Raw genomic sequence first — 61,208 nt, 5'->3', positions numbered from 1 at the left:
TACTCCGAATTGTTAATATCGAATTTAGCGCTACTTCTCTCGTCGGGGTGGAGTACAGAAATCGATTTAAAGAGCCCTTTATATCGATATAAAGGGCGTTGTAGTGTGGACGGGTACAGCGTTAAATCGATTTAATGCTCTTTAAATCGATTTAAACGCGTAGTGTAGACTAGGCCTTGGTTTGTTTAGTCTGGAGAAGAGAAGACTGAGAGGGGACATGATAACAGTTTTCAAGTATGTAACGAGTTGTTACAAGGAGGAGGAAGAAAAATTATTCTTCTTAACTTCTGAGGATAGGACAAGAAGCAATGAGCTTAAATTGCAGCAAGGGAGGTTTAAGGTTGGACATTAGAAAAAACTTCCTGTCAGGGTGGTTAAGCACTGGAATAAATTGTCTAGGGAAGTTGTGGAATCTCCATCATTGGAGATTTTTAAGAGCATGTTAGACAAACACCTGTCAGGAATGGACTAGATAATACTTAGTCCTGCCATGAGTGCAGGGGACTGGACTAGATGACCTCTCGAGGTGCCTTCCAGTCCTATGATTCTATGACTCTACCTGCAACTCCCATTGACTTTAATGGGATTTGTGGGTATTCAGCATTTTTTAAAGTTGCACCACATTCCACTTCTATTTAGGAACCTAAATACAGATTTAGAAGCTTAAACTTTAGGCACCCAGCTTTGCAGTTTTATTTACAGATGCTATCTTATGTAATTGGAGAAGAAATCACAACAGAAACAAGCAGAGTCCTTAAAAAATACCATCCCCAGAAGCAACCTGCACTTGTGCAAAATTTTCCAATTAAAACAACCAGAATTCTAGGTTACAAAAACAAATATCAAATACCATGCCTGCTGCATTAATTATATGTCTTTTCTCTTCTCTAAGCATTTTAAACTCTACACACCACTGATCGGCTGTAATCAAGTCTACATGATAACATCTTCAAGTGACTCAAAGCTGTTCTGAGGCTCATTTATAGCCCCTCCTCAATTGTGGGTGGTACTAGAGCTGGGCCAATGATGCAGTGAGGACTCTAACAGCACTGATTAATCAGGCTTAATAAAAGGGTTACTCCTGCAACAGTTATCCCTCTGAAGAACTTTCACAACGACCTTCCACTGCTCATGCCAAAGTGCTGTAAAAGATTTTCCTCTTCCTCAGAGCAAAGGAAATTTTAAACATGACTTGTAGCATCAACTCTTTTTTCTGCTAGAGGATGGTAAGTCATAGAAGTGGTTCTACCAGTTCCCTGCCTCAGTTTACACACAATACAGCCAACTAGGCTTTATGCTTACCTGAGTTGACTAGAGATCATGTTTTCCTCGCAAGCATTTCAAAGAGTCGGGTGAGTCTACTAACTGCACTTCCTTGTTCTGCTTAGCTACCCACAAAATGAGTGTACTTAGGACAAACTGAAGGTAGGGTCAGAAGAGAGAAAGTCAAACCAAACGTTGTATTTTGACATACTCTGGTTATCAGTACAGCAACCTTTAAATTGCCCATAATAGCACTTTAGATTGCTGCTGAGACAACAGAGGTACTCATTTAATCTAAGACGGGCAGGGGGGGTAGCAGTCTGCCTTTGCGCTATCAAGCACAGGATGGTAGCCTCGGCTAGGCTATATTTACCAGTAGCCATGAGTAGCATGGAGATGATAGAAAAGTGCAAATGTATGTGGTTACTGAAAATCTAGGCATGTGTGTTTCACTCACCCTCACTGATGAATGGTTAAATCAAGTCTTAATGAATAGGTCAGAAATTTATACTTCACTATTAACTACTGTTTTATTTCAGGCTCTTTTACTTAAATGGCCATGATCCTGCCTGCTATAATTTAATTGCATTATTTACCCTTCAGAAGAAAATCATTCTAGCCAACATTCTTGTCCTGGTGCTTGGTGGTGGATTTTCCAAACAGATTTTCTTTCCCCAGAATGCCCACTGTATGCCACAGGAAAATACACAAGTCTGAGCTTTTGTTTTCAATCGGTTATACAGGTTCAGCCTACTGATTCACTCTTCCTGTCTTGGCTCCTGTCCAAAGGATCCATAGAATGCCCTGAGAGGAAGAGCAGAAATAGTCATCTGTGACAGCTGGGATACTTTCTAAGAAGGGGTAAGATGAAGGAAGAGCACTCCTAAACTGGTGGATGTGTGAGAGAGGAGGTAGTGCATTGGGAAAGAGGGTGCAGATTCTACATCCAACGCTGGGCGAAGATGCCCCGTTAGTGTCAAGATCTCAGTTAGAATTTGCGAGACAAGAGTCTCTTAGCAATGGGAAGCACAGCATAGATTTTTTTCAATTAGCCATTCTCCCCTTTCAGGAGTAAGGGCCACTACAAAGGAAGAGGAGGGGAGAGCATACAGAGTCCCTGTTGGTTCTGAAATAGCTTTTAGGAGCATCTCAATTCCTTGCTGCAATTAGTTTGGGTAAAAGTATACCCTACATTTTTGGCATTTTTCAGGAGCCATTATTGAGACTGGAATGCCAATAACTATGGTTTCAGCTACTGTATCTTTTTTTCTCTGCAGGAGACTTCCCCCCCACCCCTCAGATTTCAGGAGAGAATGATTTTACACAGTGAAGCAAGGGTGTAAGGAAACAGCATTAATTATGTGGTTATGAACATTACTGCTGAGCTTATAAAGGGGGAGAGAGTGAATGAAAACATATAAAAATCAAGAGAGAGAGATAACCACACTAGGGACAGCGTGAGGATTCAAAATGTAAAAGACTCATCTGAGATGCAGGATTCTTTTCAACAGCCTGCCTGATTCTATGTGCAGAGCAGGCAGGCAGAGAGAAAAGACAGAATGACATGCTCTCATGTGTGCACAACCACAGCTGTTGGCTCTAATATTAGTCTGTCCAGCCTAGGCAGTCTTAATTTAATATGCATCCTACAAATTATTGTATAGAATAATTTGTAGGATGCATATCAAAGATATGCTTAGCACCTTGATGCTATGCACAATAGTCACTGAGCCAAATTCCTCCCTGGTATAACTCCTTTGATCTCCTTGGAGCTACTCCAGGGATGAATTTGTTCCATTATATTTTCATAGCTTAAAGGAATCATAGACATTAGAGACAGAAAAAGTCAATTAGAATATAGGCTGCTTCTCCTAATGTCATTGTGACATGACAGCTAGGTCCACCTCAGAATCCTGACCAATATTCAGAGGCTGCTTGAAGTTTCCCTGATGATATGGGATGGCATTTCCAGGCTTTTGAAAGTTGATCTCCCTTTTAGGAAAATGAAACCAATCACACTGCTTTCAACCTTACGTAGTTAGACCCCTACCCAAAATGAGCAGTCAGAGTAGAATGCATAGATCTGCACAATATAGTTGCTCTCCTTTCTTACATACTTTGCCAGAGACATACTTTAGGTGTCAACATTAACTATCATTGTTAGCATTCAATGAAATGCATGAGAACTTCCAATCTTTGAACTATTATGTCAGGCTCTCTGCAAACTCAGACATTCATGTCTGCATAGGTTACACTTGGATCAGATTTTCTTTGTCATCATAATAACAAGAGACTTACTTTTTTCTTTGTGAAAGCTGAGACTCTGGAGAACAATTAAGAGGCCTCCCTGCATCCCTTTGGCTCTTGGGAGGGGGTATACCCTACCCTTTGGAAAACTCTGATTTAGGGCTTGCTCCTGCTCCCGTAAGTTAATGGGATTCCTGCTCTTGATTTTCACTGCTGTATGACCAGACTCTGATATTCACAATATTGCTTATGTCATCACCTCAGCTGGATCAGTTTAAGTTGTCTTGCAAATAGATATTTTCTGTGGGGCCAAAAGATATTGAGAAGTACATATCTAACCATAGGATGGCATGTTATAAAAGAAACCTAGCATGAGCTAATCTCGATAAAGCATTCATTTTAATATTAACAATATCACATGGTGTAGTGAGAACAATCATGTAAATGCCACTTTTTAAATTCACATTACACATTCATAAGAAAAGAATGTTCAATGATTCTTCTCGTCTTTAGTGAGTGGCTGAAATTTCTTTGCAATATGATTAAAAATGGAAAAGTTTACTCTAATTTAGGGATATGGGGGTGTTTGAATCCAGGTGCTTGGTTATGCACTTCTTGTTTCAATTGCCCCTTGAATTCCCATCACTGGCCACTTTTAAATCAAGATTGGGTGTTCATTTTTTAAAAGAGATGCTTTAGTTCACAAAGAACTATTTTGGGAAAGGTCTGTGGCTTGTGTCAGACAAGCGGTCAGACTAGGGCAGACCAGTGGTCCCTTCTGCCCTTGGAATCTATGAAACTATATTAGTCTTGTGCAGAATGGACTTGTGCGTTCAAATGACAAAATAAAATGTAATTCACAAAAGGTTCACTGAGCATTAGTGGTATGAATTTAAACTAACTATAGTCAAAAGGTAGAGTTCTCACAGCAATGTAGCACTAACCCACACCACCAGTGTTGTGAATAATGAGTATAGATTTAATTGCCTAATTAACAGAATTAGTAGTAACCCTCCCACTGTAGTATATTATAACTGTGAATCTGTAATAAAGCTATATTGACCTTTTATAGCTCAGCTCCTTGGCTGGTGTAAGCTGGCACACTTCAATGCAGCTATTTACAGCAGCTAAGAATTTAGCTCTACTTCTTTGCACTTTAGGGTGAAACTGTAGTTTCAATTGTCCTATATATGCTGCGAGCCCAGACAGATTAAAAGAGTGTAGTAAGGGGATTCTGTATGTACTGGGCAATTCCTCTTTCATACAAATAGTCAAGAAAATATTGATTCCAATCCACTGGACAGCATAATCGTGTGGCACTGGTTGGGTGTGTGTAGGTGACTAGTTGCTCTTTAGTGACTGTCAGACAGAGAATAAAAAGTCTACTAAGAGCAGCAACTATGGACATTTTCCTTTAGGTCAAGCGGCGGAGGCTTTTTGAGGCAGCACGACAATGGTTCAGATCTCATGTATATAGTAAACTGCTGGCAGCACATGAATTCATTATGCTAGAATTGATCATATTCACCCCCCTCCCTTTTATCATGTGAAATACAGAACAAGGTACATAATGTCCATATTTGTAGATCAAAAGTGATTTTTTTGTAGTGGGAACTGCCTGATTCATTGAGTTAGATCAAGCAAAAAATGGAAATAAGTAAGACAGTAGAAGAAAGAGACCTAGGGCTGGTAATAACTTATGATAGTAGATACACTGTATTGCTATTAGCAATGAGTCAATAGGGTGTTAAATTTCAGAAATAGGGGAATAATGTTTCAATCAAAGATGTAATGGTCCCTGTCCACAGGCCTGGGTAAGGAAACACCGATTAAAAATGGATATCCTGGTCCTGGAGAGAGTACAGAGGGTGACAGGTTTGATTCATGATCTGAAAGGTCTGCTTTATCAAGAAACAAAGCCTCCAGTGGTAAAACAACACTGCAATAAAAAACTTTCAGCACCGAGACGCAGAGCTTGGGTGGGTCATCTGACCTGGGCTCACGGGGCTTGGGTTGCAAGGCTAAAAAACTGCAGTGGAGATGTTCCGGCTCGAGCTGGAGCTGTCATAAACAGATAGCTCAGGGTTAATGTTTCTTTTACCTGTAAAGGGTTAACAAAGGGAACCAAACACCTGACCAGAGGACCAATCAGGAAACCGGATTTTTCAAAGCTCAGGGAGGGAAATTATGGGGTGTGTGTCCTTTGTCTGTGTCTCTAGTGGTCTCTCAGCTATGAGAGTGATCCTATATCTCCAGGCTCTCTCATCTTCTATTTCCAATGTAAGTACAAAGGTAAAAGACAATAGGCTTATATGTTTTTTTTTGTATTTACATGTGTGTAGTTGCTGGAATGTTTTAAATTGTATTCTTTTTGGATAAGGCTGTTTTATTCATTTTTCTTTTAAGCTATTGATCGGTATATTGTCATCTTAATAAGAGACCAGTTTTATGTCTTTTTCTTCTTTTTATATAAAAGCTTTCTTTTTAAAACTTGTTGGATTTTCTTTTCTAGTTGAGGCTCAGGGGGGATAGGAATCTCGTGCAGGGTTACGGTCTCACTCAGGAAAGACTGGGAGGGGAAAATCTCTTTGTGTCAGAGTTGCAAAGCTTACCTTTGCAGGGACTCTGACTGAGGGGAAAGAAACTGGATCTCTCTGTTTTGCATTTCAAGGAATTGAAATAGGGTGATCGTCCAGGGCCATCCAAGGAGGGAAGCTGGGAGGAAATAAGAGGAGACAAGGGGAGGGGGTTATTTCCCTTGTTTGTAGACTCAGGGCATCTGAGTCTTGGGCCCCAGGGAAGGTTTTGGGGAGACCACAGTGCGCAGACCCTGGAATCTGGCTGGTGGCAGCACTTCAGATCTAAGCTGGTAATTAAGCTTGGAGGTTCATGCAGGCACCCACTTTTTGGACGCTAAGGTTCAGAATTGGGACTATGCTTTATGACAGGAGCCTCAGCTCAGACTCTCCCACAACGCGGGATCTCAGAGCCCAAGCTGCAGCCTGACCCTGAATGTCTACACTGCAATTTTGTAGCCCCACTGTCTGATCCCCATGAGCCTGAGCCAGCTGACCTGGGCCAGCTGTAGCTGTGCCGTGGGTTTTTATCACAGTATGAACATACCCCAAGAATTAACTTGATAAACTTGGGAAACAAACTGAAGACCCCCCCATTTCTGTACCTAAAGAGGCATAAAAAGATCTGGATATGACTTCTTATAGGATGAGAAGTATAATGTGCAGCCATATTTGGGGAATGTGGAAGGAAAGGGTTAAACACGACACTAGGAAAAGTGTTCTTCTCCTGGAGTTACTGACCTATGACACAGTTTGCTGTTTTGGGGTTCCCAGGGGTTGGAGTTCCTTTTGGACTTTGAGCTTTATGAATAAGGCTGTAAAGGGAAACTGACTTCTGATTCCTCTCTTTTCTTCTTGCATCCTGCTCCCTTTGTAAAGAACTTGTTGCAGAATGATTAAGATAAATCTATTCCATCTCCTTTGCAGCCTGATGCATCAAGCTCAAAATCCAGCAAGAAACTTTAGCCTCTGGGAGTTGTGCAAATCATACACTTCCACTTGCTAGTAACTGTGGGAGAAAACACCCACATCAATGTTGGTTCCCAGTTCCCATCTACCTCTATATATAGCTATAGTGATCCATCAGGCTTTTATGACTGGTACTCTATCATAGGGTGAGTCCTAATGATCAGCTGGGCTGGAGTCTGGTTAACCACTGTTCCTCACCTCTCTCATTCAGTTGTCTGTGTTTTAACCTGCAAAAATTTTTTTGCATCCCCAAACCTCAGTCTTGGCAAAGTGCCCTTTAAGACCACATTGAAACAGTGACTCGAGGGCCAGGATTAGTTTACATCAGTAGTTCTCAACCAGGGGTCTGCGAGCAGGTTTCAGGTGGTCCGCCAAGCAAGGTGATTTATTCACCCCCCCGAGCGACATACATTATGCCAATATATGCTGGAGTGCAGACCTACTGATTTGTGTACACAAGCCCTAAAAGTCTACGCCAGGGGTTTTCAAACTTCATTGCACCGCGACTCTCTTCTGACAACAAAAATTACTTCACGACCCCAGGAAGTGGGACCAAAGCCTGAGCCCGCCCAAGCCCGGGGGAGGCGGGCAGGGTGATTCCCCCGAATTTACTGCTTGTATTGAGGAAGGCAGGGGTTGCCTCTGCCCAAGCCCCACCACCCCTGCTACCCAGGGCTAAAGCCCTTGGGCTTTGGCTTCAGCCTAGGGCAGTGGGGCTTGGGATTTAGCCCCGCGACCCAGCAAGTCTAAGCCAGCCCTGGCCACTCCATTCAAAGGGGGCTGCGACCCACTTTGGGGTCCTGACCCATACTTTGAGAACCGCTGGTCTCCTCCAAACCACTCTTGTATTAAATGGCACATTTCTCTAGGGTAACATGCCTTTAGACTTTAACAACATGTTACACGGACATAGATGGCACTAAAGTTTAGCAGAACTAGCATGCAGGTGAAAAACATAATTTATCAGTATGAGGGTTTAGCCCACATGTAAGACTAGGACTATATAAATCAGTAGGTTCCTATATTTAGAACACTCAACTCAGCTGGACTCTAGTCATAAAGCATTTATATCCACCTTACGAAGAGAAGACATTATCTTGTTTCTAAAGTTATATGTTCATATATGCAAGATGCATCTTCAGTTGTTAGGATTACTATTACAAAATGGATATCAATTCCACTAATTTTTGGATACATGCCTGTGTTGTAGGGTCCTTTATTTAAATATATTCCTGCAAAAATCTTATTCTCTTAAATCTTTTGTGGTTTCATTCTTATCAGTATCTAGAGTTATACATTTTTTGTGATGATACATTGCGGAGTCATGCATAGGCTGTAGTTATCGTGAACTTTGACTGTGTCATGAGGTATCTTGCCTAGTAATCCATCTTCCCTAGGGTGTAATCTAACATTCCAAACCTCTGAGCAGCTGTTAGATAGCTGCTATTTACAACAAACAAACAAAAAAACCCAACATTTATTGGGGAAGGGTAGGTTTTTCCCTCCATCAACTGTAGGAGTTTCCCCCTCCAAACCACACTGGTTTAAAAGTAGGATGGGAAATATTCAGTCCTGAATTGGTGATGGATTTATGGTTCCTTATCTCTCAAACCAACCCCATTAGGCATGTGGATTTTCTCATGGGAATCCCGTTTCCCTACTGCTATACAGCACTTGTTTCTAGCCCAAGCAGCTTGGGAGACCCTATCTTACAATGTCAAAATTGTGACTTTAGATGAATTTAGAGCCCTCTTCTTCTGAACCCCATGCAGTTGGACTTCTGATACTTAAGGTTCCTGCTTTAGAGGTTGAGGGATAAATATATGAACTGCCACTAAAAATGTTTAAAACTCACATTTTAGACATATAGATTTTTCCATAAAATGAACTTAGATTTGAAACTCAGTAGAACCATCTTTCTGGGTTGTGCATGTACACTGCATCCCAGAAGGGAACCCCACTCCCTGACTGGGGCCTCTGCATGCTACTGTAATACACATTAAAAAAAATGTGTGCCATATAGGGAGTGCTATGCTACAAACATTTTCCTCAGCACTCATCTGGGCACTAGCAGTTTGATCAACCTACAGTCAGGCTGACAAATCATTTCTCTCCCCCGACCCCCTTTGTGAGTGTACTATTTTCGATTTGACCTCTTCTTGTCTACTATGAAAACTTCTACCTTGTGGGGAGAAGGGGAGAGCAGCACAAGGTGTATCTGGTGTGCAACATAGGCATCTGTGGACCCTAGGGAACTATTCAAACTGGATGAGCTGAACAGCTTTTAAGTGGCTGAGGCTAGACTATGTAAACTGACTTGTTTGGGTGAAGTCACCTCAGATCCCGTCTACACTAAGGCTGTAATCAGCATAAAAGTGAGTTGTAGAACGTGCCCAGGCTCAGTGGGCCATAAGGGAACCATATGGACCAGCCTGAATCACTCCCCTCTACTGCATCTTTCAGCTCCATTTTCGCCGGCTCCAGTGCAGGCCTGTCCCTGGAGGTTGCAGGGATTAGCCTCAGCAGCTGCTAGCAGCACGGCTCAGTTTCCCCGGCGCAGTGGAGGTGTGTGGGATGGGACAGGGACAGGTCAGCAACGTCCCCACCGCGGGCAGTGACTAGCGTAGCCTGCAGCCGCCCCGGCCCGGCCCACGCTGCAGGAGTGTGTGGGGGAAGGGGAGGGAGAGCAGTGATGGGAGGGGCTGAGGAGGAGGAGCAAGGATGGGAGAGGGAGGAGCCGGGGCTTCCCAGATCCCGTGACGCGGCGGCCCCAGTCCGTTCTTGCCCTCTGATTGGCTGCCCGGCATCAGGTGACGGGCGGGGCGTTCCCCCGGGGCTCCTGGGAAGGCGGCGGCGGCGGCTCTCGCGCTCCATGAGCCGTAGCTGAGGCAGCTGCCGGGTGTGTGGCGGGATGCGGCGCTGCGTCCGCCCGTAGCCCGGCTCGGCCCCCGCCTGGGAGCCGCGTAGCGGGCCGGGGGCTCCCGGCCGGGCCCAGGGGAAACACGTCACCTCGTCTGCGGTGTCCCCGGACGCCAGCCCAAGCTCAGGCCGGGCCGCGCGGGGGGCGCGCGGGGCGCGCCGGGGACCGAGCGCCGGGCGGACGCTTACCAGGTAGCGGCGGCCGCGGCGGAGGCCGAGTCGGGAGACTCGGATCCTGGGGGCGGCCCCCACCTGCAGCACATCAGCGACCGGGAGTTCCCGGATGGTGAGCGGCGAAGCGAGCGGCCCGAGGCCGGGGGAGGGGGAGTGGATCACCGGGGGAGGGTCAGAATGGGGGGGACGGGACCGGACCGGAGTTGGGGGATGTAGCGGGGGGGGGGTCTACCCTCCGGTGGCTGCATGTGGTTGCGCCCTGCTGATGGGGGCGGCGTGTGCGTGGCGTGGCAGACCACGGGTACCGGCCTTGCCCTTGCGGTGTGATGGACCCTGCTTCACCCCACTCCCGGAGGGAGTCCCCAGCACTGCGGTGGGAGGGGGTGACGCTGCTGCCTGATGAATCTATCACTTATTGAAGGCGCCCCCTCCTTTCTTTGGCATGGGTCCCCATGGATACCCACCTCGCTACAGGGGATGCTGCCCAGCCACCTCTCTCATCCCTTGCCCCGTCGATGGGCTGGCTGCAGGGAGTGTGCTGGCGAGGCAAGATGCAGCATACAATCGTCTGCCCCTTGGGTGGATAAAGACAGAATCAGCTTCTCATTTGGGCATGTAACTGCTTTTGAGGTGCTCTGAAGGTCTGTGCTATAATTTGCATCTTAATTTTCTTAAGTGTTGCACTGCTTCCCTAGATGGTTTTCTGTAGCTCATGATGTAGGTGAAACAAAGATTCATTGGGTATTTGTAAATTTTATAATTCTTATAGATTGCTGGGTTTTCTTCATTTTCTAGAACGATTTATTTTTGGCTTGAAACTAAACAAATTTCAGGTCAAAGAACTTTCCTTAAGGAAGTTAGGGGAGGATCAGAAATAAGGCTTAGAATGGAAAACTACTGGCAAGCTTAAAGGGATGTTATTTGCTTGCAATCTGGTCAGTGTCTTTAAAAAAAGTTAAAAGTAGCTGTAGGTTCTACAGTTTAACCTGGAATTCACTGTCAAATTTTGTGGTTTCACAAGATTTTTCTCCTAGACTTTGTGTGGAAGCCCACCCAAGCAGGAGAGACCAACTCAACAGACAAAACAGTGAAATAGGCTGTAGACAAGCAATCTCTGTAGAGTTTTCCTTTAAATGGTAATATCAGTAAGTAAAACACTTCCAGGTGGAACTGTGTGTTTTACGTTGATGATAGCTGTTTAACTTTGAAGTCCTAACTGACATCATAACTTTTGTGAAGCTGACAATAGTTGCTGCATTCCCAATCTTTGTTTAGCTGAAAGGAGGAGGAGGATTGGAGAGTAAGGGGATTATAAATTATAAAGATTGTGTGCAATGTGACATCGCCCTCGGAGACAAGGACAATTTATAAACCATCCCCACAGGGAGCTAAATTACAGCAGTAGATTCATTGTGGCTCTGCACTTACTTCCCTGTTGGCTCAAGGACTCCAGATGTTTAACTGCAGTCTGAACAGCAAGCTTGGGTGTGCTTGTGAACATAATTGTTCTGTAGTGTTTCTAATCTCTCAGCTGTACCTACCACCTAAGAAGAGCTGACAGGGCCATGCTGTGGTGGGAATTGTTTAGACATCACCTGATGTCTTACTGGTGCTGCTGTGTGTGAGAACTTCTGTTTGCCCTCAATCTTTCACATTTCATGACTGTCTGCTTGACATCTTTAACTTCTGATTTGTATAAGAGAGCTTTGCCATCCCATTTCATGATAATAAGCACCGCCACTCTACAAAATACACACAGTTCAAAAGAGACAGCATGTTTGCCATCTGGTGTGTAGGATGCCTGCAATAACATTTAACATTGGTCTTCCATTCTTGTTCCTGAATTTTAGGGACACATTTTTGGCAGTCATTTAGAAACTGGCTGCAGAGGAGTGTGAGAAAACTGTTAGAAATGGAAGGTTTAAACATCTATGGTTCTGCACACAGGACCATATGGCATAGCTGTTTTTATAGAAACGAAACTAAATAGAATAGCCAACTTTCCAGATTTCCTCTGAGACAGCTGTGTAATGCAGCAATGGGAAAAGTCACATTTATAGTTTAGGAAAAGGAAAATTCTAATCTTGCAAGAAACTGTTATGGAATCTATGAACTATTTCTCTCCTAATTCTTTTTGCGTGCGAGTGGGTGGGTTAAATTCTCTAAAAGATTCTAGTAATCTGATAAAAAATGCCTAAACTAAATAAAACTGCTCAGAAATAAGGGCTGTTTTTGTCTGAATCTCTCAACTACGTAATCACTTCAGTTTTGATCCAGTGCTGAATAGCTGTGGTAAGCTTAATTGTGAGTTCATCCCCATGTCAGAACTGGCCTTGGAGGAGGGATGCATTTAATTTTCTGCATTTGCAGACTGTTATGAGAGTACTGTACAATCAAAGGATAACACAGTAGCTATTTAACACAGATTGGCTTTGGGGTTGTGGAATTTTGGTCTTGAGGTTGGACATAATTCTAGAATTTGTGATAGGCACAAATTAGACAAGTTAAAAGAGACTTTCAGAGGCATAGTTATTCATACAACATTGCTCTTAATTCATTTTTATGTTGCGTTTGGTAAATTAGGCCTCATTACAATCACTGTCTGTTTCCTATCTCTATTAATATTATTGTATGTCTTGGAGAAGCAACCAGCTTAACCAGGAAAGTTATTTATTTCCAGGTAATAACCATAGGGGAGCAAAACAAACAAAACAGTTATAAACAAATTTAAGTTACTTTTAATATTATAAAAGTCAGGTTTAGAAAACTATAACTGATCACACAAGTCCGGGTCAGAAGGCTCTATCTAGAGAGAGAGCTGAGTTCTCACCACTCCGTGAAGCTTTAATCCATCGGGGTTCCCAGATGATGGTGGTAGCTGAGGGTCCAGAGTGCTGGAGACAGGCAGAGCCCCCAGCATGATCAGTCAGGAGAAGATAAACTCCCAGTGGAACTGATGCAGATGTTGGATACAGGCATCAGAGCACTTACTTAAGCATGGGTAGGGGTTTTTGTAGGGAAAGAACAATGGTTCAAGGGAGGACACTAGATTTGTTTATTGGGTAAACTGATGGTTCAAGGGAGTATACCAAAGTTGTTCAAGCTAGACAATAGGAGCTGATCATTCCTGGCTATGGACAGTGTTCCTTCAAGGGAGCTCACAGTGCAGTTAGGCAGCATCAGTATTTTGGATACCAATAAAGGATTTATTGCTAGAATTGGTCTGATAACTACTGAGCAGGGTGTGTGTAGGTGTGGATTCATTAACATCTGGAACAGAGATCCCCTATCATGCACTGCTTCCCTGCTTTTCTGGTCCCATAGTTCAGTGCAGTTCTTGCCTTGGAATCTCTGTTCTCCATTCTGTATGCTAATAAGCATGCCTCCCTGTCCCATCTTTGATGCAAATGAAGCTAGGGGAGTTTCCTTGTCACCCTAGTCTGGAGGGGTTTAGATGAGTCTCCCACTTCCTTTTTTCATTGCTTTTTGTAAGTCTTTCTTCTGATTGGCTTTGGTTCAAGTAGAGGCTGGGGGTGGGAGGGGGTGCTTTCGTGAGTCAGACAAGTTGGATACTGCACCCTGGTTCCCCAAGAACACACAGGTAACACCAGTATCTGAAAGTGATGATAGAGACATCTTGCTCAATTTCTGGCTTGAACAGAATTCTCTCTGAAGTGCTCTTTGAGTGACAATAAAGCAGGGATTACACTTTAACTCTCTTGCCTTTGTTTTGCTGAAATTGAATGTTTCAGTGACAACAGGAACTTCTCAGTTAACAGCTGAGACTTAGCACTGTTAACCTGTTTGCAATGGAGTATGGTGCTCATGTGTACCTGTATCTTATACTGGAAATGGTCCCCAGTTTACCAGCATAGTATCTTAACAGCACATTTTAAGCTATTGTTGATTTGATGGATAAACCAAGATTTGATGCTGAGAAAGACAGTGCTCAAACTACACTGCATAAATCCAAACCATTTAGGATCTATTTTTGTTGTCGAAGAAACATCTTCACTCCAATTGTAATTTGAGTTACATATTCAGTGAATATATACAGCTGAATAAATCCCTAATATTTTTGTTACCACAAATTGGCCTATCCCATATTCAAGACTGAATTACAGTAAGTCAGTTTGTGATTAGCATCTATTAAAAACTGTACTGATGACACATGTTACAGCTCACTGGACTTCAATATGAATACTCATTAAATTTAGTCGCTTAAAAAATTCCTGTACTTATTGCAGGCTGATGGTTTACAGTCCTGATCTGAGGTCAGTTGATTCACATCCTCCTAGGGAGGACAGTATGGTGCACTGTCCCAGCAAAGTTTGTTATAGCTCTATTTGCATTACATGAATCAAATCAATGTGAGAAATCTACATGAATCAAATCTGAATTCCAAACAAGTCAGTACTTTTGAAGGATGTATGTGGGGAAGAGAGGAAGCTGATCAGAAGAGGAAGAGAAATGAGAGGTAGAGCTGACATAACCAGCGCTGGGTTGAAGTAAGAACTGGGATAACCAGGAATGCGGAAGAGAGCCAGGCATGATTAGGAGAGGCACCAGGTGGGGTGAAATAGCCACTTGCTGTTAAGATAAAGAAGATCAGGGCTAAAAAAGAATGGAAAAACATAGGCTTCACTATCTGTCTAGGTTGAGGAACCTTACTACTGGAATACAGCACAGTTCTTGGTTCTTGTTTTGACAAACCTGTCATCCTATTTTCTTGCCCTTGGACTAGTTAGGTAAATTATTCTCATACTGACAAAGTCCCATTCAAAAGATGAAGGCTCTCCAGAGGAGTGCAGAAGCAGTTGCCTAGTCTAGAGGAAGGCATAATTTGTGAAGACTTTGTTTTTACGTAATTAGCTATTCAATGATGAATATACACTGCAATAATACATTCACTGGCTATAGTCTATCCGCATATCTTCATTTCAGATATCTAAGCACTATTCCATTTTATAGAATAACATGTCAAATAGCCTAAAGTGTGTGGGTGTTTTGCTCTTTTTGATCTTGGTAAAATTGTTTGCAAGCTAAATCAAAAATATCCTTTGCAAGCAGTCAGCTTTTCCCCGTGATGGAAACTGCTTGCATCAAAGGCTTAACCAGCTTATATTGTGTCTTATTTTGTGGCTCGTTGTATTTGAAGATCAGTAGTGAAAGAAGTGATGCATTCAGTTGTCTGCTGAGGTAAAAGATGAAGTTGCTGGTGGAAGACAAGCTTTTCTCGACACAATCACAATCTGTTTTTGTTTTGTTTGTCTTGTCCCTTTTGTGCTATTCAGGCTTACTGTCGAGTTTGCATTCTGGGTTTTATCGTTATGACCTTCTTGCTCGTCTCTTTAATCTCTCCCTCTTGTGATCTTCTATTTTTCCCCGAATTACAAATAGTATAACATCTTCACGCATACCTGCAGCATGTTTGCTCAATTCTTGACTCCCTACGTTACCTAAAATGTATCTTCCTGGTAGTAGGTACAGTAGAACCTCAGAGTTACAAACGGACCAATCAACCACACATCTTATTTGGACTTGTAAGTACACGATCAAGCAGCAGCAGTATAGTACTGTCTTAAACGTAAACTACTGGGGGGGAAAAAGAGAAAGCAATATTTTTCTTCTGAACAGTAAAGTTTCAAAACTGTATTAAATCAATGTTCAGTTGTAAACTTTTGGAAAAAAAACACCATAATGTTTTGTTCAGTTACAAACATGTCAGTTACGAATAACCTCCTTTCCAAGGTGCTCCTAATGCTAAGGTTCTGTTGTAGTTGACACCTGATCAGAGGTTAACTTGACGAGTTCCCATTGGATAGGTGGAAAGGAGGGGTGGATCAAAATGTCTTCCCCATGAATGTACCGTATCCATGTGGTAGTTGACCATGAAGAAGCAAAACACCAGTGTTGTGTACCCCATTTTATTTCTTCCATGCTTAGATGCTACTAGTAACCAAAGAATCTCTTGTTCTCTCCATTTTTCCTCCATTAAATTCTGCAAATTCCATAACCAGGGAATCTTATGGCATGGTAATTAGTCTGTGGCTTGTATCTACAGTTCCAGTTCATGAAAAGCTAAGTGTAGTTCATATGGAAAGGCAGCTTATTTTATTAGCAGGTCCACTGCCCTGTGGGATCATGCTATGTGGAACTCTTTTCTTGGCTATAAAAATTCCAAGAAAATTGTTTCCCATGTAACTTTGGAAATGCTAGATAAAATGTTCAACAATAAGAGCATATAACAGTAGCTTGGTTTGATGAAACTTACAAAATAAAGGAAATTCAGGATTAAATTTCAACTCTACTTTGTCCAAATATTGAGAGCTCTGTTTGCTATTGTTTTGTAATTGTAATTCCTCTCATCTTAAATAAGACTTACTACTTTTTGATTTTTGTTGTTACTGTAAAGTATTGACCCTGCTGCAGAAAGGGCAGGGGGAGGGGGGAATGGGAACAGATGCGGATGGCAACTGTAAAGTGCAAAAGAGTGAGGAGAGAGAAATCACTGGAATAAACTTCAAAATTTAAAGTAGGAGGAGCTTTTAAAATAGCATTTCAGGTCTCCCCCTCACCCTGACTCGTTTGTCATGAGTGTCTTTCCTTTTTTGCCTTGTTTAGGTGGCTTTTGTCTTGCTTTTCCCTGCTCAGGTCTCATGCCCAGAAGCAGCAGGGGGAAGGTGGCTAAGAGCCTTCATGGATATCTCGGAGCCTGCTTGGAGCCTACAGTGGGGTCATGCTGAAAGAGTTGGCTAATGGGAAGTGGGTGGGAACCGTGAGGCTTTTTGCTGCTGGGTGTGGGAGCTAACTTCAGGCCTTTGACAGCACTTCCTTTAATAGCTCGGAAGAACAGGGAGGTGGGGCTGGGAGTGTGGGGCAGACCATTTAGTGTGAAATTGGAGCTTAGATCTCGGATACATATCACTTGCCTTAAAACTCTTAACTAAAACTGTATTTCTTTTTATGGTTCTGAGGTAACTTTTTTCATTTTATTCCTTATCCATACAAATGGAACTGAGAATATGAAAAAATATTGTATAGAAATAGATATACAAAGTGAAATAAAACACTTATTTTCAGTGTCCATAAGGAAGAGAAACTGAACACCACATCAGAAAGAAGGTGATGACTACGTTCAGAGAACTCGCTTAGCATAAATTCAAGCATACAGTAAAACAAGAATACTAAAATTAATAAAATCAAAAACGTGGATTGATGCAAATTAGGATTTTTAGATAAAATCCCAATTTGAGTTTAATAAAATTCTGTTAACGAAACATACTGATGTACAGAACTGCCCTCCACTGTTGAAATTCTTGACTTTTTTTACTGTTTCTGTGCAACATTATACATAATACTGTCTCAATAGCAGTTGCGACAGGAGTAAACCCTCTACACTGTTGAAACTGAGAAGCCCTTACAAAATTAAAAAAAATCTTAAACTAAAAATTACATTTTTATTGAGCCTCTTAAAGAACAAAATGTTAAAGGCTGAGCAGTTAGGCTACCAATAACCAAAACTGCTATGAAGAGAGAATTTGAATTGGTGCCTGAAGTGACCTTTAAAAGGAAATTTGAAGTCCTCTGCTAACTTTCATAAATGCCTGAGCCTCATATTTTCAGCATTTAAAATTCTTACTGAGGGAAGGTATTGTTGCATTTTCACTTCACTATTTAAACTGAAGGTAAAAAAACCCCACAACCTCCCCATAATCAGATGACCTACTATGCAAATTAGTACCTAATACACTGAATTATTTTAATTTTATCTATAGAGACTAGATGGAATCTTACTTGCCAGATTATTGGTCTATCAATTCTGGTAAATTTCTGGTAATAGTTAACACCTGACTTCCTTGTGAAGCATTCCCTGTAGTACACCCAGCAAACTTTACATGAAGAGACAGTGAGGAAATGCCTTTTTTACCTTTGGAGTGATCCGTTTTGGCTGAGAAGCCTGAGATATGGCTACCCATACTTTAATGTACAAAAATGTTGTTAAATATAAAAATCTGTAACTTTCTAAAAATTCCAGGGTCTATTTTAACTTGTGTTAATGAATTCCAAATGCTGAGCAAATGCAAGAGGTTGGTGTGAACAGGGAGGAAAAAGTAGACAGCTTAAAGTTGGTTTTCTACCCACCCAATTAAGTGTCACATTGAGTTTGTATTAATTTTCTAATTGCTGTATTAAAATGTGGTCCATTTGTCACATCTTATTTCATCTGGATTTCCATTTTCCTTCCCTCCCCCAGATGCAAAATGTTGCGGATGTCTTTCTCCTTCTATAAATTTTGTAATTAGTTTTATTTTTCCTTGGTCCCTTTCACATTCTGACTGCCCACCCCAAATCCTTTTGCTACTGCACACAGAGCTCCAGGTGATTGAATCCTGTTCAACTTCTCTCAATCCCTGAAAGGCCTGATTAGTGCATGTGGTAGAATGGGCATGTATTTTGTTTTAGATTCCTTAGCAGGGGGCTAACAGTTAAATTGACTAGGACTTTGTTGGTTTTGCTGTGAAGGAGATTGAGTACCACAGGGACTTCTGAAAATGCAAAATCTTTAATACCGCATCCAGTGTCAATCCATGAACAGTATACAAATACTTTGGAATATCCTTATTTCATCACTTTCATACAAAAAGCAGTTTCCCTTTGTATTTATTTATCATCTGAAGTTCTAGTCCTTGGAGATTATCACTTCTTCAGCAGTGACCAATGGTGTATTTCTTTGTTGAAAACAGGATTGAACTTTTAATGGAGAATAAACTGATAGGAGTTTTAAAGATCCTGCTCTTACACAAGTCTTGGTTTAAAGTTTTCTTACTCAGCAGACCTATTATATCCAGAGCCATATTAGTTTACTTTAGTTGCTAAAATGCAGTAATCCTCCCCCAGAGTCAATCTGGCAATGGGAGGTTGAGTTGGATTCAGTTTCCTCTGAATTGACTGCGGAATGGTTTACTAAGTTCCTGTGCAAATTCATTGAAAATGGCACTAAGGGTTTAATTTGAAGACTCTATGGCATAAGTATAACTGAGAGCATAACTTGGCTTGCAGCATCTTTATTACTGGTGCTGATGCATGGAAGACAAAGAGCTCACCTGGATTTTTAGTTTGTGTGTTAAATTTGCAGGGTTGTGATTCTTCATGTTAGAAGTAAATGGAGCACAATTGGTGTGGAAACTGGACCCCACAGTAGTTAGTTATTCTGAACATAAATGCACTAAAATGGTTTGAAGGAAATGGATCATGAAACACCACTTTATCTTCATAACTGTGATAGGGAATAACAAACTTTGGACTTTCTGAAACATTGGCATACATATAAGTCGTCGTCTTAATTTTTATTGTCAGTGTTAAATAGCGTGGACCTTCCTATTCTGGTAGATGGTGAAATAAGGGCAGCGCAGCTGTTAATCAAAGTGTCAGATTGCTTGGCTAGGGATGAAATCCAGCCCAGAACAAAGAAAAGAAATGATTTTATGACTTAAATGGTTTCAGTATGTGCTGTATCACAATGTTAGTGCTTTGAGCAATACTGCTGTCCAATGAAGCAATGGATGATGATGATGCTACCATAGGAAATGAAATATTTTAGTGTTCTCCTGCAATGAGTTCACTTGCTATAAAACTGTTATGGGGGCTGTTTTTAGATAAGAGTGACATCTAGTCTGTCAGCCACATTCTAACTCATGAATGTAGCTAGGATAATGCAGTGTAAAGCACCTCTGCATTCTTAGTATGTAAAGGCTAATTATGGAGGTGCTGAGTAAAAGTAAAAACTGTGGGTGCTGGCCTAGTGTTGTAGTGAGAACGTAAGATCTCAAGTTGTGAGCTGGTAAAGGATGGCTGCTTTTAGAAATGTGATTTTCCTGGTTTTGGGGGTGCGGGGAAGATGCATATTAGTATCAGTACATGGAACAGCAGCACTGGTGTTTGCAGAGATTACTATCTGCTTGCATTTCAGACTACAGCCATTGTGGGGAAGATGCTCAGATGAGTGTTGTACAGTAATGAAGCGTGATCAGAAACCTACTTTAGTTCCATGCCACTTTATCCGAGCAAGGTAATCTAATAATTTGACAAGCTGAGACACTTTGTGAATAAATCTCATTTTCCAAGGAGAAGTAAAGGAATGGGAAGAAAGGGTTTTTTTTGTGGGTGCTAAATAGTATATTTTGCTTCTGATTTCAGGACAAAATGTCTTTAGTAATGTTGTAGTTACTATGGTTATGATTGTACGCTGCAGTGACTTGATTTCACAGTTGTCTGGGAGCTTTCCTTTCTCCACTCCACTTCAAATTGTGGGCTTGATTGAAAAAATTATTATGGGGAGACTTTGAATGTTTTGACTTCTGCTGGACTGGTAGTCAATAAAACTAAAGTTCACTTTTTCCCCTCCCTGTAATTCTGTGCTTTTTCAGAAGATAGTCCTTTTACTTCCTCCCTCTGCAAGGCCACTTGTCAAACTTGATGATCTTTCAGTTGTCCTGGAGTAGTAGCCAGACAATGACTGAAAAGCACATAGTCTCCAAAGCTGAGTGTGCTGGTTTCTGGCTCACAGATGCTGCATGCATAAAGGACTAGGTTGGGTCATGAATCCCTGCGTTACTAGCAGGTCAGCCTTTCCCATGGTTTTTCTCACTGTACTCCACTTGCTTGCTTGTCTTCCTCACTGCTCTGATGTCGTTCCTGTGTTCTGCTTTGTTCATCACCTCTGTTGCTCCTGCTTATAGCACTTGCCCAGCAATGCAGAGGGAAGTGCTGGAGAAGTGAAATTGCCACAGCTGACCAGTTTTGTCCTGCGTGTGCTGTTCAGGAGGAACAGTGCAGCCATATAGATCCCAATCCTCCATGGCTGCTCAGATGGTAGCTCACCACTCCAGAGCCCCTACCAAATGCATCTCTTCCTCCCCTGCATTCTCAGCTGCTGTGGAGGAATGCAGCTCTGCTGTTCCTGTCGGTGCCTTTCACACTGCTCAGGGGATGAGAAGCACTGGTACATATGTAATCCTGATCAGGTGTTGCTGGGGTTTTGTCCCAGAGACAGCACACTATGTAGTCTCAAAGTGGTTTACTAGTGTGTGTAACTAGAAACAAGAAGGGCTGTATCTATATTTCTAGTAGCACTTCTAGCTTTTCACTTTGGCTTCTAATTGGCAGAAGAGAAGAAAGAGGAGGCCAAAATAATGGATGGGGTCAGGGTCAATTTAACCCAGCAGAGTGTCTTGTCTGTTAGACAAACATCACTTCCTTGGGGCTTTAGAGATGTAAAAGAAGCAATAGGAGGTATATCTCACTTGATTGACTTTAAGGGGAAAAAAAAAAGCAGCATTACTCTTTGCTCTTAACTTTTTTTATCCAATTTTTCACTGAGATATCGTCCCATTATGACAGATGAAGAGATGTCTGTTCAGTCATTGCCTTTATGCTTTGAAACCATGATACTTGTCCCACAGCCTTTGTATTGCAATGCCTTATAAACATTGGTTTGAATTATGATATACTATAGTCTGCTTAGCTAATGATGAAATGTAACTTGCATGATAGAGGAGATGACTGGCATCTAGTAATGAGATACAGAGCACTTCCACTTCTGGGCTGCTGCTTTTTTCCTATCCAGATTGGTAGTGGCTGGCAGTCAAAGTAGCAACCATCTTAACTATCCAGACAGTCATATATAAAATGTGTTGCTCTTAGTCCATTTCCTAGTGGGCAGGTGTCCAGGTTACATAAATCCTCAAAATATTATTGTAAAGTATTAAAATTGATACTCTTGTTGACAATCCTGAGTATAGAAACAAAGGAATTAATGGGTGGAGAGTAAACCACTCTGTCTTTTTGAGATGATCCTGCCAAATTATTGTTATAGCCTATTGTTCAGGACTAGGAAGAAGCTTTTTCATGGGCACCATGAGCACTAAACTTACACTGTGTGTGTGTGTGTGTGTAGGTAAAACAGTACAAAGAAATTTGCTTTACGTTCAAAAAAAACTGATCAAAGGGATCAATTTTCTTAACTGATTGACCTGTTTGAAGTGGGGGGGCTGGAAGAATTAAAAAAAAAAAAAAAAAAAAAAAAAAGAAAAACCCCAAACCTTCATATTGCTAGAATACATCTTTATGCACCATATTTGTATAGTAAGGTTCAGAATTACACGGTTCTGGAACTTGCTGTGTTCAGTCCCAGACTAATGTCAAAACAGTACTGTTTACCATGATCAGTGATGTTTTAAGCCAAATATTTGGCAAATGTCCAGGGCTCGAAAGCAATGTAATGTGCCATTGGGAATCTTGAATGAAAGGACTGAGAGGAGTATGTTCACCTAACCAGTAGCTATATCTACGGTCTAAACGCTACAGCAGCCCAGTGCTGTAGCGTTTCAGTGTAGACCCTCACTACAGTAATAGGAGGGGTTCTCCCAGTGCTGTAGTTAATCCACCTCCCTGAGAGGCGGTAGTTAGGTCAATGGAAGTGTAGATGTGCGGACTCACGCCTGCGGCACCTCTTGCTGGTTGTCCTCGGGGAATTAGCTCACTTCCAGCCAGGAGCGCCCTCTGCAGGCTGGTGATCTGTCTATCCTCTTGGCCCTTGTGTCCCTCCCTGGACCCCAGTGCCCTTTTAACTGGGGTGCTGCCCCCTGGCAGTACCCCACCAATGTGGGTCTCCCCTCCCTGGGGAACCCCCAACCCATTATCCTCACTTTGCCTCAGTTTTGGCTACTGCCCAGTCTCCATCTAGCCCCTGTTCACTGGGGCAGACTGCAGTGTCAGCCACTCATCATAGGCAAAGGGGTTTGGACCTGCTGCCTTTGCCAACCCCTTGGGCTGCCCCCTGCAACTCCCAGTACCTCTTGGCTGGGGGCTTTCCAGGCAGGAGCTCCCCAGCTCCTCTGCCTTTCCCCGGCCTTGCTCCACTCAGGTACCCTGTGTCTAGCTCTCTGCAGCCAGGCCCTTTTTTCTCTCTACAAGCAGAGGGAGACTGCTTGCTCCTGGCTTCCCTGGCCTTTTTATACAGACCAGCTGTGGTCTGATTAGGGTGTGGCCCAGCTGCGGCCACTTCCCCAATCAGCCCCAGCTTTTAGAGCTGCAGCTGTCAAGCCTGGCCAGGCTGTTTTTTAAACCCCCTCAGGGCAGGAGCGGGTAACCACCCTATTACAAGAAGAAAGTCCTGCCCGCCCCCTTCTCTGTAGGTACAGGAAGAAAGTCAGTCTAGCTACGTCACTCAGGGATGTGGATTTTTCACACCCGTAAGCGACATAGCTGGGTTGACCTAACTTTTCAGTGTCAGAGGGGTAGCCGTGTTAGTCTGGATCTGTAAAAGCAGCAGAGAATCCTGTGGCACCTTATAGACTAACAGAAGTTTTGGAGCATGAGCTTTCGTGGGTGAATACATCTGACAAAGTGGGTATTCGCCCACGAAAGCTCATGCTCCAAAACGTCTGTTAGTCTATAAGGTGCCACAGGATTCTCTGCTGCTTTAACTTTTCAGTGTAGTCCAGCTCTTGTCATGACACATGAGGAACAGATGTATTATGGGTAGATGGTGTGTAGCACAGAAGGCTTGTTTGTATGTGCCTGGGGAGAATCCAAGAGATGCATGAAGAGTTGTCACATTATTGTAAGATGTATTATTTTGCCTACTAATTATTTAATCAGCATTTTAGTGTGGAGATAGTATCTGGATTAAGGGTGTAAACAGTTTAATCTCCCTTCACTTTTTCTGGGGAAAGTGTATGGGGCGTTTTTAAGTTTAATTTGTACACTTGAAGGAGTCACCACTGCATCAATACGTTGTCTTGCGATATTAGACTTCTTGTTCCTGGTTTGTATAGTTTATGTAGTAAATGCAGCATATGTTGGAAGGAAGAGGTTGGTCAGAATGGCTAATGTAAAGAGTCAGGAATTTTGTTTCTTAGGGTGTATGAGAGCCTAGTTGTTAGTTTTTAAGTCCCACCAAAGCATACGTGAATTGGATCATGAGGCATAGATTGATATTTCTAGAACATGAATCCCTCAGAACAGCTGTTCCACCTTTCATAAACCTAGTGCCAGCTTGATATAGCATGATGTTTACAACCCTTTCAGTACTATAACTTTTCCAGGCACTGTGTCTGTCTCAGTCTAAGTGAGTTGTAGATTCTTTTCTCATGTCGTCTTTGATTCATCATGGCAAGAGACTAAAGCAACCTTAATTCTGACATTTCCTTACTTGACTACTTAACCTACATCAGTGTTTCATAGATTAGTTGGAATTTTAGTGAGCAGGCTCTCAAGTGCTCGTTTCTGAGTGGGTAAGATTTTTAAAAGTGCTCTCCCCTGCCATCTCAAATATTTCTAAACATTTCCTGATAACTTAAATTAGATGCATTTTAGATATATGCAAATTTTCCATTAGTGCAGGCAGAGATGTAGTTAAAGAGTTTGGCTTTTAAACTAAGTATTTATCCCAGTTAGTGAAACTGTTTTTAAAGCCAGGGTAGCTTGTCCACATGGTATTCTGGGAATTGTGCATCTGGCATAGCTTCTATAAAGGCAGGACTAGTGATGAGATTAAAATCAAACACTTGAGACTCAAGTGAGGCTTGAGCGTGCTTGTAGCTCAGTAGAACCTACTTTGAAATAGATGTTTCACCAAACTATACTGCCTCCCACTAGGGTGGTTTACAAGTCCCAAATGGAAACCAGGCTGGCTGGGAATGGGGATGAGAGAGCAAGAGGGATCTGACAACAGCAAGTACGTGTCCTGGGATGGGGGAATCCCTAAAGGTAGGGGTAACAGGAGGCTGCTGCTTAGCCTGTGTGATAGCACCAGCAAGAGGTGGCAGATCTTGCTACTTCTCAGGGCTGATGCTATTTCCATATCAGGCAGCTTTTCTTTGTGGGAAGGGAAACTTTAGTACAGTAAAAAATAACCTGTTTACTTATTGAGACCATTTTTTGTCCTCTGCCCTAAATAACTTGGCTTGTAAATTGTACCTCTATTTGCTTATAGTTTTAAAACTAGTAGTGTAGACTGGATTTTTGTTTGGGACACTAAGCTAAAAAGCCAGGATTTTAACACCGGCTCGTTGATTTGAAAGCTGATACAGCTCTCCAAGAGTCGGACAGCCTTCAGAATGTTCCCTTCAGCTTCATCAGTAGTCACCCTCGCTACCCTACATGGGCCTTTCTTCTCTGACCACCCCAAATTGAAATGCCATCCCTTTGTCCATTGTCTTTCAGATTTAGCCTTGGAATCAAATCCATCTGATCATCCCAGAGCAAGCACAATTTTCCTGAGCAAGTCCCAAACAGATGGTAAGCGAGTGCTTGTTTCACTTTTTGAAAGGGGGTGGGAGAGCAGTGAAAAATAACTGGATATTTGAACTGCGGGTCAAGCTGAGTCATAGAAACGTAAGTTGCCTTTATGTTTAACCTGAGTCACAGTAAGAAATTACTGGCTTAAAAATTTGCAGCTCTTCATAGTAATATCTTCATAGGCTGTTTTATTATGACTGTGCCATTTGTGCTTTATGGGTATCAAATATCAGGAGATTCAAGCTTCTTGTTTTCTAGTAGTTTGAGAGAACAGGTTTGCCTTACCTCACTTGGGTATTTAACTGCAGAAGACAATTGTTTTATGACCAAGGATTGAAGAAATCCCCTTGCAAGTGGGAAGCTTGCCCCGATGAATGGTGGGCCGAAGCCATGAATTCTGTAAGGGACACTATCCGTTTGAAATCTGTTCACTTTTGTAAGTGTGTAAGTAGTTTCGGAAAGCACACTTATTCTTGAGCCCCCCCTTAAACACATGCATAGATTTACTAACTTAAAATTTTTTTTCCCTTTTCTGTGAAAGACCCACACATTGGAAACTGACTATTCGGGGTAAACAGTGAAGCTATCTGATCACAAAAGGCTGTTGAATGCACAAGCTAAACAAACTGAAATAATGGAGAAATATATTCTCATCTTTCAGTTATAGAAATCTTATTTGTAATGATAATAGTGTTAAAAATCAGTGATTTAAACTGATTGGTCCCTTAAGGTTCACTTCTTTTCTTTTAAAGATTCTAAATAAAGGTCAGAAAGTTATCTTTGCAACCATAAGAATTAAGGACCTATTTGCCTTGACAAAAGGCTTCAGTGTGGCTGCTGCTTGCTTATAGTTCTGCCAAAGAACAGAGTTAAATTGACAAATCTGTAAATTTCAGAGCTGCTATTCAGAATCCCCTTTCTAGGGAGATTTGGTAATGTCAGCATCATGATTGGGAAATCTGTAAGCGACAGAGGTGGGCTCTGAAGTTAGTCATGGGAAGGAGGATTCCACCTAGCTCCCACCCTACCAAAAAGCCGCTCCAAAAGAGGTAGAGGTTGGGGCAGCTATAGAGATGAAGTTGCAAATATTAGAACTTAGTGGCATTTGGATACTTTAAACTATCAGAAAACTTGACACATTTGGGAATGTGGTTTACTTGTGCAGTATGCAGTCTTTAAGCCATGCCAGAAATATGTTAAACTATATGAAAGTCCTGCTGGCGGAGGCTCAGTCTTAAACATGGGTCTGACATGTTCAGTATTACTTGGAACTGATGTATAAACATTTGTTTTAGAAAAGTAGTATGGATCTGCTAAGGATTAGTAACTGTTAGCGCTGTGGTGGGCAGGACTTTTGCATGAGTAGAAGATGCAGAACCTTTTATTTAGAATGTACTGGGTCTGCTTTATTTCTAAACATTTTGCCAGATCAATAAAATCAGTGATTTCTACTTTGAGACATTAACACTTATCCGGGCCAGCAATTCTTTTTTGTTTAAAAATGGTAGTTATACATTGGTGTCAAATGTGCTAGTTTCTGTACAGACAGGTAGGAAGAATCTCTGACTTTACGGATTGCTAGTTCCTGAAAGCAAAGGTTGAAGGTTTGGAAAGAGTATGTTGTACAAGCCGATAGCCAGACTGCTCATTATTTTTCAGCTTGTTCTGTACCTATAAATATCCCCAACTGCTCCCTCTGCTTAGCTAGTTTTAGTTCTGTTTGCTGCTACTTTATAGTTGGCTTTTAATCCTTATTGTATTTTTAAAAAGACCTATACAGTATCATGAGAAAATTGAAGTAGTTCCAACCCTTGTGTAGACTTTGTCTAACAAATAAAAAATGTGGCCCAGATGGCCATGAGCTTTGGCTTGTCATCTTTGGAATGAGAAGTCCCCTTTCACCCTCTCAAGTCTGTGACATAAAAAGATTGCATAACAGGTCCCTCACCAAAGGCTCTTAAGCGAAGTAAATTGTCATGGGATAAGAGGGAAGGTTCTCTCATGGATTGTAACAGGTTAAAAGATAGGAAACAAAGGGTAGGAGTAAATGGTCAGTTTTCAGAATGGAGGGGGTAAATAGTGGTGTCCCCCAGGAGTCTGTACTGGGACCAGTCCTTTTCAGCATAATCATAAATTATCAGGAAAAAGGGGTAAACGGTGAGGTGGCAAAATTTGCAGATGATACAAAACTTCTCAAGATAGTTATGTCCCAGGTAGACTGAGAAGAACTACAAAAGAATCTCTCAATACTGGGTGACTGGGCAACAAAATGGCAGAGGAAATTTAATTTGATAAATGCAAAGTAATGCACGTTGGAAAACATAGTCCCAAGTATACATATAAAATGATAGGGTCTAAATTAGCTGTTACCACTCAAGAAAGAGACCTTAAAGTCACTGTGGTTACTTCTCTGACCACATCCATTCAGTGCTGCCATGACAGTCAAAAAAGCAAACAGTGTTTGGAATCATTAAGAAAGGGCTAGATAAGAAGACAGAAAATATTATATTGCTCCTATATAAACCCATGGTACGCCCACATCTTGAGTACTGCATGCAGATGTGGTTGCCTCATCTCAAAAAAAAAAAAAAAAAAAAGTGTATTGGAAAAGATTCAGAAGAGGGCAAAAAAAATTATTAGGGATATGGAACAGCTGCCATATGAGGAGACATTAATAAGACTGGGACTCTTCAGCTTGGAAAAGAAATAACTAAGGGGCGGATGTGATTGAGGTCTATAAAATCATGACTAGTGTGGAGAAAGTGGATAAGGAAGTGTTCTCCTCCTCATAACACAAGAACTAGGGATGACCCAATGAAATTAACAGGCAGCAGGTTTAAAACAAACAAAAGGAAGTATTTCTTCACACAACGCACGGTCAACCTGTGGAACTCTTTGCCAGAGGATGTTGTGAAGGCCAAGACTATAACAGGGTTAAAAAAGAACTAGATAAGTTCATGGAGGATAGGTCCATCAATAGCTATTAGCCAGGATGGGCAGGAATGGTGTCCCTAGCCTGTTTGTGGAAGTGGCTGGGTTTTTTCTGAACCTCAGGTCTTCCCAAAACGGAGGTAGTTATCCTTGAACAGTGTGGTAGGGCCAGAAGTTGATGCTGAGAATATTTCCATCTGTGCATATGAAAACTAACAGCTAGTTGTAAAATGTACCCAACTTTTACAGATGATAAAAGCTTTACATTCAAGACATTATCTCAAGTGTTTCTGGCTGCCAAATAGTTCAGTTTGCCTCCATACATATTTTCAACACTTATGCACTTTTTAGAAGACTATGCAACTGAAATAGTGCAATTCTTAGTTGTGGCTCTAAACTGAGTTTAGACTCTGTCATTTGATTTTATTTGAGCAACAGTATAATTTCCATTATCTGAATTGCCTTTATCCAGAAACCCTAGTTGTACAAAGCCACAGTGTATCTCTCCCTCCCCCTGGAAAAAGCTGGGTTAGTTATCACCTACTGTCTGGTTAACATCAAGGTTGCAGGAAGTGGGATTTGGGAGGATTTCTAGAGATAGGAATGAGAAAAGTGAGGTGTGGGGGGAGAATGAGAACATGGGGGAGGAGAGAGCAAGAAAGAAGTGAGGGGTTCAGTGAGACGACAGAGGGAGACTGGATGGGCTAAGGAAAATGAGTGGGGCAGGAGGAAGGAAGGTGAAAAGGAGAGAATGGAAAGGAAAGGAGGAGGCGGGTAGGGGGGTAGCTGCAATGGGGAATAGCTTCCTTGCTGCTTGAGCGCTTCCTGGCACTGAAAGCCCCAATGGATGAGTCCAGTTTTACCCCTCCCTATTTGTACTGATGCTTGCAGAGTGTGAGGCTGTCAAGGATGCTCCTATCCCCTGTGGCTACTCCCCGTTTCCTTACCCTTCTTTTTACCTCCCTTTGGGCTCTGTCCATGCAGCATGCAGAGTCAAAGCACAGGAAGGCCTGACCACTGCCTCTTGCTTCCTCTGGCTTCTAGCATTAAATGCTCTGGCACTTCCATTTATCCAAATGCCCAGTTATCTGAAAGTTTTGGCTGTCCCCAGGTCATTTGGATAAGTGAGAGAGTACTTTATTAATAATGGCTTTGTGAAACATTTAAAAACAAGTGTATTGATTTTTGTCTTCAAAACTGAATTCCTGATATGGGAAGTACAAGAACTAAAATAGCATCCGGTGTGTTGCTTGTTTATATTTTGGGAAAACGCTGCAACTTGCTTGATACCACTGCATGCCTTGCTATGGAACTTCTTAATTTATAACAGAGTTCATTTTCCTCCCCCATTCCTAGTGCGAGAGAAGAGGAAGAGTAACCACATCAATCATGTAAGTAAAACAAACCATCAGACATAAGATGTTTAAGGGATACTGTCAACTTGGAATTTAGTCAAATTTCAAAAACACATTCAAAGTAGCTGTAGGTCCTTTATGTACCCCAAAGTCCCTGCAAACTTTATTGATTTATACAATTACCTTTTCCATGTTTTAAACCCTCCCACAATCATTTCATTCCGACATTGCTCTGTGAAAGATCTATGCAAATGGAGAAAACAGACACAGGAGAGCACAGCGATGAATGAGCTGTCAAAACATAAAATAGCATTTTTTTTCCCAGTTATACTGACCTTGTGTACTAATTGTAAACAGTAGTAGGGGGGAAAATTTAAGACAAGTGTGGTTCTTAAGCTGACATCTCTTTAAAGCAGAAGTAAAACCAGGTACATTTAAAAACTGAGATGACAAGCTATTTAAACCTTAATTGGACAAAGATTTGCTATTATGAGTGCTGCTATCTAAAGGCAATTTTAGGAAATGCAGCTAGTCTTCACTGAAGTAATGACATTTCTTCAGTGCAAACTATCTTGTTAAAAGGAAGGAAAAATTGAGCGATGGCTTCTAATAAACAGAAGGAAGTGATCTGACTCTTCAGGAGTGCTGAGCATCCATCCATAGCACCACTGCAGCTCTCACTGAAGTCAGGTATTCAGCACCTCTGGAAATTGGGCCCCTGATAACCTAGCAGTAACTTTTTAGTAGACAGAACTGTTCTGAGCTTCTCATTTGCTGATTCTTCACACATCTAGCTCACCCCCCCTTTTTTTTCCTTTTTGACATCTCACCAGAGAGAGAAATGCATGAGACTTTATTATGCCACTGGATAATAGGGCAGGGAGATGTCTTCTAATAACTTACACTCTTGGTTCTTAAAAAAACAAACTTAAATTAGTAGAACAGCTTTGGTGCTGCAAGTTTTTGGATGTGCTATTGAAAGTGAAATGTATATGCCCACATTGGTAGCACAATGACTTGTGTATTTTGACATTCTTATTTTCATAGATATAGATATAAATTAAGTTCCAGTTCTGTCTGCCAAAATTCAAGTTGAAGACTTTCTTGTTTTTGTTGGAGGACTTAAGAACTGCCATGGGATCTTTCCCCAGGCCTCAGCAGAGGGGGTGAAAGGTGTTGGAGCTTACACAGATTTCTCAGTGACTGAGCTTTGGTATTAAGTAGAGGTTGGCAAACCTTAAACTGTTCAGTTAAATCTCTTCAACTTGATTGTGAGGTCATATCCCTTTGGTTGTTCAGGGAGGCCTCCAAGAAAGAGGGAAATCAAATCCTGATATTTTTAATACTAAAAGGCCGAAAAATCCTTTAAATATTTTTTTAAACAATCAGACCTTGTTCAAACATCAAACGCTACGTAGTTGGAGGACAGGAAGTGAATTATACCTTACTAAGGAAGAGGCACTCATTGGTAATGAAATTACCAATATTGCATCCTTCAGCATGCTTAGGTTTCTTCTGAGGTTTCCTATCCCAAGTACAGACCCTTCTTTGCTTGAGATTACAGCTACAGACTAAAACAAAGATCTCCAGATAGCTCACGTTCTGGTTCAAAATGATAAACCGGATACAAGGAAGAGATTAATGTTATGAAGAGTTTATGGAAGAGCTGAGATTTAAAGGGAGGATGGAGTGGTCAGAAAATGAGTGTGTTTAAAGTGTGGAGTGTGGTATAAAAGAATGGGATAAACGAGTGGGAGAAGGAGGCATGGGAGCAGTTGGCATAGAGGAAGTAGGTAAATGTATTAAAGGAGGGGAAAGGCTGATACCAAACTAAAATTAGAACTCTTACATTTGTTGTCTTGCGTTTATGTACATGAACACTTCTCTGTCTGCAGAAGTAGCAACATCTTGACTAACTGTACTGATATAGGGCAGTTCAGACGCAAAGAGCATTCATCTCCAAGTGCCTCCTGTTTGCTACTCAGTATCCATCTACAGTATTTTGGATGTGTTGATGAAGTTGTACACCAGAACCCAAATTTCTTTAAACAAATTTTGTAGAAGCACTTTTTCTTAATTTTTTTTTTTAAGGTGTCTCCAGGGCAGCTTACGAAAAAGTATAGCTCGTGCTCAACCATATTTATAGATGACAGCACAGTCAGCCAGCCTAATCTTAGAAGCACAATAAAATGGTAAGTACCATTCTGATCATGCAAGAGGCAGAGTGACATTGCGGGCTTTGAGCCTGGGATTGGTTAATTCTGCTGGTCTCTGTCAGTCAAGGTAGTCAGCTGGCTCTGATTTGACAGTTCATTCCAGACAGTTTGGTCACAGAAAGGGATTGGGGCTAGCAGGGTTCGGGAGGTGTGAGGGCGGAGTTTTTCCCTTGCCATCCAGTAATGCAGTGTTTTCGTAATAATTTAACGTGTTTTCACATGTCAGGGCTTATCTGCATAGGACATTACTTCATGGCAGGCCTGTGCACTGTAGAATCACACGCTGCTGCATACTAATATCCTGCATAGACAAGACCTTAATTACAACCACACTCAGTTCACTTGATTTTTTTTTTTTGCAGAATTGGAGTATTGATATTGAATAAAAAGAGGTTTTTTTTTAATTCTTTAAAATGACAGCATAGCAAAAACTCTGGGTTGAAAAATGGGAAGTGGTGGTGTGTGGAGTTCTATATAATACAGTCCTTGGGAACGTCTTCCCAAGCTGCCAGTAGTGCTAGTCTGCCCTCTAGTGGTAGAAGACTATACCTAATGCAGAGCTTTAGCTCTGGTTCCACAGTCGTCCTCGTATTTGAGTATAGTTATAAAACGTCTTTATCTACAAAGAAGTGACAATACAACCTCTGTTGTTCCCCATCTGACGCTCTTTTTGATCCACATGCTGCTGATAGCATAGTGAGAGCTAGTTTCATACACAGCTGGTAGGGAGCCAAAGCTGAGAAGTGATTTTCCTTTCCTTGATGCGAAGAAGATGACGACTTTGGTAGCTCCCCCAGGGTGTTGCACCTGCAGGCAGATGCTAAAGTTTGAACAAACTTTGGAAGTGTATTAAGCTACTGACTTGGCTATTGGAATCCAGACCTGAAAGTGACACAGCTGCGTGATACACAGCTGCTGCTTGGCCAGAAGGGAGGTGCTGAAGGTGAAGAGTTCAAACCATCCCATCCCCTCTTGTCCTCTGTTGCCTTGCTATATGCCTGGCTGTCCTTTCAGCAGTGGGTTAGCTGGCATGTTGGGCATGTCTAACTTTGTTTAGGACTTGGTACGTTTCTTCATTTGGTAGGACTCTAAGGTTAGACTAGGAGAGGGCTGTGCAGATCAGAACTGTAATGGGGTTAGGAAGCTGCACCTACAGCTTGCCTCTCACATCTGATCCAGACAAATAGAACCGTCAGACTTGTTTCAAAAGGAATCTTCCAGCCAAAGTGGAAAACCGAACCACCAGTTCCCCTTTTATTGGCCAGTACTAGCAGTGAGTCACTGCCATCTGAAGGCTATTTCATTGCCCATGTGAAATGAGTTGTTGGCAGTCACAGCAGGTGTGGCCAGGACTGAATGGGCAAGAGAGTGAACTCTACTCCTGTCTGCCTCTGGGGCTATGACTGACACTCCCTGGTGGGGAAACGGTCACTGGAGTTATGCCCTTTTTCTCTGACTAAACAGATACTTTAGTCTCTACAACTGTCAGTTTAATGTTTCATAATATTAAATTCATTACTCTGAATGTTCTGGCTTTTTAAATTTTGTACGTCTACTCAAAGGGTTGCACCAAATCCAGCAAGTGTAATAAGAGAACAATTTTACTGCATGCGTTGTACTGCTTTAACTATTCTGGTACAGCCCCTCCCTCCAGTGTAAATGTGCTTATACCTGTTTGGGCAGGGGAAACTATACCAGCATAAGACGCCTTTTGGTCTAACTCTGTCCATGCTGCATTTCGTACTGCTATGACAACATCAGTAAAAATAAACCATATCCCAAAACTGACCATTGCTATAGCAAAAACTCTGTAGACCAGGCTTTTCTCTGCACTCTACACTCTGAAAAGCTGCAGTGCTCCTACCCCTTCAGTCAGTTCTGAATAATCCACTGACTAAACGCAGAGTAATTTGATTTTAGTTTTTATAAAAGATATTGAAAGGGAACATCAGCTAAAAATCGCCTGTTTGAACATTTTTACCCAAAGTTATTGTGACTGAAATTACAACCGTTTTTTCCAGACTTCTGACTTTGTACACTTGACATTGTAGTCAGATTTACTACTTAACTTGTTCTTCTTAAAGTGCTTGCTCATATCCATTCCAATTAGGTGTGCGCGCGCTGCGTGCACGTTCGTCGGAAGAATTTTCTACCCTAGCAACACCCGGTGTGTCGGCTGGGCGCCCCCTGGCGTGGCGCCGTTATGGCACCGAATATATACCCCTGCTGACCCGTCCGCTCCTCAGTTCCTTCTTACTGCCCGTGTCGGTCGTTGGAACAGTGGAGCGCGGCTTAGCCTTTCTCCACTTCCCTAGCGATTCACCTGTTCTAATACTTTTCTGTATATAGTTCTTAGTTATAATTGTAGTCTGTACTTTTAGTAGTAGTTCGTCATTTGATTTTAGTTTTTATAAAAGATATTGAAAGGGAACATCAGCAAAAAATCGCCTGTGTGAACATTTTTACCCAAAGTTATTGTGACTGAAATTACAACCGTTTTTTCCAGACTTTTGACTTTGTACACTTGACATTATAGTCAGATTTACTACTTAACTTGTTTTTGTGGGTCTCATGCACAGTAGGAAACAGGTGAAGAAAAAATTGGCAGGGGAGTTTGGGCAAGTACCTGAAATACCTGAAACTTTTAAAATTGGATCTTGAGTATATACTATGAATGTAAAATGCTCATTTGTAGCAAGGGAACTTCCACACTGAAGCTCTGCTTACATGTAATGTGTTTTTGTCTCAGCATGAGTCAGTTTTTAAGGCTGCTCACTTCTTAGAAACCACCATACAGAAGACCTTGGGCCCAACTGGATGATTTAAAGATGAAGTGAGACTCTTACTCAGAATTTTCTTTGGCCAGTATTTAGAAACGAAGATGACAGCAGATCTAATTTAGAGGGTTAATAGTGAACTAGGCATAAAATGAAAACATGACATTTAAAATGACAGTTTAACTGAATCATTTATTTTGCTAATCTAGTGGTGCCCTGTCAATAAATGTGGACATGTTTATTTTCAAAGCATGATATTGTCAGTATAACTCAGGATCAATAACTTGATTTGTTTCTGGTGTGTCGGTACCATACAGTAGTGGGTGCTAGCTTCTTTCCACCATTGCATCTGTTCCACATATATGGCGCGCATCGCTGCAGTGTCTGAGTACCATTATGGATTGGCTGCTTTTTGATTGTGGAACGAACAGATGTTTCAGCCAATAAGCCCATCTTACCATTAAAGTACAGTTTTTAAAAAAAACAAAACTCCAAAGGGAGCTTATGATGAGCGGACTTCTGGCATGCTGAAGCTTTTTGTCAGTGGTTAATCAGACATGCATTCAACTAGGTGCCACAGATTTCTTTTATGATACAAAGATGTATACATGTAGCTTTTAAAATGAGTTTAGCTAATCAGATTGTATCTGCCTTGGCTAACTTCCATTCACAGGAGAGAACCAGAGCCAGGGAATGAGAACTTAAGAAAAAAATGTACTTGGGAGATGGGGAATCACTAATTTCATTTAATCTTCAGAAATAGAATAAAGTCATACTCTAAATGGGTTCTAGAAATCTGTTTTTGTCCTGAGCAACATCTTGTCAAGGCAGAATATGGTTTGATAAAATAACCTTTTTTCACCCTTTCCTTGCAGTGTGACATTAGCAATATATTACCACATAAAGAACAGGTGAGCACTCTAAACTTCTTTCTCTAGTTAAGCAAAACCATAACTGTGGCTTAGCAGTTGTATGTCCGTGTCATTTGAGCGGTAGTTGGCATAATTAGTAAGTAACTTAGGTTCAAAACATCATACAGTTTTATGGAGCCTCTGCTTTTCCCTCATAGTTATGTCATAGGCTGATCAACCTTCTTGTAAAACAATGCTTATGTTCAATATTACATCGAGGGTGAAGCACAAAAATTAAAGTGGCAGTGTTGGAAAAATATATTGAACTTGTTCTAAAACCTGCTGCTGCTTTTAAATGTACCAGCACTTGATCGGGGCTTTGGCTAGTCTCCTAAATAAAATGGGGTTTAGATTATTACAGTTTAGATGTTCATTAGAAAATGTTGCTTTGTGTACTGCATTAATATGCAAATACCACATACCAGTAACCTCATTACATATAATCTAATCCTTTTCCTTGGTATGATGCTAAATATTTGAATTGGGAAGTGAATGTTGAGCCTTGTAGAACATTTTGCCACTCAAATGACATTGCTAGAGATGCCCTGTCAGAGAATAGAGATGGAGACAAACACGAACTGTCTGATCATTTATTAACCAAGTGATCAGCAGCTTCTTAAAAACGAGCCAGATCATGTCTAAGATCTGGCAGCAGAGGGGTGCCAGCCATCTCTGTCACTGTCCTTCTTTGTGAAGATGTCACTTCTGTAGAGTTGGGATCTGCTGCAGTCTTACTTTCGCTAGAGGTCTTACCTGAGATTAACTACCTTGAGAGAACTGCCGGTGTGGTTGTGGAGACTAGTCCCTAGAGTAAACCACAAATGTCTGGGGACTGTCCAGGCATGCCTCTACGATCCTATAAACTGCCTTGATCAATTATGAATAGATTAATTTGAGATAAATAACTCAGGGTGGTGAGTGGGCAGCCCCAAGGGTTGAGTAGAGCAGGGATGCATGTCAGCTTACATCACCCCTACAGGTTTTACAGAGCCCTTCCTTTTAGGGAGGGGAGAATACCCTTGAAAGGTATCTAGCCTTCTTGATTGGGGAAAAATTGGGCATGTTTTAACACTGTTAGCTCAATCGAGTTAGTGTAACATGTTTGAAAAGCACTTTTCGTGTTTGAGGTCTTGGTACATATCCCATCTTAAAGCCTAGTCCATACAAGTCTTTTGTAGACTAGGCATACACTGCCTTTGACATATGTTAAACTAATCTAGTTAAAGTCTACTCTAAGGGAAGCCTAGGCTACAGTGTGGGCCAGCAAACATCATAAGAGGGCTTTTCAGTCATGTTCAGTTAACTTAATTGAGCTAACACAATTGAAAAAAGTACATCAGGGCCTTTTCTTTACTAGAAAAAAAGGTGTATTTTTAAAAGCATGTTAGTTAGCGTGCTCAAATCCTATTGTAGGCAAGGCTGTTGTAGTTTTCTGAACATTAGCTGGCTGAGGTAGACTCTGGGGAGCAAAGGTTTTATTTTGACTAGCTAACACATTAAAAATATAGTGGCTTTGCCTGTACTAGGATTTTAACATGTATTAATAACCACATCATTTTTCCTAGCAAGGACAGGGCCAACAGAAGCACCCAGGGGTAGCTGCAGCTGAGGGATTCACTAGTGCGATGCTTGCTATATCTTCCCTAGAAAAAAGGTGCTTCTGATATTGAGATCGTTAACAGTGTTGTTGTAAAATCCTAATAGAGACAAGGTGCAGGTAGTTTTTTGCCTTGATGCCTCTAGTCAAGGTCAGCACTATACCCTTCACTTGGGATTTGTCTCAACTAGCTACACTGAGTGCAAACCACCTGTGCTTTGTGTCTGCTAGGATTTTGCATCAAGACAGCTAACTTACGTTAGAGGTTCAATGTAAAAACATGTTTTTGTTTTTCTGCGGCAAAGACCGAGCCGTAGGTCCATTGGCACCATGCTGCCAGGGCTTGTATTACATTATATTTAGCTGCAGCGTACATAGTATGACTAAAGCAACACTTCTTATACAATGACATGAAAGTTTATTTTCAGAAGAGCCTATACAGTAAATAAATTTCATAGAACATCAACTCTAGGGCCTTTGTGCAGATGCTTAATTTAACTTCTGGTAGTGGGAATGTAGCTAGCTGTTCACATGCTTGCTGTTGCTGATTAAATTCTTTCAGTTGTGGAAAATCTCTTCATAATCATGCTTATGGGAATGCAGCAAAACCTAGTGCCAAATTCCAGGAAAAACCTACAAAACTGAAATGCTTTAATGTGGTTAACAATTTTTACAATATCAAATGCTTTGCTCTGCCAATAGTTATTCTCCATTGGTAAAATGCATACTCTTGTTTGATAGAGATTCGGCAAGATCATTGGATATTTTTGATGAAAAATCCCATCCTCTCACAGTAAGTGTAATTTCTTGAGCTTCTATTTTTCTTTTTTGTTACTCATGTATTTATTTTCATCCGTGTTGGTCTTGTATATCCAGTATAAATAACATTCACTTTAAAAGAGTAAAATCGCCGCCTTTTAAATTTTTTGTTAATCTAGATCTAAGTGCAGGCAAAGATGTATGAGCCTCTCTTCTTGGAGTTTCTAAAACCAAATTCTTTTATGAATAGATGACCAACTATTATGTTAGTAGACAAATTGCAGTATAGTCTTCACTTTTCCTCATGGTATTTGAAGAATAAGATACAACAAAAAGGGAAGTGGTGACATTTAGCATGCATCATGTTAGTTCCATATTTATTCTGATTTTTACTATTCTTTCTTCCCTGTTTCTGGTTTTTTAACATTATTTCATGCCAAGCACTTGGCTAAGGCTGTATAATCATTTTGGAGGAAGCATGCGTTACCTTTACAGCCTTTGTGCCTAATCTTTAAGTGATAGCAAATAGGAGTACATAGTTCATGAAGCATCACACAAAGCAGGAGACGGTGAGTCTGGCCTTTAATGAACCTGAAAGGCAAAATTTTAAAGTAAATACGCTTAACGTCTCCTACTCTGGCAGTTTGGGGCATTCAACGTATTATTCTAAAGTTATTAGTTTTCATGCTCCTGTTTACAGACAGTCTTCTAAGGTACAAAACCTGACAGTAGATTTGAGCTGAAGGCTGTGCGCTTCAGTGTGCAGTTGGTTGAGTGGTGTCAAGTTATGGCTGCCTTACAGAGTGCTAATCATTTGCTTTGTTTTCCTTTTCATCAGGATTGAACTTAGAAGTGCCTGTGCTGGTTTAAAAGACTTTTGTGGGTTTTTTTTTAAAAAAAAAAATCAGTTTGCCTTTCAGATATTTAAACAGATAAAGCTTTGATTAATCTTCCTGCCAGATCTTAATGTTAATACCAAAGCATATTTTTACTATTAATATTAAAAATATAAATATTTCTGGTGTGGGGTATGTGTATTGACTATATTAGCTGAGCTTCATACTTTTTAAAGTAACTTTACAAATCATTCTTTACAGTGTCTGTGTAGCGGCAGCATTTGACCTCTAGTATCTAAAACTACTTTAAGAGAAGTTTAATTTGGCAAAAGAATTATTCTGTAAAGATACCTTCCATAGAGGAGTGTTGCTCCAGGGTCTCAACTCCGTGTGTGAGGCCTGCAGAAATCTGCAAGCTCTACATCTTTTCTGTCCCGAAAGACAGTGATAATGAGTAGGAGTCCAGCCACCTCTGCCTGTTGATCCCTTGTCACCACAGAGATTAAGCTTTTGAAATTTTTGCAGCTGTTCCTGCTTGATTTTCAGTCAGCAAAGAAAGGTCCTCCCTATAGGAGCTGAACCCATTCGGCAGATGTTTCAGTACCACTTCACCCTGTCCAGCTTTGACTGTTCCTGGTATCATTTTCCATGGCCTTCCCTGCCTTCCAGTCAGATCATAACTTTTTCTTCACTTCCCCCTTTATTCCCTCCTGAATCTGCTGGCCTAAGATCAACAGTAGGATTCCATGCTCCAGGCAGCCTCTGCGGAATCTTGTTTCTGTGTCCTGTATTTTATTTCTGGTGTCAGGCACTTCAGGTAGCTTTGCCTTAGAGTTCACTCACTTCACTGCTACTTGCTTCTAGAATTCCTTTGTCTGTTTAGGACGGAGGTGGGCAAACTACAGCCCGTGGGCCACATCCTGCCCGCAGGACTGTCTTGCCTGCCTCCTGAACTCCCTGCCAGGGAGGCTAACCCTGGCCCCTCCACTGCTGCCCTCCCACCCCCGCAGCCTCAGTTTGCCACACTGCCAGCGCTCTGGCCTGCCGCTCCTGCTGGGTGGCGTGACTACAAGTTCCTGCTGCTCTGAGCGGCATGGTAAGGGGCAGAGGGTTGGATATGGGGCAGAGTGTCCCAGGGGGCAGTCAGGGGACAGGGAGCAGGGGGTGGTTGGATAGGGCAGAGGTTCTTGTGGGGTGGGGGGGGTGGTTAGGGAACTGGGAACAGAGGGGGTTGGGTAGGCGTGGGAGTCCTGGGGGCAGCCTGTCGGGGACGGGGGTGTGGATAGGGGTCAGGGTAGTCGGGAAGCGGTGCAGGCTCTGGCTGGGGGTGTGGGCTCTGAGATTCCTGGGGGGGGCAGTTACGGGGTGGGGGGGGCCGGGGGCCAGGAGGGGGTGGTCAGGGCACAAAGAATAGGGGCGTTGGATGGGTTGGTGGTTTTGAGGGGAGCAGTTGGCAGTGGGAGGGGGGAGAGGCCAGGCTGTTTGGGGAGGCACAGCCTTCCCCACCCAACCCTACATACAGTTTCGCATCCCTGATGTGGCCAAAGTGTGTGTGTGCCCACCCCTGGTTTAGGATATCATCCTCTGTTTCAGCCACTTGGGACAGGAAAAAAGCATCCCTTCTTCCCTCCTTTAGATACTCGGAGACTTATAAATCTGGCTCAGTGATAGAAGGAGAAATCCTTGAATTGTATGGCAGAGTCAGGTTTGACAGCTGGATGCCTGGGTTGTGCCAGTGCCACTTGTGCCCTCACAGATTCTGCTTCCCTTTCAGCCCAGAGGTCAGAGTCCAACATTATCCCCTACAAGATAGGAACTCCACCGTTTTCAGAGTCCCTAATATCCTCTGGTCTGTTTTGAAGTCAGTAATACTAAGGTCGGTCTGTCTTGAACAAGACTCTGCGTTCCAAATGAAGCATCAGCAGGAGGTGCCAAGCAACTAGTTGCCCCTGACTCACAGCCGCTAAAGCCTTTAACTTAGGGTAGCTCCGCTTCAAAGCGTATGTCTACACTTCAGTTAGATACCTGAGGCTGGCCTGTGCCAGCTGTCTTAGGCTCGGGCTAAGGGGCTGCTCAGTTGCAGTGTAGACGTACAGGCTCAGGCTGCAGCCCAGGCTCTAGGACCCTGTGAGGTGGGCGAGTCCAGAGCTCAGCTGCAGCCCCAGCCTCTACACCCTTAGTCTGAGCCCTGCAAATTTGAGTCAGCTGGCATGGGCCAGCCACAGGTGTCTAACTGCAGTGCAGACGTACTCAAACACTCCAGCCTCCCCTCTCTGTACAAGTTCAGAACCAAAGACCTAGCCATCTCCGAGTGCGGTACCACCTTCGATGCTCTCCTTTGAAGGGTTTTTTTTGTTACATTGCGACTCTTAGGTCTGTAATTGAGTGACCAGGGAGATTGAAGTGTTCTCCAAGTGGTTTTTGAATGTTATAATTCTTGACGTCTGATTTGTGTCCATTTATTCTTTTATGTAGAGACTGTCCGGTTTGGCCAATATTTGTGATTGTGGCTTATTTGGAGATGGAATTTTTGCTTCCTGCTAAATAGGAAAGTTCCATGGATGAGTTAGTCCCCTATGGGGTGGTTCATGTTCTTGCCCACAGATCTTCGAGAATTACCTTTTCAGAACTTAGAATTTCCCTTGCCTCATGCTAGGTAGCTCATGCAGAGCAATGAAAATCTTGCATGATACTTTCCGAGAAGCAGAATGCCTAGGGATTCCTGATGTTATGTAATTGCTGTGTGGATACAGAAGAATGCAGCATGGACATTGATGTGCCAAGAACGTTACCCACCATCTCGCCTGTCAAGATTATATACTTTTGATCATCACTCCAAGGATATAATCAAGAAATGTAACTTCGAGATGACAGGCAGTAGTCTGCCTTTCATTCAAACCTATATCCTTATAGGAGCAAAATGTGAATTAAAACTGGACTACAAAAGACCAGGTAAACTATTGCTTTTTGTTAGAGGACTTTCCTAATATTTACATGTATGGCCAGTGCTGCTTTCCTATTTTGTAAAGGATTTTGTTCCTTCTCTTTCCAAAGCAAAAGTTGGCGTAGATTTGCCTTTCAGATTGGTGAAAGGCAACAATGGTGTGTATTGCTGTAAAAAGCAGTCCCAAGTAACATTCAGATGTACAGTGACTAACTCTAGGCACTTTCTGTTTCAGCGCGAAGAAGTTCCAAATGACTATGGCAAGCATGACCCTGATCACAAGCACATTTACCGTTTTGTACGGACGCTTTTTAGCGCAGCGCAGCTGACAGCTGAATGTGCAATAGTGACACTGGTAAGCCATGCTCGATCATTCAGTTCAAGCTGTCAAAATTCCTTTTCCATTGAACAAGTTGATTAAACTCTGCTGAGTGTAAGGTATGTGTAAATTGAAAGAGGATATAACCACATCAGTGTTTATCAATCAGCTGCAAAATTGTATTTATAATTTTTCTGGTATTTCAGGAATGGCATGTACAAGTCCTTTCCTGTGTCTCCATATGCAAGGTCTGGTCAGTTTGTAAAATGAACCATTTGTTCCAATTTGATAAAATTAATGAAAAGTGAATAGTTACTAGTCAGATGCCGTTATAGGGGAATGGTCAAGGGGTCTATGGCACTTACAGGTTGAATCTAGCCCCCGTCAGTAGTGATTAAAAACAACCACTGTTGAATAGTCATTTGTTGGCCAATAAGAACCAAGTTGTGGCTTCAGTATAATTCTTAAGGGAAATATCCATATTAGAAAGTTATTGTCCCTAGGCATCTGTGCGATGAGTAAGGTTGAATTGACTGAACTTCTGTCTAAATCCTAGAAGAACTATGAAGCGTGCGATGTCTGCCCACATGGTATCTGCAGTATTTGGTTTCCAGGACTGTCAGTCCGGCACATTAACTTCAAATTCACGTATAGACTTTCCTGCTTTTTCTTAACGCAAATGTAGCAATGACCTTTCTTTGCAATATGGCTGAAGGCCAGTGGGCTTTGATATCACGTCTCATTTCACCTGTGGTATGCAGGCAGGGCTCGAAAAATCCACTCACTGGTGGTATATAGGCTAATTTCCTGGAGAGCAGTGAAACTTTTCTAAAGGATCTTAAGTAATCCGTTTCAGAGCGTTTTAAGCTTTCATTTAAAAATAAGCTGCTTGCCCTTATGGTGACTAAGATACACTGTTGGGTAAATTGAAGCAGTGGAGCCCTTGCTGCTCATGACTCTTCCAAGCCACAATTTAACTGGTTTATTCAGAAACCTATGAGCAACAGTATAACTAACCAGGTCCTATTTACTCTGCTCCTGCATATGATACCGAAGGGCTGATGGAGTTATTTACTGGTGGCAGAGAAACAAAATGTGGTTATGTATAATAATATAGTAGAGACCTTTTGCAGAAATTAGGAGTTTAGAGGAAGATATAGTAATGGACCACCACCCTAAACACCTCTAGAGTTGGGGGGAATTAACTCCTTTTCCCTTCCATCAGTTGAGGGAGGTGGGCTGCTTCTAGTTTATCAGATGTATGTTAGCCAGAGCCTGATGTGGAAGATAGAGCCCGTAAGTGGGTTTAGGAACAAGCACTCTGGTAAGAATCCCAGGAGCTGAACTGCCTGGCCATTGCAATGCTGGAGCCCCTCCTCCCATTTTATCAATATCCAGCTGTTAAGTTTAGTCCTCTGACAAATAGTTGCTTCCAGGTATGTTTGATAGGATCTTTTTTTTAAAAAAAAAAAAAAAACCACCCAAAACATACAACCATCTCATTATGTTCTTGCTATGTGACTTTGAATAGTGCGGCAGATAAAGAAACTGAAGATTGACACTGATTGTCCAAAAAACACTTCCTAACTTATATAATTATTCTAGGGATGTGGACTTTACCAGATAGATTTATAGTAGGCAACTAATTTCAGCTTAGTTTCACATCTAGGAGCGGAAAAAATAATACAGAGATGAGTAGAGGAGGAAAGAATTACAACCAAAAAGAGATAACAGAACTGAGTATGGCAAAGAAGCAGACCCCTAAAGTTAGAAATAATTTAATCAAAATTGTGACTGTGAAGGCTAAATAACTACACTGAGCTACTGAAACTCTGCAAGCATTTTGTGTTGCTTTCCTAAAGCACGTGTGCATTTTTACAGTGCAGGCTGTGTCTGACCTCAGGCATTCTGGCCAGTACAAATATTCGGAAATTAGCATTTCTCCTGATCTGAAGGAGTTTATTTTTAAAAAGTGGAGTTCAGCCAGTAGGTGGCTCTATTAGCTATTTGAAAACTCTGGGATTCCAGTCTATTTGAGTCCATTTTTTCCATTCAAAAAAGTCATATGAATAGATCAAAAAGTATTGAAAACATATTGAGGTCACTAAGCTATAGTTCTCTCCAGGCCCCCACACCCACTTGTGAATGGCGTTTTTAAAATCTTGATTCACAAGTAGATTTTTTTTTCTCAAAAGTAATTTTTTTTTCTATAAAAGTGCCAGCTGCTTGGCACATGTAGCCCTGGAGTAAACTTGCATGTACCTCTGGGAAGAGCAGTGTCTGGAAAGAAACAGTTGAGATTCAAGCTGCTTGGAGGCTGGTAGAAATCGTATCTGAGGAGGTAGGAAATCCATTGGGAACTTTTGAAATTCAGTTGTCTACTTGAGGCTTTGTCACCACCTACTTCTCAGTGTGGCAAGCTGAGATGTGTTCACAGTGACTAACAATCTGCTTCATGCAAATTGAAGTGGAGCTGTGATGTGACGGAACCTGCATACCACAATGATGGGCATGGGACAAATGGATGCAATACAGCTTAAGGCTGTGGAAAAAATGGCTTAAATGCAGGCCGTGATACTTGCTTTAATCACACCAGCCCAGCCATGAAGAGAGAAGACTAATGCATTAATGGAGTGGTTAATAATCCTGCGTTGGCATTAATGAAAATGTCACACTTGTAAATGACTTTCATTATGAGTCTTACTAGTATAGCAGAGCTTATTGTTAGAAACTGGTTTTACTTCATGCATTGTATTCTGCACTTCAGGATCATTCAGCCCTTTAATGTCTTTCATTTAAAATGGAATGTGTAATCTTTTTGAAAATATGAATGCTAAAATTCAGTAATAGCCACTAATTCTGGTAGCTTAATGGATTTGGGATAAATAAATGAACATAATTGTTAAAGTCTAATTAAATCTGACTGAACACTTGTTTGGAACTCAAACTTCAGATTGAGATGTCTAAGTTGAGTTCTCTTTCTGTAGGTTTACTTGGAAAGACTCTTAACCTATGCGGAGATTGACATCTGTCCTAGTAACTGGAAAAGAATAGTTCTAGGAGCTATTCTGCTGGCTTCTAAGGTTTGGGATGATCAGGCTGTGTGGAATGTGGATTACTGCCAAATATTGAAGGACATTACGGTTGAGGACATGTAAGTTGCAAGTTTTGTCAATTTGCTGCTTTCTTAAAAACAATGTTTTTTGGAGAGCTGCCATTATTGTAAAGTTGTCCATTCTAAGGCTGGTGTGCAATATGGAGAATTGAAATAGCTCATGTTGTCAGGCTTCGTTCCCTTGAAAGTAGAATTATCTGTCTGTTAACAGGGGAACTCTGGATAAAAGCATTCTCTTAGAACAAGTCTATATTGGTGTTAGCAAAAATGTTTTAAAAGTTGTTAGTGTCTGCCATTTTCACTTCCCTTAGCTTGATGATGATGATAAAGACAACCAAGCTAGTCACTAATCGATATCACTTTCAGGTTGCTGTTTGCTAGTGCAATAAAGAAATATTTGGTTTACAGACAATGGACATCTTTAAAAAAAAAATCCATTGAAATTTAAACTAAGAATTGATTAAAATACTTCTTGTTGCTCTTGGAGTTTTTGTAAGAGCTTTCAGGATTAGTTGTGATTTCTCACTCTTGATCCATATTCCAGCTTTCAGCCAAATCAGGAACACCTTCCGTTTAGTCCAGAAGCAAGTGTCTTCTGTGACACATCGGCACTCCTAGTACTGTGACTGCCTTTCTCCTCTGAAATGAGTTGTTGAAAGCACTTTCCTGTGATCTGTGCAATCAGTTCTTCAGCTGTACTGCTCATCCTACAAATAAACATGTTCCTCTTGCCTATTCTTTTTGCCTTAGGTTTTTCAATTGCAAATCGTAGGAAACCGTGAACCACGTTTGTCATTACATATAGGCCTTGAGCCCCACAGCTCCTCCTGTGTTCTTGTGGTATTCTGTACTTGTGTTGATGGAGCACAATGTGTGGAGAAGAGCTGGGTTGGGGACTAATAAATTTTTTTTGTTTACAAAACAATGTGAATGTTTTGAACAGTCACACTGTGTGCCCTGTGTAGAAGCTTGACTTGTATTTTGTGCCTTACAGCAGTTCATGACTGGTTTTGCTATGACACTTCATGTTACCTGAGGCACTCAGGCCAGGACCTAACCATCTGAATCTCTTCTGGCTTAAAAAGCTGTCTCAAAAGGCCTTAAAGGCTCTTGACCATGTGTGAACCAGCTGGTCATTAGTTCGTTTGGCACCTTGTGTGTTTTCTCATCAATAGGAGCTGAAAGATTAGAATGCCCTCGGTGGCCAGAAAGACCCAGTATATTGCTTTCCTTAGGACGTCCTGAAGTTTCATACTACTTCAGCGGTGATTGATTCAGACTCTTGTTTAGTGAAATGTCTCTTCTTCTGAACAGCAAGATGGGTATGCAGTAAGACTGGTCTGTACTGACTTCAGCTTAGGCAAGCAACTGGTCCAAACCTTCAGGTGCCTCAGCTTCTGCCTGCAGGATTTCCGGTGCAAGACAGCAGGAAGCATTGATCAGCCTCATGCCTTCTTTTTTGTTCTGAACTCATGTTGCATCAGATTTCTACACTAAACCACTTGACATGATATCTTGAGACCCAGTCGTCTCTCAGTGCTGTGGAAGCATTGAAGTAGAGGTTTGGACTCCCACAAGATGCACTGGTCTCTGGGCTGATGTCTATGACTAAGCCTGATGTGATGGTCCTAGTGTTAACACACTTACTCTGGTAGTTTAGCTGCTCCTGCTTTTGCAGAAACCTGCAATGCCTGTTTGGGATTAAGGCAGTTTCAAAAATGATTTGAGAGATTTGGATGTTAAGGAGGAAGAGGACTCTTCTGATGCAAAGCATTTCTTTGCTGCGGAAGAAGACAGTAAGCAAACTCTTTCCAGGATATTTAACATTTACATGGTATTTTAAGACTCTGAACATGAAAACTACTAACTTTCTGGATTTGGCTTTCTACAGACTTGAAGATAAGGTCCTTTAAATTTGGAGACCATTTAGGATACAAAGCATGCATATTAGGGTATGTGGAGATAGGGTAGTAGTGCCCATCCACTTCCTTTTGGGCTATTTGATGTTTCTGTGTCCTGCAGCCCCAGCTGGGTCAAAGATGGTAGGTAAGTAGTACCTTCAGCATAGGAACACCAAGATTGTTGGATCACACTCCCTGTTCGATCCTGGTTCTGATGACGACTACTACTGTCAGATCAGATCTGTGGTACAGCACTTCAGGACCATAATCGGAAACATTGGGACGCCTCTGGATGAAGATTTGTCAGTTCACCTCGATGGCAGGTGTCATTGGAAACTCCCTGTGCCTCATGGGCAGATGCTAACTAGAGCTGTGTTAGACAGCGCAGGCACTTATTAGATTCTCTTCCCAAACAGAATAAAGGTTCTCAAACTGATTTGGCACTGTGGAGACAGCAGTGGTATCTATTTCCTTTTGATATCAGTGAGATGACAGTATGATAAACTATTTACAGTATTGATGTTTCCATGAGAACAAGACTGCCTTTTATAAGACTTTCCACAGATGTTCAGCAGAAATTTGAGGATCTGCCAAGAGATGGATGGGGAATGTCTTTTAGGCAAAAGTTAAAGGCTAATTGCAGATGCTAAGCTCAGTCATCCAGTCCTCTTCCAGTCAAGTATGGAATAAAGCATCAGGCAGAAGCCGGCCCACGAGTCTGGTTGCAGGGTTGCTTACTACATCCAAAACTGGTGTTCTGCCTTCCTGTGAAAAGCCAAAGTCTTCTGAGGCCCTAAGAGAAGAAATAGCGTCAAGATTTCTGAGGTTGAGGAAACCAGCCAGACTACCTGGATCTCTTTCAGAGGATCTTTCTGTTGTAGGGACACCAAAAGCCTTTTTACCTCCACCTCCCCAGTAAGCTTGCATTGCTGTGGACTTTTGCCCCTTAGGCATTAGCTAGCGGGCTAATTAGCTTCAGAGAATTCTCCAAACTTCCCTCTTGCAAATGCAGTTTGAGACTATAGGCAACAACTACCCTCCTGAAAGGCCATCAGAAACGGGGAAGATTTTATTCTAGCTGCTTGCGTATTTCCGCAAATGACGACAGGCTGAGGCCCATCCTGCACCGGAAGTCTTAAACACTTCAGGTTGCAAGAGAGAGTCTGCACCAGGTGGGAGTCCTCAGTCTGGAAGATTCTTGCTCTTGCTGCTTTTCCCCACCAATCTTTTAAGGGCAGCAACATGAAGGCCAGTGCAGGATATCAACTGAACTGCCTGTTACGGGTAGATTGAGAAGAAGCAGATGAAGCAGCCAGGGAGGTAAAATAGCAGGTAGGGTAGCTAACGAGGAGAGGAAACATTTCTTTTGGATGTGGGAGGCAGTCTGACTGAGGTAAATTGTGACTATCTGTCTGCATAACTAGGAGGCCTTTCCTGGAATACTTGCCAAATAGCTGGCCAAATGAATTCTTTGGCTTTACACAAACCATTAAAACTAGGTCACTTCTTCTATAACCCCTCCTTATTGGATTAGTATGGTGATTGGTGCACTTAAACTGCATGTCATTTTATATTCATATGAGCATCCTGATATGATTTACATCTACTCAGTACCCATGAGCTTCTGTTCTACAAGAACAAAAAATATGTAGAAGTGACTTCATGTCAAACTGAACATCAAGCTCCAGGGACTAATCCATTTTATTTAATTCAAATAACGCAGCGCTTAGGACAAATACTAAATTACCTACTAAGGTGGTTTTAACTGCTGCCTTTAATCAACCTGCTAATGTTCTAGAGAAGGCCCTTTTCCCCCAAAACCGATGTCACTAGGTTTTTATATGGCGAGGACTTAAGCTCTCAAAACCCATCAGCTTTTGGTTTCAATTTACACCTCAATAGGCTCTGTTTCCAAGAGAACATCATCAAAGCTGCAGTTTAATTATATTTCTTAGTTAATTGTGGTTTTATTTCTGTTCTCAATTATTTATTGGCATGGTATCTAAGCACCTCAGAGGATCCACAGAGCATTACACATAGGGAACTTCACACTGGATTTGGTTATTCACTTCTCCCAGGTTGTAACTAGCTCTTCTGTGTGTTAACAAAAAAATTAACAGCCTGATAGAGCTATAATTCCAAGTACATATTCAGTCTTATTCAGTATAAGACAGTTGTGTGTGCTATAACAGTAGGCGTCTGGTTTCTTTCTCAGTAGTAGATTTACATTGCAGAAATGCTGCATATGTTTCCTAACCACTTTGGATTCAGCCTCAAAATTTGACCTGTTTGGTTCTACAGGATTTTTTCCCCAGGATTTTTTTGAGGACTAAGGTCACACATTTCTCTTCCCACATAGTAATTGTACTTCCAAACAATAAAATATCAGAAAAGTGTTTTGAGATAATGATCCTTTTTTTAAAACCAACCAACCTTGTGTTTATCATCCTTCACACCAAAAACATTCCTTTGTTACTGTTCACGGTATTTCCCTTGGCTTTTAGTCTGTCTGCTTGTTTTGTACACACACCTTTCCTGCAGACTGGTCTTCAAGAATGGGGCTCTATTGACTGTTTTGGAGAAGAGAAGTGGAACTGGTGTTCTTCTAGCAGATAGCAGTTGTTGTGATAAATCACCATTCATCTTACCTCAAAGCACGTGTCTACACACACAGCATTCTTGAAAAATTTCTCACAAGTATCCCTGGTACAGCTGAACTGGTGTTGGCAATGCTGGGGAATCCTGCTGACTGTTAACAGCCAATATCTCATCTTCTAACCCTGCTGGGAACAAATTGAATTGACATAGGGCCGAAAATAAGTTAATTTTTTAAAGGTGTTTTTCCCTAATGTGGACAGGTGCTGAGTTGAAGAGTCTGATCTTTTTGATCAAGTCTTTCGTGCACATGGAAGAACTTTCCACCATTGGATTGAAAGGAGTTGGCTTTCTAGGATGTGGCTTACGTTTCACTGCAGGGGTTTAGCCCCTGCTTGAAACTAGAAGCTTAGAACTCTGAGCTTGGAGTTTATGCAGAACAGCCCCAATTGTGGTGGTCTAATGTGATCTAGAACTTTAGGAAACTGCTGCTGGTAAGTGATTTCCTCTTAACCAAACCTAACTTAAGCCCAATTCAGTCTGTGTCCCTTTAATTAGTACTGGCAGTGTATTTTTTTTGCCAGTATTAGCTGTTCTGCTATTTTTAAACTACTTTTTCCAGTAGTGGGAATTAAGTCCTTTTGTATGTTAATCCTACTGAGCGAAATAATTGGGAAAGAATTTCAGAAATGGTCATGTTCATATGTTGGAGATAGCTTTGTAGCAAGTGCTAAGTTTGCTGCAAATGTTTAAGTAGAACCTTATTGTTTGACACCAGAGCAGCAGTCCCAGTGCAACTTTTATTTACCAAACACTTGGGCCATGTCTAAACACAAACTGCTCTGATTTTAACTAAATGGGGAAACTTACCAGTGGACCCATACTAAATAATTATACTGCTATAGTTATTCTGCTGGTCTATTTCCCTGTATAGACAAGCCCTCAATCAATTTGGAAACCAATCTAACTAAACTGGTGTAACTCCTTGTGTGAACACTCTCTCTCTTAAATCTGTTTGAGTGTTCACAAGGGTTTATACCAGTTCCACTTAAATCAGTTTGGTGCAACTTTTGTGTGCAAATAAAGCCTTTCACTCTACAGCTGTTAGACCTAGCTGATTTCTAGTAGCCTGTGTGGTTCATTTTCTCTTTGGGCTAAAATTTTAGAAGATCGAGGACTATGATCTTTCATTCACACCCCTACCTACCTGAGAGTGGTAATTGCAGAACTGATGAAAAAGATGCTTTACAGGTCTATAGCCACTTATAAACCAAGTAGGCAGTGCCACAGAAGAAGGCATACTGCAGAAATAAACGCACTTTCCACTATTTATAACACCACTGAAGTGCTTAATTTTGCAGTGTTGTATGGTACTTGGGGTCCCAAATGCATTGGTTAGCTGTTAGAAAATTAGCTTTTTGGAGCTGTGGAAAGTGAACACTACTTAAAGTCCTCTTATGAGTATATGAATTTAATTTTGATATGAAGGGCAAATGGAGAGGCAACATGACCAAAAGTAAAGCATTGACATTCTGCATATCATCGTCCTCTGCCTCACCTCAGTCTCTCCAGAAGAAAGTTTGGACCTAAAGACACTTTCTTAATTGAAAAATTAAAAGAAAATTAATTTGATATTTGGAAACCCTTCTTTGTTATAAACTTTTCTGCCTTGATGGAGTTTGTCTCTAATCAGTGACAAAATTAACCATGCAGCTGCTAATCCTGTGAATTACATTGTGCAAAAGAGGGAACATGCTGTTCATTCTTTTGGCTACCTACATTTGTACAGAAAACACATGGGTATTATGCTTTTGCTAGATTTTTTTTAAACTGCTATTAACAGACTTGTTAATCCTATGAAGTATTGTATTTTTACACAATTAAAATGTATTAATGTAGCAAGAACAAAAGGGGTGATGAAGAGCATTTATTCATCGGATAAATCAAGCCCTGATCAGCAAAACATTATCTGATTTACATTTCTATAGGCTTATGACCATATGAACAGGAAATTAATTTTGGCAGTAGGTTCAATGGGACTCAAGTCCACCCTGCTAGAAATAACACAAAGCTGCTATTCACGTTATGAGACCAGCCATCCAACCAGAGACACAATCTGGATGATTCCTCAGTTTGTTTTTCCCTCTCTGGTGGGGCCATCTTAAAAGCTTCCAAAGAGCAAGAACAACTTACTGAATTTTTTGAGACTTACCTTTCAAATTGCATACAGTTTGTTTATTCATCTGCTTGCTTGTGTATTAGTCTTGGGGACTATGGTGCTGTTCTCAGTTAGCGTTGAACTTAATTGCCTATTCCAGGTACCAGTTTATTTTTTAGGTTAATTTTAAAACTTTATTTCCTTGTAAAACATTTTTGGTCTGTTCGATACCTGCAATAGCCCAAGAGTGCTTTTTTTTTTCCACGTAACAGGCCATTTCCTATTTCCCTCCCCCCCAAATGATTTGGACACTACAGATAGCATAGTGAGTCAAAACTAGTGCCTGTGCTCTGACAGAAGTACTTTGTTATCCTGCCTAATGCCATTGAGAAGAAAATTCCTTTTCCCACCTAATGCTGCTTGCTTATTTATTTACTTATTGGAGATGAATCCATGTTGCCTCAAGAGGCTTTTTTCTCTGAGATAATAGCGGCAGCTCTTCATAGATCCATTTGTTGCCGTGGTGATATGACTACTTCTTTTGTTGGTCCGCCTCTACTTCAATAAACCCCCTTCCTGTTATCAGCCCGGTGAAAATGTCTGCAAGTTCTTCAGAGCTAATAAATAGCATACATCATTCCTTTCATCTGACTGCTATAGTAGGGCCTTCTGAGAGAATGAGAATGGAGTAGGAATTGTACAGCTGCCCTAATGGAAGTCTGAAGAATGAACCTTCTAAGTCAGAGTGAGTGTGCAACAGTGCAATGACCTTTCTCCCTAACCTGGAGGTGCTGGGACTCAGAAGCTGTACCTGCTTTTGAGCACTAGTGAATTAATCCATTGTGTTTTGAAAACAGTAGTACAGTCCAGAATTTGAAGGGCTATTGTAGAACCAGTAACTGTGAAAGTGCTTCATGATCTGTGTTCAGCTTGACTTGGTTGCAAATGTTGATTCCCATTTCCTTGTTTCCCTGCTACCTCTTTTAGGAATGAGATGGAAAGACACTTCTTGGAGCTGCTGCAGTTTAATATCAATGTTCCTGCCAGTGTTTATGCCAAATACTACTTTGATCTTCGCTCCTTAGCAGATGACAACAACCTGAATTTTCTGCTGGAGCCTCTTAGTAAAGAGAGAGCACAGAAACTGGAGGTAATGGCCTGAGACTTGGTGAGCTGGGCACTTGTGTGTCTGCATAATAACAGCATGTCTGGCTAATTGTATTATGTGGTGATTAGCAAAACTAAAAAGCTTTTAGAGTTGTGTATTGAAGAGGTTTAACCCCTTAATAATGGGAGTTGTCACCTGTAAAACACATTGGTGCTTTATAACTTAAGCAAATATTCTGAGGAGATGGAGTAAGAGGGGCTACAGTCTATTTAGGTCCTTTAAATAAAACACGAGGCATTCGTTTCTGGAACTGTAGTTCAGCTTGGTCACTTAATAGTAAAAGCTGTATTCGGAATGGACTGTGTTTCTCTCTCCCTGGTCACATCTCCTTTCCAAGCGCCCTAAAACATTCTATTCAAACCTGTTGAAATTCAAGTTTCGATAGCACCCAGTGCACAGCTCCTTTTAGCTTTAAAGGAGTACTTACTGCTCCTAATGATGATTTATTACACTGGCTGTTTGGTAGCAACTGTGGAGGTGGTAGTTTCATTTCACAACTTGAAAAAAATCACTTAACTAATCGCTTTATCAATGGAAAGCACTGTGTTTTATGAATAATCTTGAATTTCCACATAAATGTTATGTACTATTATTGACCTAGCAGAACTTGGCTAGTGAAAATACCCCCTGCCAGAGAGTCCTTATGACTGCCCAAGGGCTCCATTTCTGTTCTCCAGTATTCAAGCTCACTTAATTAAAACAGACATTGCTTTTCACAGCACAAGCCTTTCTTCATGGTTGCTTTAACATGATGCTAGGGTACTATGCAAGGAGAACCATTTGAACAAAATATAAATTACAGGGGAACACCAGGCAAAACTTCTGTCAGGGTCAACTCCATCCCTTCTCTTTTTGAGGTAGGTACATTGACTACCATGCAGTTTGGTCTTTAATTTGAGACCTTAAAAACAAAGACTCTGTGTAGACACTAAAAGGTCCGATGGCCCCTTTCATAATAGAGTTTTGCTATGTTATTCTTGGCCCAAACCGCTTTTTATCCACACCCTAAAAGTTGTGCAGCATGCCGGGTTCTTAACTCCATATCAGAAATGGCTGCATTTCAGAAGTGTTATGTAATCACTTACTGATCCTTTAAAACGGTAGGCAAGATATGCCTAAAAATGGAACTATATCACTTCATTATCTTTCTGCGCATTTTGTTTTGTTTTTCATTGTGGCTTTTTAACCTTTAAGTAACGTTAAAGCTAATACTGTCACTAACTGCTTCTGTGATTATAGTGCACCTCTGGGCAGGGAGCTCGCTCTTTAGCTGTTTGTACCAATACCTAGCACAGCGGGGTACAGGTTCAGGACAGGGGTTCCCAGGTACTACCATCCTACAAATGTTTTTATATTTGAGCACTCCAATAATACTGTTCCTCAGAAAATTGTTCTCTAATCTGTTCAGTACGTAGGCAGAAGTAAATGACTTCTCGACAGGTGTTTGCCCCTGTTTTGCACTTCTTTGCTGCAAATATTTGAGTGCCTGTTATTCAATATTACTTCACTGAATGGTTTTCAGAACAGTATATGATTTGCCACAACATACTCACTAATGTGGTATATATGAAAAATATTTACTGTGTAGCCTGTGATTTAAAACATGTAAAACCAAGTATTTGCTAAATGTTTTTTTCTGAATTTAAAAACAAACCTGTCTTTGGCTTAAAAACACACAAAGGTCAGTTTGGGAGCTTGTCTTAAGCAGTGAATTAATATTCCAGCAGATTGAAAACGGATTTGCACCATATGGACGAGTGGGGCTTAATGTGCCACACGAGTCCCTTTATGATGGATATGCTAGCATTAATGTCAAAGCGAGGTTTTGTCTGGTCTTGCAGCGGGGGCTTGTGCAGCCAGTGTCTCAAAGCATGCCACTCTTGAGCCAAATGAATGCCTCCAGAAGGAAGTTGACAGAAAGAAATGTAAATAATTATTTTAGAATACACTTAGCAATCTATTCATGCTGAGAAGCGCTGCTCACCTTTTGAACTTTGAGAATATTGGGCTGTGCAGAATGGGTGCTACCCTAGGGAGAAGGTGCAGTTTTTTTTTACTGAATGAAGAGCTGTGAAAGCTCATCTGGTGATGGTGGTAAATTTTTAATGGAAGTTAATACTCACAACTGATATTCTGAGCCTAATAGTAATGGCTCAGCATACAAATAGAAAGTGACACACTTCTGTATTTATTTATTTGCATTATGATGGCCCCTAGAGGCCCCAATCAGGGCTTGAAACACTGTCCTGAGGCGTTTCTAGTCGAATTAGTTGACACACACATTTAATGGGAATCTCACTGCTGGAATAACTGCACCAGTGTACATGCTGCTTTAATCGTTCAATAAACAGAGCTACTCTGCAGTTTAGTTAAAGCAGTTCAAATACTAAATACAATTCTCAGACCTGTGTTAATAGGACATTACCTGCACTAAAGCAGGGTGGATGGTACTGTACAGTTCAGCACCAGGATCTCTTTGTTGGATTCACAAACCCTTTGTGCTGGTTTACAAATGTCAGCAAAAAGTTGGCTGGCTCAGGAAGTACAAAAACACCAGCCTTAATAAATTTCCCTTTCAAATTCTCCACTATACACCCTAAGAATCCTAGATGGTTATGTTCAGAGGGGGTGGTGGGGAACCAGCAGCCACCTGTGACTTCTTCCTTCAGGGCTTAGGAATCTCTAGCATCCCTCCTGAGCCTCATATCCACAGCCTGGGCTCCAAACCCTATCTATTTACATGGAGTTTTGAGTGGAATTTGCACATGAACACACACAATTCAAGTTGGTTCCAAGATTTCCATTAAGCTGTAGAGTCTGGTATAAGATTTAAGTTGCTTAGAGATGTGGAGATTGAACTGCATTTAAAAATCGTCTCCTGTGACTAATAATGATACAGGTGAACGTGGGGAGAGATCCTTAAAGATGCAGTTTCTACAGCCCTTAATGTTTTCCCTCAACAAAAGGTTTTTTTTGTAATGGCATACCCAGGGCAGCAGCCAGTAGTGTCACTGAAAGATATAAGCACTGTGAATGCTTGGTCCATTAGCGTTGCTGTTGTAAGAGCTTTCTTAAAATGTCGGAACGCTTCTAATTCACACATTCATTCTTTTGTATCTGAATATATTTTACAGGCTATCTCCAGGCTCTGTGAGGACAAATACAAAGACTTATCCAAAGCTGCTATGAGACGATCTTTCAGTGCTGATAATTTAGTTGGTATCCGTCGTTCTAATGCCATCCTCTCCTGAGGAGAGAGAAGGGTGCAGTACCGTGAAGCCAGTGTATGTGTGAACCGGAGGAATACCACCACTCCATGCACATAAGCCAGCAGTGATGGTGTCTTCCAGAAAGGGGAGGAAGGATAAAACCAGCCAAGGGACCCCAGGGCCTGAGGAGCGTATTCCATTCAAAAAATGGGACCTTGTCAAATCAGTGCTCCTCCTTTTAATGTATCCAAGAGGTGCAAAAACAAGCTCCCCACCTCCCCCCACAGATGTTTGCTTACTGTGTAGGCCTATAGCTGTGAACGATGAGGTTTTTAACGAGTAGTTTTAAATTTTAGGATTTAAACACTAACCACGTGACGATAGTTACAATGTTCATCCCTCTTCTCCCTGTCATCCAGAATCTTGCTGCGTTTGCCTTTCAGAGCGAATGCAGTGTTAACAAAAAAAAAAAAAAAGAAAGGACTCTAACGAAGTATAAAGCCACTCTGGAGCTTGAAATGGTAGCATAGATAAGTGTTGATGGGTTTTGCTATTCAAAAGCCGCTGCTATTGGTGATGAGTTCAAAACCAAGAAGCTGTTTGAGCAGGATATAACTGTGTACCAGCAGTGTCATTCCAGTAGAGCCTGTCAAAGGATTTTGAATGTTTTGGTTGGAAGCAGAGAAGCGGTGTTACATATTGATTGTTCAAATGTATAGGGTCCATGCTGCATTTCTGGTGAACTATGGTGCTTCTCACTTTCTAATACTTTTACTACTGCTTAGGAAGATATGCATCCTGTATATCTTTCTGAGGCACTGAATGAGAGAGAGCTGTATTGGAAACAATGTGGCAATCCAGTGATGAATAGCCAACTGTATTGCTTCTCTGAATTTTTCCGCCACAGGTCTGTTGTGCTTTATGCAGTGGAGTTCTGACAAAGTTGATGCTAAGATTATCATGTCTGTTTTGGTTCCCCTAGACTTCCTGCTTTCAGATGGGGGTTTACTTTTGTGGTGGGACAGTAGTGAGTTTGAGGATCCTGGACTCACTGATAGGGATAGATACCTATTCCCAATTAGCACATAAGATTTTGTTCAAAGGAGTTGTTAAAAAAACAACCCCCAAATGTATAAGTTGTCAGACTTATTTTTTGGAGAAGTGACTTGTGTAACTCTGCTTTTCCTGAAGATAGAGTTTACTCCCCCAGAATGAGAATTTGGGATGAAGTTTCCTTTCAAACTTCAAAGCTCTAAACAGGATAAGTGTTAATAGACTCTTCCTGGTACTAACCCTTATATACCTCCTTTTCCCAGTTCTAGATAGATTCTAGGCACTGAATGACATTTAGTTCCTAGGTCAAATTTTGTTCAACCCTGCTTCCATCCAAGGTCCAGTAAGCTGTCAGCTCCCCATGCCTTTGAGATTAGGGACTTCTGAGTATAACAATTTGGCAGCATTCAAACTATTTAAATATGTATAGTATTTTAAAGTTTGCAAATCTACCAGCTCCAGGCCTGCAATCCATGGAACTTGGAACTTCAGGTATCGATCACGATTAAATTTTGAAAATAATGCTACATCTTCAGGTGGTTTTCCTTTCTCATGTTTGTATTAAAAAAAAAAAAAAAAAAGCTAATAATAAACTCTATTTTAATTAAAGCTAAAGGTGGTTAGTGTGTTCTGTACCACTTTCTCTGAGTTTGTTTGCAAGTAACTTGTTGAACAGATTAAGATGAAGATTTGACCCTGTGTGGTTGCTTTAGAATCTCACCAAATCTTAGTCCTATGGTGTGAGAAATCCACCCCAATACCAGCTGATTACATTTTTTGTCTTTACCACCTTAGGAGCCAAAAATGAATATTAGAGGTTTCAAACGGTTTTGTGTGTGCTGGGGTCATACAGTTTGCAATCAGCTGCAGTTTGTGTTTTAAGATGAAGGAAGGGTATGACTGAATGAAAACTTCTATGATTCCAGGTCCTATTTATTGCTAACATTTGTGAAAAACGTTTAACTAATGGTGACTGGTAGATTTTGTTGGTTTAAATGCAAGGAAACTTTCTGGAGGTAACTTGTCTCTCACTGCTGCATTAGTCCTCCTTCTGAATCTACTCTGGAACAAGGTTAGCTGCTTGTAATTTCCAATCTTTGATTTTTGAGGTTGACCTGTAATCTAATTCTTACAAGTCTGTTTTAGTTAATACTCTGCAACCTGATTTGAACTTTCTGAGGTGAATATAAACACTTTCTCCTGTGCTTATTTTGCTGATTGGTTATACAGCTTTCACAAACGTAGCAGGTGCCTTCTGGCACTTCTAAGGAAAGCATCACCTGTGCCTGGTGTTCACCTTTTCTTTGACAGATGAAATAGTGAAGGATGTAATAGCACACTAAGAAAAGAGATTTATGATCCTGGTTTCTAGGCGCATGACCAGTCCTAGGATGTATCAATGGACATTTCCCTAACAGTGTGGGAGAATTGGAAAAGAACTTCCCACAAAGTAATCTGAATCTGCAGGATTTATCGCTAATCTTTTGTGTAGCTAGCACAGGCTCTCACAGAAGGCTAGGATTGCATCTGACTCCTCATAACCAGACTGAAATCAGGAGCTGCCTTTGCTCAGTGGTATTTTAAGTTACCAAGTAGCATGCATGATATGTGGTGCTGCAACAGCATGGGGCATCTGATGACACATGTAGAATAGATAAAATCTGCATTTGAAAAAGTCAGTTTACCTTAAACATCAACTTTCATTGATGCATTAATCTGACAGACTGGCTAACAAATTGCTACTTATCAGTCAGAATGCTCACTCTCTCCTTTCCACCTTCCCCATATGGAAATCCACTGTTCAGCCAGCCTTTGGTGACCAAACTCTACAGATGCAGTGTAGTTCTAGCTGTCAGTCCCAGGATATTAGAGACAAGGTGGGTGAAGTAATATCTTTTATCGGACCTTTCCCAGACCTGAAGAAGAACTCTGTGTGGCTCAAAACCCAGTCTCTCTCAGCAGAAGTTGGTCCAATAAATGCAATTACTTCGTCCACCTTCTCTCTCCAACCTGTGAAAAATACTGTGTGTATGAAATTTCTACACAGTAAGAGATTTGTCTGGAATCATCTCTTACTAGGTTCTCTGCATTTCTACTGATATTTCAGTGTTCTTCATTTTAGGTGTAGGTGATTGTGTTTGTATATTACAGATGCTTTGAGTCTCCTTACCGATTAGTTTACATCTTTGCATTAAAAGCTTTTGAAAATGACTTAGGAAGGAATAAAAGGTCTGCTCTTTTTGCTGCTTCATGATGTATAAAGGCCTGAATATTTTTAGAACACTTTTTTTCTTTGGAAAAGCAAGTCTTGCAAAAACAGGGTAGTAAAGAGGAGTTGGTGGTTGACTGGGAGAACTAGTGAGATTTTGCTATAACCAAACTGAAATCTGAGCTACTGAGGAGGGAGAAGTGATTTTTAATCTATTTAGAACAGTTAAATAGGAGTTAACAAAAGAAACTGACAACCGCTTGTGAGAAATTAAAGCTGGCAACATCCATTCCCCTTTGGTTGAGGAGTTAACTCCCACTCCAGTGCTCTAGTTTTCCAGCAAAAACACACAAGACAAACCTTTAAAATCTGCTTTGCAACCTCAGAGAAATAGAGTATATTAAATCTTTTGGACCTTTCTATATAGAAGCAGCAAAGAAGTTGGGTTTTGCTTTTTGGTGCTGTAAGACGCCTTAAGGAGAGACAGCATCTGCGTGTTTCAAAGGAAATCTCATCCAGCTTTTCCTCGGGAAGCCTGGTGTTTTTAGAGAAGGCTCCGTAGAAGGTGTTGACCGTGCTGTTTGGAAAAACAAGCCATTGCTGAGAGGGAGTTTATTCATAAGCACTATTGGAAATGTCCCTTTAACTTGTCCTCTATAATAAAATCTCATTGTTTTTAATTATTTTTCTCTCTCTGCCTGTGAGCCAGCCTGGCAGGATAGGTCTGTGTGCATTGGGCTGTGTACTGGGTCTAGATAACCCAATGAAAAATCCCCACGAATCCAACAGTTGGATACTTAAATCTTTATTGAGCTGCAACACTGTCATCTTCTAGTCATAGTTGTGACACACTCAATTGCTGACAGGAAATTGCCTAGCTATGTGCTTGCTTCAATGCAGGCTAGTTAGAATCAGCTCCGCTCCCATCCACAAGTAGTATTAGGTGGAGATCAACACTCTGCCAACCATTCATTGCTACGGGCTTAGTCTGATAGAATCCCAGCTGAAGAATGCAAACTTGCTTCAGTGCAACTTTTGCCCTTTGGATACAGGAACTGTTTTGTTGCTATGGCAACTTAGTATGAGAACCACTTAAAGTGGGTTTGGCAGGTAGTACTCCTGGGATAGAATAAATGTCAACAACACCCATATTTTTACCAAGAAAAGACATCAGGCATAATGTGGGCAAGTGGAGGAGGAGGAGAAGGGAGCGATTTGAGGTAAGCGCTGAAGGAGAGGTGGAGTACGTGCTACAGAGTATGTTCCAAGCACGTAAGTAGGGGTGGCTGCTGGTCAGTGCTGAAGTGTAGATCTGAATAGTGGAGAGAGCTCCACCAGAAAGGAAGTGGTGGTATCTCTTCAGACCCAATTTCCATGCAGGAACAGCCATGCTGGGTCAGACTAACGGTCCATCTAGCCCAGTATCCTGTCTTCCGACAGTGGCCAATGTGCCCCAGAAAGAACAGAAAAAGTAATCAAGTGGTCCATTCCCTGTCGCTCATGTAGTTCTTGAGTGACCTGTACCCAGTTTTGGTAAGAAATATCCATCCTTATGTGATACATGTTCTCCTGCCAAGTGGCATACCAGAGAGAAATGCAGAAAGGATTTATAGAGTGCACCAAATTACACCGCTCTTCTCTTAAGAACGTTGTCACTCTTGTCCTTAACACTCGCTCACGTTTACCTTCCTTTCTCCTGGT

The 61,208-nt window shown here is 41.4% G+C and overlaps 1 protein-coding gene across 1 annotated transcript; it reads left to right on the top strand.

Moving 5' to 3' along the window:
• The first annotated feature begins 5,345 nt into the window (after positions 1–5,345).
• On the top strand, positions 5,346–56,725 carry CCNYL1 (cyclin Y like 1). Its single transcript, XM_032765069.2, is given in 12 exon segments — positions 5,346–5,438; positions 9,991–10,108; positions 10,111–10,260; positions 25,380–25,454; positions 29,742–29,776; positions 31,832–31,932; positions 35,609–35,644; positions 37,983–38,034; positions 42,016–42,135; positions 45,087–45,253; positions 52,856–53,018; positions 56,171–56,725. Coding segments are annotated over 12 exon segments (1,227 nt in total). The 3' UTR covers positions 56,288–56,725.
• Positions 56,726–61,208: the final 4,483 nt, after the last annotated feature.

Source organism: Chelonoidis abingdonii, chromosome 10 (assembly GCF_003597395.2).
Source record: "Chelonoidis abingdonii isolate Lonesome George chromosome 10, CheloAbing_2.0, whole genome shotgun sequence".
NCBI lineage: Eukaryota > Metazoa > Chordata > Testudines > Testudinidae > Chelonoidis > Chelonoidis abingdonii.
This window is presented reverse-complemented; position numbering and strand designations above follow the sequence as displayed.